This window comes from Salmo salar, chromosome ssa20 (assembly GCF_905237065.1).
Source record: "Salmo salar chromosome ssa20, Ssal_v3.1, whole genome shotgun sequence".
NCBI lineage: Eukaryota > Metazoa > Chordata > Actinopteri > Salmoniformes > Salmonidae > Salmo > Salmo salar.
The window spans coordinates 58,151,147-58,223,235 of record NC_059461.1 but is presented as its reverse complement, the minus strand read 5'-3'; the positions used below and the strand labels follow the sequence as shown (position 1 = coordinate 58,223,235).

The following is a 72,089-nucleotide window of genomic DNA, read 5'->3' as shown; positions in this document are numbered from 1 at the left end:
CTAGTTTAAACGCTGATGTGCAAAACCGATGTCAAAGCTGATGTGTATACCTATATAGCATAGGTACATGACGTAATGACGCCACGCAAAATTTTGCACAACACAGCATTCCTAACCTAGCCCACAATGTCTGCTGTGTGGATCGAGCAGTCAACAAGTTGAGCACTCGTTTGAAAGAGTAATAACATTTCAGCGAGACAACTCAAAGGCGAAATCCATTAACACCAAGATAATGGAATTAATTTCCCTTGACAATCAACTGTTCTCTGTCATGGGTGATGTTGGCTTTCGCGACTGGTCGAGCACCGGTACACACTACCAAGTGTGCTATCGGAGTTACACAGTAATAGCGTCACTGCTATTATCTTCATGACATACTATGGAATGCCGTTTGGGTCTTTGCGTGTCAAAAAAGATACACGTCAAATAACACTGTTTGACAAGAACACTATTTGACACATCAAATAACACAGCCCCATTATAGAATGTTGTGTGTTCTGAATGTGCACGTGCAAGCCAAGCGCCACCACTACTATCAGTAGCACAGTCAAAGCTGTACAAAAAAGTCAGCAAACAAGCAAACACCGGCCACGAACGATGTGTTTACAATACCTCGTTGGTAATAAAGCATTATTTGTTCGACCGCAACTTCTGGGGTAGCTAGCTAGCTTTAGCTTGGTACCTAGCTTGCACCAATACAACCAGCCTGAAGAAAATGACCAGTAGAAACTGCAGTCATTTTCATTATTCTTAGCAATGATTTAGGAATCCTTGTGAGTAAGTATTAGCTAGGTTGCCACTTGTGGTTCGCTTATTGAAATTGAACTTCAGTTCGTGAAAATAAATAGTAGCTAGCTAGCTACTTAACCCTGTTGCCCAAAGCTAACGTTATAAGCAGCCAGCTAGCTTCATCTGGCTAGTGAGGCTCGACCGGACTGGGTTATGTGTTGTGAAGCTAGCCACAATAAGGATTAGGCACAATAGTGGAATTAGCAGTTTGCCTTCAAAATAAAAGTACCTCTTTGAAAGTGATGCAGAAGGTTACAATTGGTGGAATCATGCCATATTTAGAGTAGATAATGTTAAACAAGGTTGAAATGTGAAGCAATGAAATGGGGTATCAGTATACTCGGTGACACCCACAGAACACAACTGTGAAGAGTTTACTAAATATTAACGTTGTAGCTCTTATCGTGGGACTGTGACTGTATGAAATCACCTCCCCAGTCATCCTATTGTGTGTATTGACATTCATATTGCACTGTACAGCTTTACCTAAGGATTGGGGCTCAATGAAATGGGGTATCAGTCTACTCAATACCAAAGATATATTTTCCCGACGTCCTCCTCAGAGTTATCAGACTCCAAAACATCTTTGCAGTATTGTTTTTCCTTTGGAATAGTGCTCAAAAACATGAGCTGGAGCAAACCCAGAAAAATGTGTTTGTGTGGAGGTGCTAACTAACGGAAAATAAACTATAAACTATCAAAATAAAGAGAAATCGCACACTCCATATATAAACTCCCAGAAATGTATTGGGTATTCACCAACATTTCGGCATCACTGTGCCTTCTTCAGGGAATTGTCATGAATGCTTGAACCAGGTTATGTAGACAAACAGTGCAATTGGTGCAACCAATGACAATAGTGAGGGGTGTGTCATAATGATTAAGTTAATTAGAATGAATTAATGAAACTGTTAAAAAAAACAATAGTTTATGGCATATCAAATATATTAGGCTATTGTTATCATATAGAAACAATTAAATATTGTACATAATATTAGCATCAACACAAATTATTGTTTAATTCAATTTCACTTATTTAATTGTTTGGTATTTCATTTCAGATTTGTTACATGTAATCTTTTGGTTCAACCTTAATGTATAATAAGCATCAACAGGGGGAACATATTAGGTGTATGCTGATAAGCTGTAGAAAGAATATATCAATTTTTAAAACTTGTTCATAACAGAAAGAATAGTTCATAAGGGCCTGAGATCAAAGTCAATACTCAGACCACTAGGGGTCAATGTTTTTAGAGAGGATATCCAGTAAGCCTCCCTTAGTAGTAGTAGGATCTCCATGTTACCTCCTCTCCTTGGTAGAGCAACATGCTCAATGCATGTGTACTTGAGGGAGGAGATTGGATGGTTAGCTTCAGCAAAGTGAGCTGCTACTGGATAGTCAATGTTCTTACACCTGATTGAGCTGCGGTGTTCAGCTATGCGTCGTTTTAATTGTCTTTTCGTTTGTCCTACATAGGCTTTTCCACATGAACAGGTGATGAGATAGATTACTCCCTTGGTCTTGCATGAGGTGATACCCTTAACAGGGATCTTTCGACCTGTATGTGGGTGTCTGAAGAAGGATGTTTTTACAGTGCTATTTGCACTGTGCGCATGAGCCACATTTGTAGTTCCCATTTGGAATAGGTGTCAAGAGTGTCTGTGTGGGCTCAATGTCAGATACACATAGATTGACAATAAATGTGGCTCAATTCACAGTTGTTTCAGAGTCCCGCAATAAGAGCTACGGTGCTAATGTTCTCTGGGTGTCACTGAGTAGACTGATACCCCATGTCATTCATCCACAATGAATAGGTAAGGCTGTACAGTGAAATAAGTATGCCCCCAATGCAATTCTAAAGTATAATACATCCAGTGTGATTTCAACAGATTTTGTCAAATTAACAAATTATTGTCTTTTTACTGATTTTATATAACAACATTCCAACCTCGTTTAGCATGATCTATTCAATTATGGCATAATTCTACTATTTATATTCATTTGCATCACTGTCAATGACATACTTTTATTTTGAAGGCTAACCGCAAAGTCCACTATTGTGGCTAATCCTTATTGTGGCTAGCTTCACATAGATGGGTCCGACCACCACTAATCAAATAAGAACTGTCTTATAAATTAGGGTTATTTTAGATGACACCTAGCTATATAGTTACCTAGCTAACTATAGCTACTGAAACAGATTGTCATGTTGCTATGTTTTTGGGGAAGAACATAGTTTGCATCCATGAGCTAGCTAGCTTTTTTTTATGACCAGCACTGTAGGTACGCGAGACAACTTTACCAGCATCATAACATATGTATCGATGAATCGTTGTGACATATGAAATACGAGTGATAGTGTAATCAATGAGTAATAACTACGGAAAAAATGTATGAGCGCTTTAAATTATTATGTGACGTGCAGTCATATTCAGGTCCTGATTGGTCAACAAGCTTACAAATAGTGTTATTTGACGTGTATCTTTTTTGACGTGCAAAGAACCAAACGGCGTTCCATAGAAATCCTGGTTGAGAATGAAACGACTGAACAAATGAACAAGGAAACAGCACAGCAAGTGAAAGAAATAGGTTTTGATTATGTTTAAATGGTAATGGGGACATACGTAAATGCCAACAAAATAACTTTTTGGTCATTGTGGTGTGTTTGTGTTTGTGTAACCTTTATTTACCTAGGCAAGTCAGTAAAGAACAAATTCTTATTTACAATGACGGCCTACCCCGGCCAAACCCGGACGACGCTGGGCCAACTGTGCACCGCCCTATGGGACTCCCAATCACAGCTTGGATTCGAACCAGGGACTGTAGTGACGCCTCTTGCACTGAGATGCAGTGCCGTAGACCGCTGCGTCCATGTGTGTGTTTTAACTATTTAACTGTACTAGAATGCTTAAAAGGCCGCTAAAGTTTTTTATATCGGCATCGGGTTTTTTGGCAAAGAAAATATCGGTATCGGCAAAAAATGTCATATAGGTGCATTACTAGTCGCAACAAGCATTTCTGAGCTGATCGGACCAGGGGTACAATATGAAGGGCAAAAAGGGCTTCTGTTGATTCAGTTATTTATGGCCCTCATAAACGTGCCACGACTTTAAGATTAACACTGACTTTTTTCAATGAGAAATATAAAAATACATTGACAGCTCTATGAGGCATACGTTGACGAGAACTTCCAATGAAGCTCCTTTCGCAGAGCCAGGGTAAGTTCATTTAAGCAGACGTGAACTGCATTACTTTTAACTGCATACAATACAACACTATGGGTCGAGCTTAAATGGCCCTGAAGAAAAAGACTTGGGCCCCATGAAGTCTTTTCACCCAGATAGTCAGCCCTACTCTATGGTATATTTCACTGGCCAGTTCAGAATAATAATAATACCACACAGGAGCTACGATAGTGAGCTACGGTAGTGAAAAACCTCTGGACACAGCTGCAAGGCAGAGAGCACTCCCCCTCCCCTCTTGCTTTGATGGATTACTCCATTATACCAATTTCATAATTGGGTCTAGTGGATGTGTGTATTGGCAGGGGGATAGAACCCCAATGAATACAATGGTGGTCTTCTTGATAGATGTGAGCAGTGTGTCTGAAGTTTGGAGTACCAAAGACCATTATCCCATTATATGTTGGGACACAATGTGGAGTCATTGCCTGCAGCCTATAGTTAGTGACCTTCCACATGCTGTAACCGTACATGGCTACACAAATGGGACTGTCCACATGCAAGCCTGATTACTTTTGGACAACTACTAACTGGCTTTATAGACAACTTAAAAGTAGGCATTCTCTACCACTGAGAACATCATGCTTCAAGCTTATAGCAGATATTAATGGGACATTACACTCCAAAATCAAACTTGTTGTATCAAGGGCTGGAAAAGGTGAAACAGCAACACCCAATCTCATTGAACTTAGCACTGCTTGTTTGTGATGGTAAAGAGTCAAGTTGAGATTTGTGTCGATATTTGGTTGACATAATTTCCTGTTATAATGTTCCACTGTCATCAAGCACGAGTTTGGGTATGTGTGCACTTGATGAGTGTGTTTTTCCGATGTCAGCCGAAGCGGGAGACACTAAGCCCCAAGTGTTTCCAAAATCAATGTTCCCTGGAATGCCCTTCATCCTTCTACACAGTGTGCCATGAGTCAAACCATTAACGAGCCATTCATACCATTAATCTCCGGCTCCTATCATCGGGTGAATAGAGGACGCATGGAACTACTGTAGAGGGCAATGTAAATACAGTACAAGTCACATGAGCTACTTTCCAGATGGGTACCTATGACATAAACAGATAGGACATAACAGATACCTGCTAGAGGTCGCAGAGCAGCAGTTAGTCTACACAGCCCTGTTCAACTGCATAGTGGCTGTGTGGAAATACCTACCAGAGTGGATGAGCATATGCTGCTTCAAGTTCTGTATGCGGGTGAATCGGACGCCACACGTGGGGCACTGGAAAGGTCTGTCAGGCCCGTTAGTGCCAGGGCGGGTTGAAGGGCTTATGTATAAGTGGTAAGGGTACTGGAGGCTTTCTAATCTGAAACAAGAAAGAGGATGTGGTGCTTCAGTGAGGTAGACATAAATGTGGTAGACCTTGGGGTGTCAGATCAAAACCTTCCTTTAGCTTCATCATAATAACATCAAGACCTCAAGGTTTCCATACCAGTTGGAAGGCAAAATGGAACATCTTACATAAATGCAAGATTAGCTTGAACAAAAGAAAATCAAGGTTATCAAACCTTCCAAATAAATGGAGTTGAAAACCAGGGAAGGTGATCATGATATTTCCACTTACATTTAAAAAATATAAGTCTTCAACCATTCATATTGTTACCTTTCATCATCCTCAGCATGACCTCCAGCATTGGATGTACTTTGTATTGAAGGCAACCCTTCTGTGACTCCTTCATCTATCGAACCTATGCCAAAACAAAGAAGAAATATAATTTCCACCAGTTACTAGCTCTTTCTCAGTCTGATTTCCATAAGACATGGTTCGGGATCGACCCCATACACAGATCCAATGCAAAGACTGAATAGCTTTAAAGTGGCAATCCGCAGTTGAAACAAAGCGTTCTCCCCGCCACTGTTTGGGAAAACAGCTGAGGAATGGGGCCGGAGAAACATAGCCACTCAAATTCATAGACAGAGCTATCGATGCAAGGACTGACCATCCATGATATCAAAATTATAGTTTTAAACATGTTTTAAGGCTATACAGTGTTTGTTTATATTTAGGCCTTTGTTACTTTGAGTAAAACAAGATTATATTTCAGGTTCTGATGTGGTACGACAGTTGAACAAATCTCATGAGGCAATTATAGGTTATATTCTTCAAGAATCAATGGGTAGACCTAAATAACATTAATTTATAAGCAAAAAAAGTATGTAGCAACTGCAGATTAGCCCTTTAAATTTAGAGGGAAATTACACTCCCAAAAAGTGTAAAGAGAAAAAAAGTTGGTGATCTTGTATTGAGATAAGTCCACATCCTACGTCATCCGTTATGTAGACCCAGCTACATGACGCAATCCAAAATTAACGGAAAATATATGCACACCAGATTCTGTGCTTAGGCCTGGCTCTTCCATTATTTTGGGGTCGAGGCATATAGCTATATCTACACAACTGTTGGCATGTGTTGCAGACTGAGCTTGACACAAGACTACTGTTGAGGTCTGAAAACATCTGACAAACTGACTTTGGAGTGTTTTGTCCACTCACGTGACACCCATACCTATGGAGGAGGACTGCGGACTGATGAGGAGGTCCTCCTGGACCTGTTCGCTGCAGGGCACTGTCTGCTGGTCGCTCAGAGAACTCTGGGAAGCGCTGACGGGCTGCGACAACGTCTCCTGGACCTCCTCGTCACTCAGCCTCTCCACCTTCACGCGCACATCCTCCTCGGGGCCCGCCAGCGACAGTGGCGCCTTAATAGAGCTTTCACAGGCCAGGAAGTCACTCAGCCGGCGGCTCACCTCCGAGGGCCCTGCCTGGTCTAGACGGCGTGGGCTCTCGGGAAGCTTGGGCTGCTTATCCGGGTGGAACCTCCGGTCGATACCGAAGGGGAAGGTCCACGGGAAGGCCAGGGAAGAGTCCACGGGCTGGGTGGCGGTCTCCGAGAAGGAGGAGGGTGATGGGTTGGGCATCTGCGGCGAGGTGATCTGTGAGGTGCATTTGAGTGGGCTCTCTGGGGACATCATGATAAAGCTCTTACGTTTGCGGCGCGACTCGCGACACACAGGGATGTTCCTCTCCATCACACTGCAGTCAGAAGATACAGGCGACAGGCTGCTGTCCAACGGCGTCAAAGCGCAGTGGGAGGAAGCGCTCTCGCCAAGAGCCGACTCCTGCGGTTTCTCCTGCCCCATACTCCCGGCGCTCCAGAGGATGCTGGACTTCATGAATTCTGAGCATGTGCTCGCCACGACGAACATCTGCATGTAACTGGCAGCGGCTAAAACGTCGATGATGTTCTCCGTGCTGATGGAGAGGGTGGAAGTGTAGGCGTACTCCAAAAGAGGGGTGAAGCCGCTCACCGTGACGTGGTGCAAGTCCAACACAAACTTGTCCTCCTCCTCAGGCCTGCCCACTAGTTTGGAGCGGAAGAACTCGCTGCAGCAGGCCAGCACCACCTTGTGCGCCAGAAACAACTTGTCCTGCACCCGGATGGTGACGTCGCAGAGGTGGCCCTCGTTGCGCAGGGCGTTTAGCTTTTCCAGCATCTCTTGACTGTGCGTGGGGGAACTGTGGATAAAGGTTTTGACCCCCATCTTTGTCTTAACGTACTTGCTCTGGAGGGCGTTCACCTACAGGAAGAATGGAAAATTAGCCTACAATGGTTGGCCTACATTGGGCCTTTGCTATAAAGTCAATGTAATGTTTGTAATTCCCTATCCTTATGGATGTTAAACAGTGGCTATACTAAAATAAAAAATAAAAACCTGAATATAAATCCAGTGATGGTATTGAAAAAAACTGCCACCGTGTAGTAAACCTACACTGTCAGATGATAGGATTAGAGGAGCTCAGTTTAACCTAAGTAACCACACAGACAGACAACTTAAACAAAGTGTTAACAGACAACAGTCAGTATTGTCTGGGGTGACTTTCATTTGGCCTCACAACATGGACTTAACAGAGTGGCAAAAGAAATGCACAAACAAAAACAGCGATGAAGGAGTGCAGAGCCAAGAGAAACATCCCTCTTGACATTTGGAAACCCACTGAAACGCAGATTAATTTCAGGTCTGTCAACCTCAAGTTGCATCCAAAAAAATTGAATATATAAATGTGCTACTAGCATAAACTAATGTGGATATTTAAAGCCAGAGACCATGTATTTACAGGTCTTGCAATGTTTTAGAGAGAAGATAAACAAATCTCTAAACAAACTTAACCTAACACCAAACAATCTGCATTTTTCATTGTTGATGGTTGAGGACAACTGAAGTGCTGCTTACATTATCCTACACTCCAACGAAAACCTAAAGCCCAAATTGTTCAAACAAATAATGTCATTGTGTAAAAGCATATCATTTTAACCTAAAAGATTCAGTTTGGTTTCATCCAAGAAATGACTAGGAAAGAGAGCAGGCAGCGAGGGAGGTAGTGAGAGGGTGGAGGGAGGTAGAGAGTGGTAGACAAGCGTGGAGGATAAAATGGCAAGTTATGTAACAATAATAAAAGCAAATGCATCATGGTGAAAGACAACTTCATGTGGAGTCCACTACAGCAGGTATTCCCAACCTGGGCAATGCCGTTGGGGGTACGCCAAAGAAAAACGTGATTCACATTTATTGATTTTTTTTAAATTAAAAAATTTAAATTAAAAAACACATTTTCACATTTTCAGTACATTTATATTTTCCAACCGGGCTATACATTTGGGTGTTTTTTTTCCCTCGCCTGAGTAGCCTCGTTTCACTACCAAAAATACAATTAAACCATCTAGTGTTCAGAGAAATAACAACACAATGTCAAATACAGATAGCCTAGTCAAATAATTAACATCCAATCACATTAACCATTACTCTCGCGGGAAACCTTCACTCTTGCGCAGATATTTAGAAACGAAACATGACAATTTGAAAAATAAGCCACGGGAGTTTTTTGAGCGAGAATAAAGACGACTTTCGAGTAGTAAGACATATATAAAAGTAAGACATGCACAAAAGCAACAGATACCATTAATAAAAAGGGGCTAGAAGCGTCTTATATGGTGAGCTACAGAGTGGCTAGGACAGGCAAGCCCCATACTATTGTGGAGGACTTAATTCTTCCTGCTGCCACGGATATGGCTGGGACAATGCTGGGGGAAAAGGACCAAAAAACTATACATACAATGTCTTTATCAAACAACACTGTTTCACGACGCATCAGTGACATGGCAGGAGATGTTTTGAAACAATTACTGCTTCACATACAAGCCAGTGAATTCTATGTGTTACAGCTGGATGAGTCAACAGACATGGCGGGCCTGGCACAGCTCCTGGTATATGTCCGTTACATTTTTTGGGGGGGTCAATTAAGGAAGATATCCTCTTCTGCAAACCACTGGAAACCAGGACAACCTGAGAGGATATTTTTAAAGTACTGGACAGCTTTGTGACATCAAATGGACTTTGGTGGTCAAGATGTGTTGGTACCTGTACTGATGGCGCAAAAGCCATGACAGGGAGACATAGTGGAGTGGTAACGTGTGTGCAAGCAGTTGCTCCTGACGCCACTTGGGTAACACTGCAGCATCCACCGAGAGGCTCTTGCTGCCAAGGGAATGCCTGACAGTTTGAAAGACGTTGTGGACACTACAGTAAAAATGGTTAACTTTGTTAAAGCAAGGCCCCTGAACTCTCGTGTATTTTCTGCATTATGCAATGATACGGGCAGCGACCGTGTAACGCTTTTACAACATACAGAAGTGCGCTGGTTATCAAGGGGCAAAGTATTGACACTTTCTTTAAATTGAGAGACGAGCTTAAAGTTTTCTTGACTGACCATAATTTTCACATCTGACCGCTTGCATGGTGACGAGTTTCTAACACGACTGGCCTATCTGGGTGATGTTTTTTCTCGCCTGAATGATCTGAATCTAGGATTACAGGGACTCTCCGCAACTATATTCAATGTGCGGGACAAAATTGAGGCTATGATTAAGAAGTGGGAGCTCTTTTCTGTCTGCATTAACAAGGACAACACACAGGTCTTTCCATCATTGTATGATTTTTTGGTGTGCAAATGAACTCAAGTTTACGGACAATGTCAAATGTGATATAGCGAAGCACCTGAGTGAGCTGGGTGCGCAATTACGCATGTACCTTCTTGACACGGATGACAGACAACTGGATTCATTATCCCTTTCATGCCCTGCCTCCAGTTCACTTACCGATATCTGAACATGAGAGCCTCATCGAAATTGCAACAAGTGGTTCTGTGAAAATTGAATTTAAATCAGAAGCCACTGCCAGATTTCTGGATAGGGCGGCACTCAGAGTTTCTTGCCTTGGCAAATCACGCTGTTAAGACATTGATACCCTTTGCTACCACATACCTATGTGTCATAACGTTGGCCTGAGGTGGGGAGGTTTATGACCCCCATAAATACCTTTCCCCTTTTTCCTCTCTCTACTCTACCGATGTGACTATGTCAACAGACATGGGTGAACAGACATGGGTTGTAAACTATGAAACACAGCCCTCTCTCCCAATCCTATATAAGCCCCTTGATGAAAATGTAACTTTCTGTTCCGAGGACGTTAGGGCGACGGTCCTACATTAAAAGGGCTCAGATAACCTAACGAAATCAGCATCGAAATTCAACGTGAAGATGACGGTCAACACGCCGAAAGGATGAATTTCAACTATACCAGCCAGAAAATAGCATGAGCTTAAAAGTATGGCAACTTGGTATGAACTTTGAACTCTTATTCACTCCAGAAGTGATACCTCCTAGCCGTTGAGTTAGCAGCAGTTGCTGTAAACGTGGGCTAGGAAAGGACGGACGACGTATCCATTCTACCATGCTCCAGTTCACCACTAGACAGTCTTCAGAGGACCAGAGATCCATGCTGGACAATCCGGCCTCCCATCTACGACCAACCGATCGAAGCGCAGCTCAGAGTAAATATTTATTGCATTTTCCTTTTCTAAATGGCCGGTAATTTAGAATGCATAAGATACTGTATTTACGATAGCACAGCTTCTCCCTTTGTTCCTCAGTCTTCCCACTCTTTCACTCAACCCCCCCACCCTTTTCTTTGTGTAACCAGCCACTATATCGGCTCCGTTCACCAGGTCCATCAATGTATGATTCATTCTGTGTATATGTAATTTTATTTATTTTTATTTTACCTTTATTTAACCAGGTAGGCATGTTGAGAACAAGTTCTCATTTACAATTGCGACCTGGCCAAGATAAAGAAAAGCAGTTCGACACATACAACAACACAGAGTTACACATGGAGTAAAACAAACATACAGTCAATAATACAGTAGAAAAATAAGTCTATATACAATGTGAGCAAATGAGGTGAGATAAGGGAGGTAAAGGCAAAAAAGGCCATGGTGGCAAAGTAAATACAATATAGCAATTCTGTTTGATTAGTTAGGTATTTAGTAAATAAATAATTAAACCAAATTTTGTATTGCTGATTCAACTTGTTAGCCAGGGTTCATGAAGATAACCAAGAATTTACAACTTTCAGATGAGACTAAATAAAGTGACGATTAAATATTGACTTCTATTGAGGTAAAAGATTACCAGGTCTTTAAGAGTTTATTCGGAAGATAACAGTTCTATAAACATTATTTCGTGGTGCCCCAACTTTCTAGTTAATTACATTAACCTGATTAGCTTAATCAGGTAATATTAATTACAGAGAAATTATTTTATAGAGTAGCACGTCATATCACTTAATCCGCCATAGCCAAAGACACGACATATGTGAGAGTGGATTCTTGGCCCTCACTAGCATGAAAACTAAATAGAAGCACAGACTGTGTGTGGAAAATGATTTAAGACAGACTCTCCAATACAACCCAACATTGCATAGTTATGTGCATCCTTTCAAGCATATCCTTCTCATTAACCTGTGGTGAGTTATTCACCATTTTTGATGAAGAAATAAGGTTTTATATGTAAAATGGCTAAATAAAGAGCAGATTTTTTATGATTATATGTGCCCTGGTCCTATAAGAGCTCTTTGTCACTTCCCAGGAGCTGGGTTGTGACAAAAACTCACTCATTCTTATGTTTAATAAATGTATTGTACATTGTGTGTGTTGCAGGCTTACAACGATGGCAAGAAGCAACATTTGAGAGTGCGCTGACCCTGGTGCTAGAGGGGGTACGCAGCTGGAGGTTGAATGTTTGAAGGGGTACAAGACTATAAAACGTTTGGGAACCACTGCACTACAGGATGCAGTGCAGCTGCCCGTCTCCCTCTCTCAGACATGTGGCTGCTCTGAGGCATGAGATTTTCCATCAAACAAAACTCTCTCCTGAAGGGGCTCTCTTTGGGAGAGCTTGCTGCCCTCACTAAGAAAAAAAGAGGAGGAAATACTCCCAAGCTGTTGTCCCAATAAAGGCAACGCAAATTAGGCTTGCACCACTGATTTTAGCTGCAGTGGATGAGAGGAGTGTGGGTTGTTGTCTACCTTTCAAAATCATACTCACTTGATTCTAAGTTTGGGCTAATCTAATTCAAAACCCGACTCGAACATTGACAGGTTTGAACTTTCAACAACTCGCCTAACGTTTTTCCAGGTGAAGGGTCCATAAATAGCCCAACATAATGCACTGTTGAAACAGAACAAAATCGAAGTCTCAAGCTAAACAAATATTGACGAGTAGCTAGGCCTAGTAGCCTACATTAAGAAATACATTTTGAGAACGTTATTCCTACTTGAACTGTCTCCACTAACTTTCTTGAGATTGCATCATCATACTGATGAAAGCAGCTAACTACGTTGTTAGCTGCTGCAATTAACTTCTTAGTTCTTACAAATCAAATCAGGTGTAAGTGCAACATCAACTAGCTAGCTAACAGAGGTCGTCCAAAATTGGGACAGGCATTATGTTTACAGGCAAAGGGGGCGGGGACTCAACTGAACCCAGTATTTTCGCTTGTAAACAACAGTGCTTTGCATGCTGCAAGTAACACGTTGCGAGCTAGCTAGTTGGTTAGCGAACAAGCTACTTAGCTAACAAAGAAAGCTATGTAAAGGTAAAACAAAGAGCAACTGTAGTTAGCTGCCTATAAACATTTACAAAGGCTTCGACAAGCAACCAGCTAATTAAGTAAACTAGCTAGCTGGCTAGCTAATGTAACGTTAATGAAAACGTTTCACTTGACCGGCTAGCAAACTGCACATACACCAATCTTCAACACTTAGCTAGCTACCAGTTTTCAGAGATCGAGTTACTGACCATGCAACGAAATATACCTTCAGTAGATAGAACAGTGTATGATTCGGTCTGTTGTTCGACTTGATCGGCCTCGGGTTGTGGAGTCAAATGAGGCCGATGTAAACACACCACAGCTGTGCGTGGACAGCACAAAGCAGCCTAGCTTGCAAGCAGTCTGTTATCGGTGCCGATTTAGCCCCGTTCTTTGGAATTCCTTGTGTTTGGGAAACATTCGTTGGCCAAACACAGATAAATTTGAGATTATCATTAATACTTGGAGCGGTCGATAGCTCAAGCTGTTTTTAAAAGGTTTACAAAACGTAAATGTTAGTACCGTTTCGTTGAGGTTCTTTAGCTAGCCTCCCTGTGCTAATCCTTTTTGCACTTTGTGTCCCATAATGCAACGCGCAGTAGGCAATGTCTGATTTGGTAAAGATCATGTCTGACGGATCTCAATTTTTTTTATTTTACTAGTCAAGTCAGTTAATTAAGAACAAATTCTTATTTACAATGGCAGCCTATGAGGGTTACCTGCCTTGTTCAGGGGCAGAACGACAGATTTTTACCTTGTCAGCTCTTCGGTTACTGGCCCAACGCTCTAACCACTAGGCTACCTGCCGCCCCTCAAGCAATTAATGCAGTTAAATATGCTTGTTGTAATCACGGGGTAGAAAAGTGTCAGGTTCTTTTCGAGCAGGTTTGAGCAGACAGTATGAAGTACAGACCAAACCGGCAATTTTACAACATAAGGCAAGGTTACATTTTAGTTCTTATTTCAGTTACAGTGGCCTTTCTATGGCTTAGGAGCACGTTTGAAACCAATACTAGTAAAACATTTCAACGAGAACCAAAAAGGGGACTCGGGAGGTGATGCAGTTTGGAAGGCAGGTGTCGATTTTCTGTACAAAAAAAATTACTCTCACAAGCCTCAGTAGCCATGCCTCTGGACTGCATCACTTCCTGTGTGCTGCCTCCTGGAAGCCAAAAACAAAATAAAAGGGGTTTAAATACGCAATTTAGATCACATGATTAGTTAACTATCCAATGGGAGCTCTCATTGGTTTGTTTTAACCACTTTCACCCAATGCCTGTGCTTTTGTGGCGCTGGATCAGGACTATTGCTCTCACTTCTGCACCAAATGGATCGTTCCCATATTAGGCCTACACCTCTCTATCTGACTAGTTATTTTGGCGGCTGCGGTGGGATGGCCATGTTGGAGCTTGGCTATTAGCATTTTGAGTTTGGTGTGAATGCGAGAACACTCAGATTGAGGGCACAATGGTGTAAGTACTACTGAATTACTATTCATCACTACTACACAATTTCTACACATACCTAATGGTTTTACTACTTGATTGCTATTGAGATGTGTAGTAAACCAGTAGTGATTTATGTAGTAATGAGTGATAAATTGGGACGTTTCACTACTGGTGAACACTACATATTTCCTACTCAAATCACCAAAGAATTATTCCTTAATGACTACTGTGGAACCACTGAGGGGATCTACTACTTAAAACCCACACATTCCTATACATTTTCTATTGAATTACTACACAATGCTTACACATGACTGCTGAATGCCTACTCAATCCCGATTGAATTACTACTGCTATCAATGTGTGTAGTGATGTGTAACTGCTGATCACTATTGAATTGCTTCTGATCCTTTTACATTTTCTACATAAACCCTTTTGAAAACTGACACATTTACTGTTTTCCTATTCAAAATTCACATCTTATTTCACTACTGCGTCACTACAAGACTAGTGCACATGTTATTTCCTCAAGTTTCTAACTGTAGTTATATAATCAAACAATAAATAATAAGCTTTTATAAACTTAATAGCATTTAAAAAAAATATTTAATCAAATTAATTACATATAAAATTACATATTTATTATCAGGAATCAAGGTGAGACCCAAGTGCAGACCATGTGAAGTAACGGTGTTTATTGTAACACCAGGGGCGGGCAAATGACAGGTCAAGGCAGGCAGGCTCAGGGTCAGGCAGTGTTCAGTAATCCAGAATGGGACCAAAGGTACAGGACAGCAGGCAGGGTCTGGGACGGGCAGAGTGGTTAGGCAGGCGGGTACAAGTGCAGGACAGGCAAGGGTCAAAAACCAGGAGGAAGGGAAAAATAGAGGCAGGGAAAAAGACAGGAGCTGACAGGACGAACGCTGGTAAGCTTGACAAACAAGACGAAGTGGCAAAAGACAAACAGAAAACACAGGTATAAGTACACAGGATAATGGGGAAGATGGGCGACACCTGGAGGGCGGTGGAGACAAGCACAAAGACAGGTGAAAGATCAGGGCGTGACAATTTATACTTTTTTATTAATCCCTTTGACGCCTTGTCTTTATTCAGCTTTGACTTAACTACAGTGCATTCGTAAAGTATTCAGACCCCTTGACTTTTTCCACGTTGTTATGTTGCAGCCTTAAATTATGTTTTTTCCTCAATCTACACACTGTACCCCATAATGACAAAGTGAAAACAGCTTTTTAGATTTTTTTTGCAAATGTATTAAAACAGAAATACCTGATTTACATAAGTATTCAGACACTTTGCTATGAGACTCGAAATTGAGCTCAGTTTCATCCTGTTTCCATTTATTATCCTTGAGATGTTTCTCCAACTTTATTGGAGTCCACCTGTGGTAAATTCAATTGATTTGAAATTATTTGGAAAGGCACACCTGTCTATATAAGGTCCCACAGTTGACAGTGCATGTCAGAGCATGCCATGAGGTCGAAGGAATTGTCCGTAGAGCTCTGAGACAGGATTGTGTCGAGGCACAGATCTGGGGAAGGGTACCAAAACATTTCTGCAGCATTGAAGTTCCCCAAGAATACAGTGGCCTCCATCATTCTTAAATGGAAGAAGTTTGGAGCCACCAAGACTCTTCCTAGAGCTGGCCGCCCAGCCAAATCGGGGGAGAAGGGCTGTCATGACGTTGGCCTGTGGGTAAGGTTTATGACCCCCCCCCCCATAAATACCTTTCTCCCTTCCCCTCTCTGACCCTACTGAAGGACTTGAATAGCCTGTGTTAAATATAGAGAGTCTGGGAACATCAAACAAATGGGGAAAAGGAACCATATTTTGGTAATAAAACCAGTTGGAAATATGCTTTGGAACGTAATGAGTATGGATTTCATTTCAGTTGTCATCTGAGACATTATGACTGATGACAGGACGACATAAACTGTACCTGGGAAAGTATCCACCCTCTAGTTATCAGAGTCACATGGAATTGTTATGCAATTGAAATGTTTGATATTGAAATTGTTTGTTAGGAGATTAAATGTAATTTTAGCTTCCAAATGAGAGAATTGGGTTTTCATAAGGAAAGTGCCCTGCTTGATCAGTGGCCCAACCCTGTGAAGAGACAGGGGTTATAAACGATGAAACACCTCCCTCCCCCTCTCCACTATATAAGCCTTTGACGAAAAGATAACCAGGTGGTTCCAGTACGGGAGGTCTGCAGCCTCTACGTTAGAAGGACACACATGTCAAGGACAGAACTAAGCCAACCTCGGCGTGAGCTATGGTATGAACTGGTATGAACTACAGAAGTGCTACTTCCTAGCCGTTGAGTTTGCAGCGGCCGCTGTAGACGGGGGCTAGGAAAGGACGGACGACGGATCCAGTCTAACAGACGGACGACGATACCACCACGTATCCAATTTACCACCAGAGACATTCTTCTGAGTTTACAGGAAGATCTGTTGGCCAACCCGGCCAGCATCTACGACCAATCTACCGAAGCGCAGCTCAGAGTAAATATTTATTGCATTTTCCTTTTCCAAATGGGCGGTAATTTAGAATGCATAAGATAATGTATTTACGATAGCATAGCTGCTGTTTCTGTGTTCCTAAATCTTCCCGCTCTTTCATTCAAGCCCAACCCCCTTTCCTTTGTGTAACCAGCTTTCATACAGGTTCCGTTCACCAGGGGTGAATTCTGTATGACATCATTGTATTCTGTGTATTTGTAATTCTGTGTGATTAGTTAGGTATTTAGTAAATAAATAATTAAACCCAATTTTGTATTGCTGATTCAACTTGTTAGCCAGGGTTCGTGAAGATAGCCAAGAATTTACAACTTTCATTATGAGACTGAAAATAAGATAAGGGTTAATAGTGACTGCTACCGATGTAAAGTATTACTAAGTATTTTAAGAGTTTATTCGGAAGATAACGGCTCTATAAACGTTCTTCCGTGGTGCCCCGACTTTCTAGTTAATTACATTTACATGATTAGCTTAATCAGGTAATATTAATTAGAGAAAGAATTTTATAGGTTAGCATGTCATATCACTTAATCCGGCATAGCCAAAGACACGACAGGGCCTTGGTCAGGGAGGTGACCAAGAACCTGACAGAGCTCCAGAGTTCCTCTGTGGAGACAGGAGAACCTTCCAGAAGGACAACCATCTCTGCAGCACTCCACCAATCAGGTCTTTATGGTAGAGTGGCCAGATGGAAGGCACATGACAGCTCGCTTGGAGTTTGCCAAAAGGCACCTAAAGGACTCTGACCATGAGAAACAAGATTCTCTGGTCTGACGAAACCAAGATTTAACTCTTTGGCCTGAATGACAAGCATCACGTCTGGAGGAAACCTTCACCTCCCTACGGTGAAGCATGGTGGTGGCAGAATCATGCTGTGGGGATGGTTTTCAGTGTGTGCATCCTTTCAAGCACAAAGTAGGAAACAACACAGAGCGAGAAACTGAAAAACAGCTTCTATCTCAAGGCCTTCAAGACTGTTAGGTAGCCATCACTAGCCGGCTACCACCCGGCTACTCAACCCTGCACCTTACAGGCTGTGGCCCTATATACATAGACATGGAATCACTGGCCACTTTAATAAATGGAACACTAGTCACTTTAATAACGTTTACATATTTTTCATTACTCATCTCATGTATATACTGTATTCTATGCCGCTCCGACATTGCTCCATATATTTATATATTCTTAATATATTAATTTATATATTAATTTATATATTCTTAATATTCTTAGATGTGTGTATTGTGTGTACTGTTGTGAAATTGTTAGATATTACTTGTTTGATATTACTGCACTGTTGGAGCTAGAAACACAAGCATTTCGCTATACCCACAATAACATCTGCTAAACATGTATGTGACAATACAATTTGATTTGAACAACCAACTACTTCTGGTTTTGTCTTCTGTGGTCATGTGCACAGGAATCCACGAGCTCTACTGATCACTATTTAAAAGCCTGTGTAGTGAAGCTGTAGTGTTTTGACTACTTATTTACTACCAACATCAAGTAGTAAAAATCTCTACCTGATTACTACTGGAAACACTACTGTTTTCCTACTGAACACTACTTGTGTATCTTGAGTAGTGCATAAAATACACATTTACTACACAATTCCTACAAGTCGCTACATAGTCACTACTGCACAAATAGTTGTGTAGTCATTCAGTAGTACTTTTTCATGAGGGGAGGCCCAGGCTTTTGTGGCGCAGGGAGTAGTGTTTGCACCTTTGCATCGCAGGATTCATGGATCAAGCCCCTGTTACAGCTCACTCTCACTCTCCACATTGTCCTGTTACAGTTTAAGATTTTTCATAAACTGTAGGTGGCTTTGACAGGGTTTGCAGCTCCCTGCATGTAAGGCCCTTAACCAGTAGCCCAACTGGGACTTGAACACGGGTCTCTGTCAGTCCAACACCTTAACACCAAGAGGTCCAAACCCGTTGAAGAGGTTGCTTTGTAGCTTACTAGGCCACTAGTAACACTACTTTTCTTACCCTATCGTATTATGTAGTCAACCCACTGGGCACAAACATCAATTCAACCTCTATTTCATGTTGGTTCAACGTAATTTCATTGAAATTACATGGAAACAACATTGATTCAACCAGTGTGCCCAGTGGGAAGCCTATTAGCATCCCGTTGAATTGCCCTAAGAATACATGAGCAGAATCCATGAGCTGTGCCCAAAAAACATTGTGTGGAAATGACAATGGAATTTTTTTTGCGTTTGATTTGTCATGTATCCAAAGCAATTTGCTATATTTTCTGCAGGCATAGCTGCAGGTTAATCTCTGAATATGTTATTGTTATACTGTGGTCAAGAGTCTGCAGACACAGTTCTGGACCATTCTAGTGGATTATACTGGAGATAGTCCATTAGCCTCTGAATTCTTCTGTTTGGATGAGGATCATGCTGTCAAATAGCTCCTTTCATATTAGCTACGGTACCTCAAAGCTAACTGATCAAGATGTTTTCATGTAATACAATGAGCCCATAAATGCTAGCCAGATGAACAGAAATTATGGACCAAGGATAATTTAAAACGTACTTTCATTGTCTGATGTGTATGTCTGTCATAGTGTATAAAGGATTGGATACAGGCGCAGGAATTCGTAATGGGGTGTTTTAATACTCCACCCAAAAATACAACATGCCATAAAAGGCACAGGGACGAAGCCCAAAACAAACATGTATACAAAAACATAGGGATGTAACCCAAACAAAAGAGCGAGGTAAAACCTCTAATAAATACACGGGACGAGACCCGTAATAACTAATGCACAACAATACACAGGACAAGACCCGTAATAACAGGTGCACAATACACGCAGCACGAAAGCCGAAATAAAGCACAGGTACTCGCAGACCAACGGACATGGGAACAATAACCAACAACACAACGGTAAAGAGGGCACATATATACAATTACTAATCAGGGGAAATGGAATCAGGTGTGCGTAATGAGACAGTTCAGTGACGCCTAGAGGCCGGTGACGTACAGTGGGGGAAAAAAGTATTTGATCCCCTGCTGATTTTGTACGTTTGCCCACTGATAAAGAAAGGATCAGTCTATAATTTTAATGGTAGGTTTATTTGAACAGTGAGAGACAGAATAACAACAAAAATATTCAGAAAAACGCATGTCAAAAATGTTATAAATTGATTTGCATTTTAATGAGGGAAATAAGTATTTGACCCCCTCTCAATCAGAAAGATTTCTGGCTCCCAGGTGTCTTTTATACAGGTAACAAGCTGAGATTAGGAGCACACTCGTAAAGGGAGTGCTCCTAACCGCAGCTTGTTACCTGTAAAAAAGACACCTGTCCACAGAAGCAATCAATCAATCAGATTCCAAACTCTCCACCATGGCCAAGACCAAAGAGCTCTTCAAGGATGTCAGGGACAAGATTGTAGACCTACACAAGGCTGGAATGGGCTACAAGACCATCGCCAAGCAGCTTGGTGAGAAGGTGACAACATTTGGTGCGATTATTCGCAAATGGAAGAAACACAAAAGAACTGTCAATATCCCTCGGCCTGGGGCTCCATGCAAGATCTCACCTCGTGGGGTTGCAATGATCATGAGAATGGTGAGGAATCAGCCCAGAACTACACGGGAGGATCTTGTCAATGATCTCAATGCAACTGGGACCATAGTCACCAAGAAAACAATTGGTAACACATTACGCTGTGAAGGACTGAAATCCTGCAGCGCCCACAAGGTCCCCTGCTCAAGAATACATATACATGCCCGTCTGAAGTTTGCCAATGAACATCTGAATGATTCAGAGGACAACTGGTGAAAGTGTTGTGGTCAGATGAGACCAAAATGGAGCTCTTTGGCATCAACTCAACTCGCCGTGTTTGGAGGAGGAGGAATGCTGCCTATGACCCCAAGAACACCATCTCCACCGTCAAACATGGAGGTGGAAACATTATGCTTTGAGGGTGTTTTTCTGCTAAGGGAACAGGACAACTTCACCGCATCAAAGGGACGATGGACGGGGCCATGTACCGTCAAATCTTGGGTGAGAACATCCTTCCCTCAGCCAGGGCATTGAAAATGGGTTGTGGATGGACATTCCAGCATGACAATGACCCAAAACACACGGCCAAGGCAACAAAGGAGAGGCTCAAGAAGAAGCACATTAAGGTCCTGGAGTGGCCTAGCCAATCTCCAGACCTTAATCCCATAGAAAATCTGCGGAGGGAGCTGAAGGTTCGAGTTGCCAAACATTAGCCTCGAAACCTTAATGACTTGGAGAAGATCTGCAAAGAGGAGTGGGACAAAATCCCTCCTGAGATGTGTGCAAACTTGGTGGCCAACTACAAGAAACATCTGACCTTTGTGATTGCCAACAAGGGTTTTGCCACCAAGTACTAAGTCATGTTTTGCAGAGGGGTCAAATACTTATTTCCCTCATTAAAATGCAAATCATTTTATAACATTTTTGACATGTTTTTCTGGATTTTTTTGTTATTGTCTCTCGCTGTTCAAATAAACCTACCATTAAAATTATAGACTGATAATTTCTTTGTAAGTGGGCAAACATACAAAATCAGCAGGGGATCAAATACCTTTTACCCCCACTGTAGATCTCCGGAACTGGTGCACAGAAAGAGCAGCAGTACCGGGGGAATCCGTGACAATGCCCATCTAATGAGAAGATTGTTCAATGTGTGTAGTTTGCACATATTTTTATTCTCTGTGTTTAACCAGCAGACTGCAGTGGAAGGAGAAGCAGGCCTGATGTAGGCCAAACATGGCTAAAGTGGTTCTTTAACTTTCCAAACGGGTAAAAACGAGACAACTCAATGCTTACAGCATATAGTAAAATGTGATGTATTTTACCATTTTATTGTAGACATAAATCTCAAAGACAGCAGCATCTGAAAATGTTATAATTTCATGTCCAAGGTAAAAACTTTACAAAAATAAATAGCTTTAAAAAAGGAAGCAACAATAATAATATAGTATGGTCCTTCACTGAAGGTATATCATATTTTGCCTTTGTTGTTTTATGACATACAAAACTGGAATGAGAAATCAAACATATAGACATTTGACAAACAATAGAGCATTCTTCGCATTATGAATAATAACATTTTAAACACAACTAGGAAATTATTACAAAGGAGTTGTTCTTTATGCAAATAGATCATATTTTTGATGCACCATAACATACCATTTTACACATGTTTATAATGAATTTGGTTGTACTTCCAATTCTCTGTAGCCATAGAATTCCTTTAAAACACTACATAAAAAGGTACAGAACAGAGCAAAAGTCCCCTGTTACACTTTTGCCTCAGATCAGATTCCTGACCATTGTCTATGCTAAACAAAATTTTACACAAAGAAAGTGTAAACTCAAACTAAAGTTTATTTTTATAAACACTAAAATGTCTGGTTCATTCTTACTACTAACTATGCTGGTTGCTTTTTTGTTACAAAGTACATTCTTCTATTTAGTGTCTGTCAACGTCTAATCTCAGAAGCCCAGAACTAAAATCGTAATTGCGCCAGATTATGTTACGTAGTCTGTCCATGAGAGATTAGTCAATAGCAGACCTAATCACCTGTATGATTATGGGAGAATTTACATTTTCATCTGTAAGCATATCAGTACCACATATCATTAATCAATAAGATAGCAGATAGATTAGATTTTCTTTTCTTCGTTTTTTTTCCATTTTTTTGTTGTTGTTTTTTGACAGGCAGTAAACACAATCTCACATTTAGAAAATATATTTTTTTCAAAGGAAATGAAACAAAAGAGCAAACCACAAATAAAGTATCCTCAAGCAAGGTATTTTACAAAGTGTTCCATATTGTGTACCTAAACAAATGCTTACACAAACCCCTTTTACTCTAAATAATAAGCACTAAGTAGTTGTCTTGCAATGATAATGTCACATGTTATGGTACGAATAATGTCACATGTTATGGTACAAATAGTATGCCTTTAGACTAACTTTATTAGCCCAGTTCATTTATTGGCTCTGAGTCTCTGACTGTATAGTTCTGGGTGAAATGCTGGAAAATTGAGGTATATTTAACCGCAATGGTGTTTGTCAGTAGGTTTTCTGCAAAGTGATAGCTTTTAGGAGAGAATAATAATTTGCACACAGTACCTTTGTCTATTTTATCAAAACATGTACATCCTGAGGTAGATCTCTATTGGTTGAAACTTCTCTAGTGGTTGTAAAACAAAGTCACAGGCCAGTGCCCTGAAACCTGTCCGGGTTAGTTAGTGCACTCTTCATTTCCAAACTAGGGTTTCCCTGCTTTTCTCTAAAGCACGGTCGGGTCGGAGTGGTTAAGGGTCCACTACACTACCCCTACCAAAGTTCTCTATCTTCATGTCTCCTCGCTAGCACATTTGGTAAACACACTCTCCCGACACTGGCGCGGGTTGCTTGTTGGTGTCACACTTCTCCGACTCGACAGTCTTGCCGGTGTAGTCTATACAGACAACACTGCGTCGGCGTTCCCCCTGGCCACAAGTTTGTGAACAGGACGACCAAGGCCCCATTTGCCAGATGGGGCACGGCAGATCAGCACAGGGTCTGATATCTGTGGGTTTCAGGTCCTTATCGCAGGTATTGGAATGGAAACCAGCGTTGTCTCTGCATTCGACGTTCCTTCGGGACCACCCAGAGCCGCAACTCTTGGAGCACTCTGACCATTCGCCCAAACGCCACTGGGGCACACCAAAAGCCTGGATCATATGCAACGAAGCCTTTCTCTCTTTGGATTTAATGAAATACACATCTTTTGGGATAAAGAATGTGTATTTGACCTTGGGTGCAGATGCCTCCCCAGCAGTGGCCAGCAACTGGATGGTGATGGCCTCCCTCAGTTGTCTGAAGCTTTGGATTCTCTCTAAGGTGGTGGATGAGCCACTGTACTTCAGCACAGCCCCGAGAACAGGGATATCCTGCTCCACCGTGGACACAGAGAAGTTACCATTCAGTATGTAGCCACCGCTCTCTCGCTTGATCGCCAGGTAGTTTCCATCGTGTTTGATGTTTCTATGGCTGCGCTGTTTGATGTCAATATTGGTTGCCCCGACAGGAATGGTCACAATGTCGCTATATCCGTAACTGAAAGAAAAAGGCAAATGTTTCATTACAGCTGTAATCACATCAGCAGCACAAAAGACTATCAACCAATAATACTTTCTAAATATGACTATTATTTAGTCTGGATCATAATAAGATAATAGCTAAGACATTATATTAGGGTCATACATGCTTGTTACCAGAAATGTAATTGGAATATTTAGGTGTACTCACGTGGCTTTGTTGTATGAACCAGTGATCTTCCTGCAACTGAGGCCATTCCCACCACACAAGCCACACTTGTCAAGCCTCTTGTTGGAGCCGATCTCTTTGTCACAGCCCGCCTTGACACATTGGCCTTGTACACAGACAGACGTAGTGTCGGGACCACATGTGGTGCCGTCGACAACCTATGGACCACAAATGCAAAGTTGAAGTTTCAATTTACTTAACACTGTGATTCACCAATCAGTGAAGGCAAGCTGTAAAATATTTATTTACAGTGACCAACTTTCTACAGATGAATTTTAGTCAACATACCTTGGCTTCAAAGACTTTGAATTCACTGCTGCCTTTGGCCCGGCAGAAGAGTTTACACCTGTCTCGGGGCGACACACCAGCGTACTTTGGAATCCATTGCTTCATGTTCCCCAGAATGTCCAGATAGTTGAAGCTGTTGTACTTCTCACACTGCTGCTCTCTAAAACTCTTCGCTAAGGTTGGAGAAAATGACAAAGCAAAATAAAATCCATCGAACTAATATCAAAGCAGAGACATTTATTGAAAAACCTAGGTTAAAAACATCACTATAGCTCACGACCATATAAAAAAAGTGAAATTCTATAGTGCAAGTACCTAGACAAAATATGGCTTACCATCATTATCCTCACACGCCTGGGTGTTGCAAGACTGGTACTGAACTCTCTGGCCCTCGCAGTATTTGCCGCCGTTCTGGGGCACGGGATCTGTGCACTCCCTGTAGGAGAACTCCACACCCCCCCCACATGTCCTGGAGCACTGTTGCCATGGTCCCCAAGCGCCCCAGCCGCCATCCACAACCACCTGTGGTAAAGCCAAAACGTAACAGATTGAGTACTGAGTGACATGATAACATGAGCCGTCCAACTCAACCACAGTCTAGGCTGAGGCATCAGCGTCTCTTGGCATGCCATGACTTGGGTAAATCTGTCCGTCAGTGTGGCACGCTTCTGCTGTCTCCCACATTCCTGCCCTGTGTGTCACCACTTGCAGAACCCGTGGCGCCCTTGGCAATACTAAACTGTGTGTGTGTGTGTTCATGTGTGTGTTTTCACAAGCTTTAATTATTGGGTGAGCAAAAAGTATATTTACTGCCAGCATGTCAGTTTATAAATCAAATTTACTCTCAAAAGTACGGTCTTCCTTACAACGCAGGATAAATGAATACACATACAGTATAGTAACTAACAAGGCATTCTGAGCCAGCATTTGTGTCAAAATGCAAGACCAAGTATGGGAGATTTATTTTCTCCCCCCTTTTCTGAGAAAAACTAGGGCTTACCTTTGGCTGCGTGACTTCGTGGGCTGCCATGCATGCACCGTGCAGACAGCTCTTGTTGGTGGCGCACGTGGTGCCATCCGCCCAGTGGAGGCTGCCGTTTTTGGTGGTGCAGTGGGGCTTGCCCTCCTCCCGGCACCACAGCTGGCTGCAGACGTCACTGTCAGAGGTGTTGGGGCAGTGCACAAACTCCTCCCCAAACATCTGCTGGCACTGGCGGTCGAGGCTGTATGTGGTGCCTGGAAGTACACTGGGTAACGGTAAGATACTCTCCGGTGGATCCAAGAGGCAGTCGCCTGTGATTCAACACACAAGAGTTCTGTTAAAAAAAATCTGAAGGTTGTATAATGTGAAGATTTGAAAGTGACAGAAGCTGACTTTGTTGGAGTCCTCATACAGTCACATTCTGAACAGTTGGTGAAGCTTCTCAAACCCATGATCACCTAAACTCAGCAAGAAAAGAAACATCCTCTCACCTTCAACTGCGTTTATTTTCAGCAAACTTAACATGTGTAAATATATGTATGAACATAAGATTCAACAACTAAGACATAAACTAAACAAGTTCCAAAGACGTGTGACTAACAGAAATGGAATAATGTGTCCCTGAACAAAGGGAAGGTCAAAATCAAAAGTAACAGTCTGTATCTGGTGTGGCCACCAGCTGCATTAAGTTCTGCAGTGCATCTCCTCCTCATGGACTGCACCAGATTTGCCAGTTCTTGCTGTGAGATGTTTACCCCTCTCTTCCACCAAGGCACCTGCAAGTTCCCTGACATTTCTGAGGGGAACGGCCCTAGCCCTCACCCTCCAATCCAACAGGTCCCAGACGTGCTCAATGGGATTGAGATCCAGGCTCTTCGCTGGTCATGGCAGAACACTGACATTCCTGTCTTGCAGGAAATCAAGCACAGAACGAGCAGTATGGCTGGTGGCATTGTCATGCTGGAGGGTCATGTCAGGATGAGCCTGCAGGAAGGGTACCACATGAGGGAGGAGGATGTCTTCCCTGTAACACACAGCGTAGATTCCCTGCAATGACAACAAGCTCAGTCCGATGATGCTGTGACACACCGTCCAAGACCATGACGGACCCTCCACCTCCAAATCGATCCCGCTCCAGAGTACAGGCCTCAGTTTAACGCTCATTCATTCAACAATAAACGCGAGTCCGACCATCACCCCTAGTGAGACAAAACCGCGACTCGTCAGTGAAGGGAACTTTTTGCCAGTTCTGTCTGGTCCAGTGACGGTGGGTTTGTGCCCATAGGCGTCGTTGTTGCCAGTGAGGTCTGGTGAGGACCTGCCTTACAACAGGTCAACAAGCCCTCAGTCCAGCCTCTCTCAGCCTATTGAGGACAGTCTGAGCACTGATGGAGGGATTGTGCGTTCCTGGTGTAACTCGGGCAGTTGTTGCCATCCTGTACCTGTCCCGCAGGTGTGATGTTCGGATATACCAATCCTGTGCAGGTGTTGTTACACGTGGTCTGCCACTGCGAGGACGATCAGCTGTCCATCCTGTCTCCGTGTAGTGCTGTCTTAGGCATCTCACAGTACGGACATTGCAATTTATATTACCCTGGCCACATCTGTAGTCCTCATGCCTCCTTGCAGCAGGCCTAAGGCACGTTCACGCAGATGAGCAGGGACCCTGGGCATCTTTCTTTTGGTGTTTTTCCAGAGTCAGTAGAAAGGCCTCTTTAGTGTCTTAAGTTTTCATAACTGTGACCTTAATTGCCTACTGTCTGTAATCTGTTAGTGTCTTAACGACCGTTTCACAGGTGCATGTTCATTAATTGTTTATGGTTCATTGAACAAGCATGGGAAACGGTGTTTAAACCCTTTGCAATGAAGATCTGTGAAGTTATTTGGATTTTTACGAATTATCTTTGAAAGACAGGGTCCTGAAAAAGGGACGCTTCTTTTTTTGCTGAGCTTATTTGGAGAAATGTTCAATGAGCTTTAGTGTGATGTTGTTCTTGACCCAGTGATCAGACCACATTCTTAGCCACATAACTCTCTTTGGAATCACTGACTAACTGATAAAGAACATATTTGCTTGTAACAGCTGTTACTTTTTGCTCGTGAGAACCGAAACCTTCTCTGTATGTATGACTCAGAGGAAAGGAAGGTCCTGATTAAATGTTACAAATAATATACATTTTTTCAAATAAACACATTGCCATTCACTCCCAAATTCAAGTAGTAACCACAAACAACCTGGCAGCCAATCTCTAATTTCCTTATGACATCTCCAATGTACAGTGCATTCGGTATTCAGACCCTTTGACTTTTCACATTTTGTTATGTTACAGCCTTATTCTAAAATTGATTAAATTGTTGTTTTTCTCAGAAATCTATGCACAATACCCCATAATGACAAAGCAAAAACTGATTTTTAGACATTTCTAAAAAGGCCATACCGTAAAGGCCTGATTGGTGGAGTGCTGCAGAGATGGTTGTCCTTCTGGAAGGTTCTCCCCATCTCCACAGAGGAACTCTGGAGCTCTGTCAGAGTGTCACCTCCCTGACCAAGGCCCTTCTCCCCCGATTGCTCAGTTTGGCCGGGCGGCCAGCACTAGGAAGAGTCTTGGTGGTTCCAAACTTCTTCCATTTAAGAATGATGGAGGCCACTGTGTTCTTGGGGAACTTCAATTCTGCAGAAATGTTTTGGTACCCTTCCCCAGATCTGTGCCTCGACAAAATCCTGTCTCTGAGCTCTACGGGCAATTCCTTCAACCTCATGGTTTGGTTTTTGCTCGGACATACACTGTCAACTGTGCATGTGTCAACTGTGTGTGCCTTTCCAAATCATGTCAATCAATTGAATTTACCACAGGTGGACTCCAATCAAGATGTAGAAACATCAAGGATGATCAATGGAAACAGGATGCACCTGAGCTCAATTTCGAGTCTCATAGCAAAGCGTCTGAATACTTATGTAAATAAGGTATCTGTTTTTTATATTTCATAACTTTGCAAGCATTTCTAAAAACCTGTTTTCGTTTTGTCATTATGGGGTATTATGTGTAGATTGATGAGGATTTTTTGAATAAGTCTGTAATGTAACAAAATGTGGAATAATCAAGGGGTCTGAATACCTGAATGCACCGTATCTCCATATTGAGATTTTTTGGTGCAACTGCAGAGAGTCTTTTGCATATAAACAAACCTGAAGTGAGAAATGAGGTAACATTGTGAGCACTTGTGAAGCCCGCAGGCTTTCTAACTTGTTATAAGCATTATGAGCCTCCTGGAAGAGTATTTGAGGCCATATTTAGTTTAATTGGGTAGATATTGTAAAAGAAAATACAGAAGTGAAAACTGGGCCCTCATAACAGAGTGGTTTAACCTAGACGGCTCTAGTAAAAAGAGAAGGCTCTAGTAAAAAGAGAAGGCTCTAGTAAAAACAGAAGGCTCTAGTAAAAAGAGAAGGCTCTAGTAAAAAGAGAAGGCTCTAGTAAAAAGAGAAGGCTCTAGTAAAAAGAGAAGGCTCTAGTAAAAAGAGAAGGCTCTAGTAAAAAGAGAAGGCTCTAGTAAAAAGAGAAGGCTCTAGTAAAAACAGAAGGCTCTAGTAAAAACAGAAGGCTCTAGTAAAAAGAGAAGGCTCTAGTAAAAATGGGGCTATCAGCAACTGCTGAGTTTTAAAATATATATCGGATTTCATTCACGTCCAGCCTTCTGACCTCAACACACAGTATTCAGATATTGTGAAATATATGCAGTTGAATAAAACAAGTACAATAGTTGTAAAAAAGTATTGTAATATCAAATCAATTAATAACGTTTCATTGAAAATAAACACTTTCTAACACTTTCCTCATAGAAAAGTGTTACCAAATAAGTTTTATTTGCCTACATCAGAGTTGTCAGTGTTGTTTGTCAGCATGACATACCGTGTCCGTTGTCAAAGAACTCTGTGACGTAGAGAGCGCTGCAAGGGGACCAGGGGAAAGTCTTGTTAAGGTGAACAAACAGAGGGGCCATCATGTGATGGCCGCCTAGATTCCCAAACATCCTTTCGCAATTCTTGGAGTCGTCGTGAGGCATACTCAGCACATGGCCTAAAGGAGAACAATACTGTATCAGTATTCAGTACCAATCATGGGACGAAAGAGGCACCCTGAAAACCCATTCAAATTAAAGTTGAACTATTTAAGGTATGCTATGGAAGTAAAGTTACTAATAGTTTACATCTACATTAGGCTTGGGGGTTGACTATCTTATCAAGTTCTTATCTCCTTAAACCACACAATTATTAGTTGTAGGCTAAACAAACTTTTGCATAATCTTTCGGCTCATGGGCGTGCCCCTTTCTGTCCAAATTAAGTTATTTGTGGACAATATTTCTGTGCATATAGAGGAACATTTTTTGACAAGAGGCTAAATGTATGTAGACCTTTAGTATCTTTATATATGGTCGCTATAGAAGTTTGAGAATGTTGGATTTTTTTAATGCCCAAGTCATACCAAGTTCATGGGCAGCAGTGAAGGCTGCTTGAAGTCCATTGTCTTCAATGACAGAGCAACTCCTTTTTGGATCGCACATGGTTCCCACATCAGCAACCCCCAGGGTGTCACAACTCTGATGTCCACAAATATCCTGGAAGACAGACAGCAGCGGTTTCAAACAGTGAATCTTTAGACAGCATTTCTATTTGTCTCTGGTTGTTTTTTTTCTCAATGTTTCCATTATAAAATGAAGCAAATAAATATTCAGAAGCAGATCTATGACATGGGGAAAGTAATGGTGTGGTATCAGAGATATATTTAAACAACATGCCTTTCCCTTCACATGTCAGGCTGGCTCTCTTTGACTGAGATACATGTTTCCTGGGGAATATGACCCAAACCACAAGACACAACCGTACACGATTCAAAGGACATCTGGACTTAGAGCGACATACTGAATTCAACTCAGCATATGTACACCTTGTTTTGCAGAAGCATCACTCACTGGAGACCGCATCTGCAAACTACTTCCAATTTAAGTCTCAAGTTTTTGGTTTATCTTATGACAAGACATGTGGCACACATTCTTTGGCAGGTCAAATTCAGGGCAGCAACATCACACCCATACTCTGGCCATTTTAAGGGATGTCATCGTCACTCAAGGCTGATTTGTAACCATTCTAAAAATAGCTCATAGGAGAGCCTTCAGCCCTATAGGTTTGAAAGCTCATCCGATCTGATTCATTGACACAGGCAATTGTATTTCATTAGAGATCACGTAATAAAATATGACATTATTTCATTAACTCTCCAAACCATATGGTAATATGGTTATGGAATAAGTGGTTGGGGAGATCCTGTGACATTAATGTAATGTGTAAAAGTATACATATTGGGCAGGCAGTGCTCACCTCTCGGGTGAAAAGCAGAGCAGTGTCGTAGTGCTCAGGATGCCTCTGGCTGGCCGGGTTGAACTGTTGTTGCCAGGCACAGAAATTACGCAGAGCGACTCCCCCGTTATTGGAGAGTGACGGTCCAACCTCCTCGTCTTCCACCACCACCATTTTCACCACCACCATGTGGACAGGGTTCTTGATACTGGGATGTTTGTAAAGCTGGGCAGCCACAGAGACCAAGGTCAGGATATAGTGCTGGATCAAGGGAGGACAACAGGCAGTTAGATATTAGAGAGGCTGTCAAGGCAACACTTGGTGATGATTTAAGCTAAAATCCTAAAATTAAGCGAGTGAAATAACAGCGAGACTGGAATTAAACACATACAGTACCAATCAAAAGTTTGGACACACCTACTCATTCCAGGTTCTCTTTATTTGTACTATTATTCTACAATGTAGAAAATAGTAAAAAAATAAAGAAAACCCCTGGAATGAGTAGGTGTCCAAACCTTTGATTGGTACTGTATACAAAAAAAGGAAGCATCCTTAATGTTAAATGCTCTTTATCATTTGCATGACCCCAACATTGTTTAATGGTGATGCTCATAGCTAAGTCATAAAGAATGCGGAACGAAATTACTGCCAAAGCATAAGTCTCCTGCCTGACTTTATCAGATGTTTCCCAATCCCATCATTAATCTCTATGAATTTGTACTTTTTAAATGATCTCATTACTCCAACTTAGTTTACACCATGCATATCAGATAAATAGCAAGTGTGGAGAGCCTAGTCTTGCATAACAGAGCAGAAACATTTGTTGCTGCACCCAAAATATAACCTAGAATTATTTCAATTGAAACAGAAATGAGTTTTTCTTCTTTAAAGCATTTGATTGTGGGTGTTTCCGCATTGGGAGTTGGATTGATTTTAAACCGTGAACTAGCCTGTTAAGAAAACTTCCCACTGGGCACAGATATCGGTTCAATGTCTAGTTTTGATTTACATTTGGTTGAGTTGTCAACTAACAGTGAATTAAACGTGAAATCAACAGCAAATGTCACCATGTCATTGGATTTAGGTTAAAAGTTGCGTGGAAAAAAATAGGAAATGCCCTTACATTGACTTTGTGTTAATTCACTCCGTTTTCCACGTTAATTCAATCACATTGATTGATTTTTGGGGGGTTTAAATTATGTGGAAACAACTTTGATTCAACCAGTTTTTGTGCGCAAAAACGTGTCATTGCAATTATAGTGTTGTAAATGATCAATATAGAATTTGGTGCCAGTAAGGCACTTTCATTTTTGTTAAATGCAATCAAATATGTGACTCAGCATGGGCTATATTACTCGAATATATCCTACCTTTATCTCATCTCCATAGAAATGTGTCATCGACGTGTCTGCAACCACCAGCGTCTCAATAAATCGTGGTGCTGATACAAAGCGTTTCCCTCGTAATTGTCTCTCAGAATATTTTTTCTCATGCAGAAAACGTTCGTTGTCTGCTTTTACATTACTCTCCTCCCTCAGTTGATCAAAGACAGCTAAAGTGTGATTTGGTGCTTCTGTGGGCGTCCTTCTTTTGATAAAATGTAACTGTTCAGTGGACCTCTCCCTTCTCCCTGAGCCGAGCACTTTGGGCTCAATTAAATACTCATCCCCGTCTGTAACAAACGATCCAAGGATGCCATAACAGATACTGACCGCAACAACAGAATCTTGGTTGGAGTCCACAGTCCCCGAGTAAAAACAGCTCCTCAAATCTCTTTCCATCTCCTCAGTCTTGTTTATCAAGTTGTGAAAGTCAGTTTCAGTTTCAGTGTGTCTCCCTTGGGCACCTGAGGCGCTGCGTAAAGTGTGGATATCTTTTGCTTTGATGCGTTGAATTGTCAGTGTAGGAGATAAGAAACTGTTATCCGGGCTTAAATTCAAAGTGAAATCGCGGCCAAAGGCACTGAGTCTAAACCTCGGCTGTTCTTCACTTCGTTTCCAAAAACGACCGCTGCTTCTTCCATTTATCCTGACAGGTACAATTTCCTCGGATTCAAACAATTTCGAAAGTGATTTGTCTATTACGCACAGAACTAGTAAAACGAAACACCGTTTTGAACACATCTTCTGCAATGGAAATTGCACTCAAAAAGCTATTAAAACAAAGACAAGCTTTCAACCGAAATTCCGGACCAAGCCCATACGCAGCTGGACTCGTCAATTGATAGTGTCTGTAGTCTGTAGAAAATCTTGAGTCTCTGCTATTTTTAGTCTTAGCGACCTCTTAACTAAAATATTTTTTCATCAATATAATGTAACAAAAATCCAATGCTGTATAGTCAGTCTGTGTCGAGAATGTCTGTTATTTTTAGTTTAATTGTGTGATCTTCATTGCTATTATAGCGGAGCTAAAATACTGTTCTACCACTCGGCAGCACCACTGAATACTAGGAGTAGCGGAGGTATTTATACTTTCTTGTCTTCCCTGGACAGAAGAGGATTGTTTTTTATATCACTCGTTGCCTCAAATTCTCCTCCCACTCGTACCTCATGAGAAACTCTTGGATTCAACGGATCCAATGAGAATAGACCAACACCCCCCGTCTGAAATAGCTGCAGTTTGACAACCCTGCAACTAATATTAACTCGGCATAGGCCTACAGCACATGACGCTTCAACTTGGACACCCATACTATAATTTAAGGGCTCGGTCAGTTATTTCTGAACTTTGAGTGACTGCCAGTGCAGTGACCCCCAAGTGACTCCCATAAGTAGGCTATATCATATCCATCACGACCATGGTCCTCATCAGTCGAATAAACCAATGATAAAGGGATATCATGGAATACATTAGAGAATTCTCTTTAAGAGATAGTCAAAACTGTAATATAATGTAACAAATGAACGCTGATATTACGTTGGGCTCATAAGCTTCGAGGTGGCATTGGCAAAGAGACATGTTAGCGCTACATACAAAGTCGGTTATTTTAGGTAAGGTTATGAGGAAGCATTTCAACCACAAGGTGGTAGTATTTGATTACAAAATAATGACATGCCTTTTACGCGAGGGAATGACCAGAGATGCGCACTCTACTGCAGGCGCAACAGGTGTCGCTCTTTTTTAAGCTATAGCATATGTACTGCACACTGGAACAGGATAGAGCAACGTTGTTGGAAATATTATTAGGCTATTTCTGAATCAATCTTGGGTGTACTTGCATTACGCATGGAGTTTGAACTGTTAGGTCATTAAGCCTAGTTACCCTGTACGATAATTCGTTTGTAAAATATTATAGTTTAATTAATCGATTAGTTATGCCGGATTAAGTCATATTAGTTTCACCTGAATCTATAACTCACACTGTACAATTGGTCTGAAGATTTTTTTTTTAAACCAAAACTGTACTTTTGTGGTAGGTGATGAGTGTTCAACCTATTGCGTCAGAGACGCACTTTTGGTTCCGATAGTGGGACGAGACAGTTCAGCTCTTGCCACATGTGATAATAATATTTAGAGCGCTACAAGTGGCTGCGGTTTAAAGCATAAACCAAAGGGGTAGACTATGTTCAACGAGCTTTTCCCAGCACCTCCCCGAATTTCCGTTGACAGTTCTCAGTGTTTATGAACATGACTCCAGAGTCAAACTCACAAAGTCCAAAGAGCAGGCTGGGCTCAATAGTCTGGTTAAAGATGGGAATCGATCACATCTTTTGGTCTTTCATCCTTTGAGGACGCTCAACTGCGCTCTGTGACACAGCGCACTGGATTATCAACTTCACATGCAGACGTGGTATCACCAAGGACAGTGGCGGATTTATCGATAAATAATCGTTTTTGTATTACAAAGATGTCTATGTTTATTGGCTCACTGTTTATTTTTATGGATGTCCTATTATATGCTAAATTGAATTATTGCATGGAAATAGATTTTTGCGTACCTGTTCGATTAGATCATCAACATTTGGAAAGACATACTATTCGACAGACGGAGGGGAGAATGAATGACCAGCTAGTTGTTTTTAAAATTACTGCTTTCAGGCAAGAATGTTATCTAAACCTTTTACCGGATTCTACATTTATTGCGCACAACATCACTCCTCACAGCGGCTCCTTAGCATCAACTTCCTCTGCAACCACAGACCTGAACCACTGCTTCTACTCTGGTGATGTCAATGCAGACCAGGAATCGTATGCTGCGCTGAGCCTGTGCAAAGGCTTACAAGGTGCCTTTTCTTACCAGGGCATGGAATATTTCATCAATCCACTTGGGAGCGAAAGGGCCGGAGGAGGACATACAGTGAATACTGAGAGAAGAACCCATGTCATACGCCGCCGGGGACGCGACAGAGACTCCAGCGGCAATTCCACCACGAACAGATGTGGAGTAGAACCTGGTTTCACCCAAAAACTTTCAGGGTCTTTTGAGAAATATAAACGCATGAAAGGACTGGAGATGGACAGCCTGACTGAAACTGTATTGAAGAGCCTGGGTAGATCCAAAAGGTTTGCCTCCATCCCTAGGTTTGTGGAGGTTCTTGTCGTGGCTGATGAGTCTATGGCCAAATTCCACGGGGACGACTTGAAACATTACCTGTTGACCCTGATGTCTGTTGCTGCAAGGCTTTACAAGCACCCCAGCATCATGAACTCCATAAACATAGTGGTAGTGGGCTTCATGGTGATCAACGAAACAGAGAAAGGACCCAAGGTTTCCACCAATGCTGCCCTCACTCTGCGCAGTTTCTGTTCTTGGCAGAAAAATGTAAACAAATACAATGACAAGCACCCTGAATACTGGGACACTGCAATCCTATTCACCAAACAGGTAAGGTGTGGTGAGCTGCAGCCAGGTGTCAATGTTTGCTTGCAGATTAGCTTCCATGCAATCATCAGTTATTTCAATTTTTTATTATTATCTCATTGTCACCCAATACATTATCTCCAAATGCAATACTAAATGCTCTTTTATAGACACATCCCTGTGTGTTACATGCAGCCCGATAATGCTGAGACAAGGTAGGGTTTGGGTGTCAATTCCTTTTCAGTTAAGGAAGTAAATTAAAATTCCACTTCCAATTCCAATTTTTACTCTATGCATCTCTACGAGAAAAAAAATGAAAACATTGCTTGCAACTGCACAGCTGAAAAGCAACACATCTGTCTTCACATCTTAAAAGTCCACCTCCTTTTTCCTATCATGAATCACATTGCAAAACATTTAGCATAAAGGCCCCCACAATCGTGATCACTGAGCCAAAAAACATGCTCATGGAACAAAATTAACCATATGAACAACGACTGTAGCACATCTTTCAGAATGTGTGTCTAGCCAGTCACCTATTTTTCCATCCCAACAAATCAAATCAAATTTATTTATATAGCCCTTCTTACATCAGCTGATATGTCAAAGTGCTGTACAGAAACCCAGCCTAAAACCCCAAACAGCAAGCAATGCAGGTGTAGAAGCACGGTGGCTAGGAAAAACTCCCTAGAAAGGCCAAAACCTAGGAAGAAACCTAGAGAGAAACCAGGCTATGAGGGGTGGCCAGTCCTCTTCTGGCTGTGCCGGGTGGAGATTATAACAGCACATGGCCTAGATGTTCAAATGTTCATAAATGACCAGCATTGTCAAATAATAATAATCATAGTAGTTGTCGAGGGTGCAACAAATCAGTAACACAAGAGTAAGTATCAGTTGGCTTTTTCATAGCCGATCTTTGAGAGTATCTCGACTCCTCCTGCTGTCTCTAGAGAGTTGAAAACAGCAGGTCTGGGACAAGTAGCACGTCCGGTGAATAGGTCAGGGTTCCAGCAGGTCTGGGACAACAGGTCTGGGACAGGTAGCACGTCCGGTGAACAGGTCAGGGTTCCATAGCTGCAGGCAGAACAGTTGGAACTGGAGCAGCAGCACGGCCAGGTGAACTGGGGACAGCAAGGAGTCATCAAGCCAGGTAGTCCTGAGGCATGGTCCTAGGGCTCAGGTCCTCCGAGAGAGAGAAAGAAAGAAAGAGAAAGAGAGAATTAGAGAGAGCATATTTAAATTCACACAGGACACCGGAAAAGACAAGAGAAATACTCCAGATGTGACAGACTGACCCTAGCCCCCCGACACATAAACTACTGCAGCATAAATACTGGAGGCTGAGACAGGAGGGGTCAGGAGACACTGTGGCACCATCCGATGAAACCCCCGGACAGAGCCAAACAGGTAGGATATAACCCCACCCACTTTGCCAAAGCACAGCCTCCACACCACTGTAGGGATATCTCCAACCACCAACATACCATCCCGGGACAAGGCCGAGTATAGCCCACAAAGATCTCCGCCACGGCACAGCCCAAGGGGGGGCACCAACCCTGACAGGAAGACCACGTCCAACCATAGAGATAGATAGAGAACTCAGCTTTATATCTGTGCCATTATAGCGTCTGTGACAGCATGGGCAGCGCCATTGAGGCTACAACCCATAGGAATCCCCACCCATTTGACTACTTTGACTACTTTAAATTGGCGGAAGCAGTGGCAATTTTAGCATGTACATTTTGGTGGGACAAAGTGAAAAAACTGTATACATGCCAGCAAAGCCACTACACAACACAACACTAAACAATACATTAATTGCACTATAACGGTGACAAACGGTGCCCACAAACTGTTAGGGCCTACATAAAGCTGTCTCAACAGCAGAGTCCCAACATCTTACCACTGCTACACCTGGCTATCAGCGGAGGCTTTTCTGGCAGCGAAACACTTCATTCAGCCTTATTTAATGCCTTAAAAAAAATATACAGTACCAGTCAAAAGTTTGGACACACCTACTCATTCAAGGGTTTTTCTTTATCTTTACTATTTTCTACATTGTAGAACAATAGTGAAGACATCACAACTATGAAATAACACATATGGAATCATGTAGTAACTAAAAAAAGTGTTAAACAAATTCTTCAAAGTAGCCACACTTTGTCTTGATGATAACTTTGGCCACTCTTGGCATTCTCTCAAGACAGTGTCACCAGCAATGCAATCCCACACCATCATACCTCCTCCTCCATGCTTCACGGTGAGAACCACAGATGCAGAGATCATCCGTTCACCTACTCTGCATCTCACAAAGACACAGCAGTTGGAACCAAAAATCTCAAATTTGCCCTTATCAAACCAAAGGACAGATTTCCACCAGTCTAATGTCCAATGCTCATGTTTCTTGGCCCAAGCAAGTCTCTTCTTATTAATTGTGTCCTTTAGTAGTGGTTTCTTTGCAGCAATTCAACCATGAAGGCCTGATTCACGTAGTCTCCTCTGAACAGTTGATGTTGAGATGTGTCTGTTACTTGAACTCTGTGACGCATTTATTTGGGCTGCAATTTCTGAGGCTGGTAACTGTAATGAACTTATCCTCTGCAGCAGAGGTAACTCTGAGTCTTCCTTTCCTGTGGCGGTCCTCATGACAGCCAGTTTCATCATAGCGCTTGATGGTTTTTGCGACTGCTCTTGAAGAAACGTTCAAAGTTCTTGACATTTTCCAGATTGACTGACCTTCATGTCTTAAAATAATGATGGACTGTCGTTTCTCTTTGCTTATTTGAGCTGTTTTTGCCATATTATGGACTCGGTCTTTTACCAAATAGGCTATCTTCTGTATACCACCCCTACCTTGTCACAACACAACTGATTGGCTCAAACGGATTAAGAAGGAAAGAAATTCCACAAATTGACTTTTAACAAGGTACCCCTGTTAATTCAGAACATGGGCCATTCTTACATTATTCTCCCTGTACACCAAGTCAGAACCAAAGGATAAATTAAGGGGGCATATAAGCAGACAATGAAAGCTTTTACAATATTCGATGATGACATTTCTCTAAAACAGGCTATAGGCTATATGTGCACCAGCAACAGCTAACAGCTTACTACACAACATACACTTAGTATTACTTTCTTAGCTACAGTAGACATATCTCTCTGGTACTGTATATTACATATTTTATGCAGCAGCATACAATCATTTTCGGACAAACCTTGTTGTGCTGTGCTCACTTGAACAGGAAGGTGGCGTGGCGGTCGTTCTTGGGCAAGTTTTGTCATCAAACTTTGTCATAAAAGTCTGGCATTCTCTGGATTGATGGTGCTTTCAATGGGAAGTCGAGGAAAAACAAGGTTGAATCATGATGACGTCAGTGATCTTCAGGTCGAAGCTCTAAATGAGGCCTGAGTTCTCGACTTGCAATTCCGAGTTGGATGACCGTTCAAAGCGTATTTTCTCAGTCGGAGCTTGTTTTATTTCAAGTTCCTAGTTGTCTTCAACGCACTGAAGTCAGATTTCCCAGTTCTGAGATTCCTGTTGTTTTGAGCGCGTCAGAAGTCATGCTGGATTAACAGCATGGCCAATGTTGAATGTTTATCCTTTTAAGCTTGGAAAGGAGACCCTTAAACCCAGACTTGGGACCACACACCCATTCCACTGAATAGCAGGCTAGTGATTGCTTTGCAATGCTTGCAGTTATCCACTGATTCCTTCCAAACCACTCATTGTTGAATTTGCAATTTCCAACTTGTTGTGTAATGTTTATGGCAATGGCCGATGAGCACCTATACATTTTATCTATAATTTCTCTTAATTATTTCTCTTCGTATGACAATGATTGAAAAGGATTTGCCAGTAGATTGTCGACATGATTCATGATGATGACTGCTAGCTAAGATTTTGAAAGTATGATGTTGACATGATCAGTCCAATCAAAGCTACTGTAGATAAAACATGATTTGATGTCAAGCTGATATGTGACACGTATTATTAATGCCAAAATAACATGCAAAACAGGTGGGGCTCGAAACAAATGACGGGTCGCCACTGGGCGGAAGCACGGTGGAAGCCCTCAATTGCACTGCCCATGCTAAAACTGCCTTTTGGCCACTAGAGGCCTCTATCATTCTTTATACAACGGGTGGGTCTAATCCTGAATGCTGATTGGTTAAAACAGCATTCCAGCTGGTGTCTATTCCACAAATTGCCACAGGCTAAATCTATGAGTTAAAATGCCTATTTACTCTGTTTCATCTGGCTGCCTACTGTCTCATCAGCCCAGCCAGGCAATTTATAAACTTGATCTCCACTATAAAAAGCATATAGACATTATCTCACATTTATTTTAGACTAACGTTTCGTTTTCAACAGCAGAGATTTGTATAAACCTTGCTGTTTGTCTCTCCAACATTTACAACATTGTTTCAATATTAAAATTCGATCTCCTGCTGTCCCATAGTAATGAACGTGTCGGGACGACACAGACAGGCATGCAGTGTTTCTCAGCTAGTCGAAATCATGAATCAACTGGCATCATTTTTATGGATATATATACAAAAAAAATGGATAGAAAAAAGTTAAAACGAAATGCAGCTAATTTGCAGTCTTTCCAGCTTCAGTTTGACGCGATCGTGTTACTGTAGCTGTGTTGTTGGCTAGCTCCTCTGAACAACAGTGTCCTGATGAGTGAGCACATTTTCTATGCCAGGCGAAATCCCCCTCATTAGCTCATTGTTATGGATGTATCCAAATAAATGTCACTAGAAAACAGCTTAAACCAATGCAAATGCAGCTACTTTGCTGTTATTCTGGCTGCACTTTTTGACGTGACTGTAAATTAGCCATAGTTGGCTAGCTAGCAAGCAAGAGATAAGAACGTTGCCAGCCAGTATGGCGATGGAACATTTAAAACAAACGACTGTCCATAGATACAGAACAAAAAGACTGAACGACTGGGTCGCGTCTCTAGCAACCATGGATTTGTGTCGGGACTATATCTTGTGGAAGGATGAAATGGTATGAATAAATTAATCCAAATAATGTTTTTAATGAAAATATGTAAATGATTTGAATATGTTGGTAACACGTATAAAAGTGATAATGCCCTCAAAGCCGGTGTTTGGAGGATATATTGGCACGGTTTCCCGGCGTTAGACTTTGTCTCGGGCCTAACAACACCTGTGCCAATATATTCTCCAAACAGCGGATTCTCGGGCGTTAGCACTCAACGATGATCCCAACCCATGTTAGCACCATGCCACTGAGTTTAGAAATGCCACAGGTAGATCAGGCCAGGCAGGGGTTTCACTAGCTCTGGTCCAGGAATTCAGCACAGCTTGCTAATGGAAGGCTCAGCATTTGCACTAACGCCTGGACCAGAGCTAGGATTTGACACACTCCAATGGTGGAATGGGAAGTATCCATTTCTCTGTGATGATCCACTCACTTCCAGCTGTGAGCCTTTAGTCCTGCCTCTCAGCCTGGATTCAGCCAGTCTGTCTGTTTTCCATTAAGCCTTGCTTGGCTGGGAGCAATCTAATGCATTGGTTCTCTTCGAGTGCATAACACTTAATTCTGAGACTGAATCTGTCCAACTGTGATCAAAGTGGTGTAAAATGATCCCACTTATATGGTGAAGATGCCTTGACCTATACCATTACCTTGAAGTGTGTTTATTCACTTTATTGGGGGAGGGGGTTATTTAATTTAATATCATAGGCTAGAGGTATGGTGTTAATGTGCTTGTATGAACAATGTAGTTATATCAGATAATAATTCTCAGACTCAAATCAAATAAGCTTGTGTTTGAAAGCATTGTACAATGGTCAAGTACAATACATTTTTAACAGTTCCATTGTCAGCTCGACCTCTTGGCACGTGGCAGTGTAATTGTTCTTCTCTGACAGCTGTAACATTCCCTAAGCATCTTGTGGATTAAAGGGTTAGTTCACTGGGCCAGATTGAGAGAGGGAGAGAGATATAAAAAAAAATGGGCCTAACCAGAACAATGGACCGGATTGTTAGTGTTTTCTGTTTAAATATCTACTAAAAGATGGTGGATATGCAATGAAATAACAACACACACACACACAAGACAAATTAAATTACACACCTACACACATTGTCCAGATGATTACATGTAATTTGTTTCCTGCAACAGGACTTGTGTGGAGCCACTACCTGTGACACCTTAGGCATGGCAGACGTGGGCACTATGTGTGATCCCAAGAGAAGCTGCTCTGTCATCGAGGATGACGGTCTCCCTTCGGCCTTCACCACTGCTCATGAATTGGGTGAGTGAAGATCACTCTAACTTGTGTATTATCGGTATCTACCAGAACACTCTTAGAAAAAAGGGTTCCAAAAGGGTTCTTCGGCTATCCCCATAGGAGAGCCATTTTGGGTTCCAGGTAGAACCCTTTTGGGTTCCATGTAGAACCCTCTGTGGAAAGGGTTCTACATGGATCCAAAAAGTGATCTACCTGGCACCAAAAGGGTTTTACCAAGAACCAAAAGTGGTTCTTCAAAGGGTTCTCCTATAGACCAAATCAGAATGTGTATAAACAAAGCTGTTCTTTTAGTTCCAGGTTGTGAGCGTCGTAAAGCTAGACTGAATAACGCATAGGAAACAATATGCAGACCATTGGGGACTATCTAATGAATAATGGATATACTCAATTTTCTAAAATGTTTCTAAAATCATCAACACTACTCTCTTGTTATTAACCCATGCATGTCCATAACGGAAATGTAACATTTAATTTGGTACACTTGCCATCTGAGCTTACTGATCGACAAAATCTAATTTCCGCCAAAGCGTTTGTCTACAATGTCAGTTTTTATTGTACTATGACATAGACTGACCAGGTGAATTCAGGTGAAAGCTAAGATCCCTTATTGATGTCACTTGGTGTATCCACTTCAATCAGTGTAGATGAAGGGGAGGAAATCGGTTAAAGAAGGATTTTTAAGAACTGCAACGCTGCTGGGTTTCTCATGCTCAACAGTTTACCATGTGTATCAAGAATGGTCCACCACCCAAAGGACATCCAGCCAACTTGACACAACTATGGGTCAGCAACCTTGAACACTTTTTACACCTTGTAAAGTCCATGCTTCGATAAATTGAGGATGTTCTGAGGGCAAAAGGGGGTGCAACTTAATATTAGGAAGGTGTGTATATACAGTGCATTCGGAAAGTATTCAGACACCTTGACTTTTTACACATTTTGTTACGTTACAGCCTTATTCTAAAATGTATTAAATTAATGTTTTTCCTCATCAATCGAAACACAATACCCCATAATGACAAAACAAAAACAGGTTTTTGGAAATGTTTGCAAATGTATAAATAATTCAAAATGGAAATATCACATTTACATAAGTATTCAAACCCTTTACTCAGTACTTTGTGGAAGCACATTTGGCAGCAATTACAGCCTTGAGTCTTCTTGGGTATGATGCTTCAAGCTTGGCACACCTGTATTTGGGGGACTTTCTCCCATTTTTCTCTGCAGATCCTCTCAAGCTCTGTCAGGTTGGATGGGGAGCGTTGCTGCACAGCTATTTTCAGGTCTCTCCAGAGATGTATGATCGAGTTCAAGTCTGGATTCTGGCTGGGCCACTCAAGCACATTCAGAAACTTGTCCCGAAGCCACTCCTGCGTTGTCTTGTCTGGGTGCTTAGGGTTGTTGTCCTGTTGTAAGGTGAACCTTCTCACCAGTCTGAGGTCCAGAGTGCTGTGGAGCAGGTTTTCATCAAGGATCTCTCTGTACTTTGCTCCGTTCATCTTTCGCCAAATCCTGACTAGACTCCCAGTCCCTGCTGCTGAAAACATCCCCACAGCAAGATGCTACCACCGCCATGCTTCACCGTAAGGATAGTGCACGGTTTCTCCAGACGTGACGCCTGGCATTCAGGCCATAGAGTTCAATCTTGGTTTCATCAGACCAGAGAATCTTGTTTCTCATGGTCTGAGAGTCTTTAGGTGCCTTTTGGCAAACTCCAAACAGGCTGTCATGTGCCTTTTACTGAGGAATGGCTTCCGTCTGGCCACTCTACCATAAAAGCTTGATTGGTGGTGTGCTGCAGAGATGGTTGTCCTTCTGGAAGGTTCTCCCATCTCCACAGAGGAACTCTGGAGCTCTCAGAGTGACCACCGGGTTCTTGGTCATCTCCCTGACCAAGGCCCTTCTTTCCCGATTGCTCAGTTTGGCCTGGCGACCAGCTCTAGGAAGAGTCTTGGTGGTTCCAAACTTCTTCCATTTAAGATTGATGGAGGCCACTGTGTTCTTGGGGACCTCAATGCTGCAGACATTTTTTGGTGCCCTTACCCAGATCTGTGCCTCAAGACAATTCTTTCGACCTCATGGCTTTTTTTCTGACATGCACAGTCAACTGTGGGACCTTATATAGACAGGTGTGTGCCTTTCCAAATCATGTCCAATTAATTGAATTTACCACAGGTGGACTCCAATCAAGTTGTAGAAACATCTCACGGATGATCAATGGAAACAGGATGCACCTGAGCTCAATGTGGAAAAAGTCATGGGGTCTGAATACTTTCCGAAGGCACCGTATCTACTGTATAAACAATATCTAAAGCAATCCTCACACACTCACACACACTCCTAGAGTACATTATACAGTATAAGCAAATCCAATATAAGTCAATGGAGAGTGAGACCTGCTACATTATTCTCCCTCTTTCTCTCCATCTCTCACAAGCACACATGTGACATACGAACACGCTTGCACACCCATGTGTGCACACAGACACACACACACCAACAAACAACACCGGGTGGGAAAGCCAAACCATTCTGAATGTATCTACAAATACAGATCTTTGAAGCTAATCTTAGTTAGTCTGATGTCATAACTGGTTTCATTGATTTGTGGAAACTGTAGAATTGTTATTTTTACCCTTTTGCTGTGGAATAAGTGTGGGTCGTTCATATTATGAATGTAATCACTTTTGGACTGCACCCTTTTTGATTTGAATGACACCTTCCAAATATGTCTGCACATTGTAGAAGGGGTCAGAACATGCACAAAGATGACTCATTTCGCATACCCCACCCTCCCATGAGACATCCATTCACACCCGTGTGTGTGTGAAAATCTGTGGTATTTGTGTACACGTGTGCTTTTGAGAGAGGGAGAGAAAGAGGGAGAATGCTGTAGCAGGCCTCATTCTCCATTGACTTACAATGGAATTTCTTATACTGTATAATATACTCTAGGAGTGTGTGTGTGAGAGACAGTGTGTGGATTTATTTTATATTGTTTTATATAAGGTTCGGACCATCTATATACCAACAATTATTAAGATTAGAACATGTTTAAAATCTGAGAAAGAGGAAAAACACTGTAAAATGACTCACTCTACAGTGACTCTGCTTATAATACTGCATATACTCAAATAGGGGTGCTTATATTTGTCCTGTTTTACTGCATGTACAAGAGGGTAACTTGTACACGTGTGTTTTTTATACATTCCAACTCCCCCTGTGATACCTTTGGAGAGTGGGGTCACGGTCAGGGATCAGCCATTTTTGACCGTGCTTCATTGCCTTGCTGAAGGGCAGATCGACAGATCTTTCACCTTGTTGGCTTGGGGTTTCAAACTAGTAACTTTTTGGTTATTGACTAGGCTACCTGGCCCTCTATTTTTATATATTGGTCCAGGCAATTTAATACCAAAGGGTATTAAGATCTGAGCATTTGAACATGTTCCATTTGTGAAAATAGCGACAATTTTACTGGCCCCCTACCATACTGTCAATTACATTATACAATACTGATTTCTAAATACAGAATAGAGCCATGCAGAGAACCAACCATACACAGAACTCGGTATTTACAAACCAGAATTAAATTGACTTGCTATTGTGACATCGTGGTGATTTGATCTTTGGGGACAGCCAAAGAACCTTTACTGGTTCTAGATAGCCTGTGAAGACTAAATAATAAAAACAATAATAATAATAAAATATTTATTTTATATAGCGCTTTTCAATACAAGTAGAATCAAAGTCGCTTCAAAAACAAAACAAACAAAAACATTTACAAAACAAATGTAGGGATCTGGCAGTTCTTGGGTGTTCGTCTCCCACAGCTTTAGATGATAGGAGGTTCATAATGTAGTAGCTTGAGAGGAGGGAGCATAGATGGAACAGCCAGGCAGGGAGGTAGAGACATCTGACAAACAGACCACGGAGCTCTTCATCAGGCACCTCATCGTCTTCGATGTTCACAGCTAATAAATAATATGTCAATGCCCAAATAGACTTGTATGTTGATTATGTTAATGCCAGAGTGAACTTGTAGGCATTATGCATGTCTTGAACAAAAGATGATAGGTGTTGATGATGTCATTTGGTCATCCCCACGTGCATCATTTGATTACCATTTCTAATCTGTCAGACATGGAATGGGGAACAAAGGACTAAGGCCTGTTGAAAACTCTTGAACTTTTCTCGCCTTCTTCCTTTGATCCAATGAAATGGGTGTCATTCTGTCCAACGGTCTCGTTACCACTGAAGCCATTTTTGTCAAGGCTGGTATTATTAATGAGACAAGTGACAGTTACGATCAAGTGTTTTCAGTCATCCATGTGGGGCTGTGAAGGGAGTAAAGCCTGAAAACACATGGGGAAGTAATAGCAGATGTGAGGCCCCATTGAGAGGCACTGGTTTAAGGTGCACACGTCTATTAACTAATTATACAATTTCCTTTCAAAAAGGACCCTGTCATATTTTACATCCATTTGTGAAGTCGTAATTTCCGTGTGGGATGTGATGACTTGGTACTGAGGACTTTGTTTCCAACAACATCTAACTGTTTTCTTTTTTTTCCCCATCAAAGAAAATTGTTATTTTACTTCTACTGTCTGTGAGTATTATACTTCATAATCTATGACAGCATTGGGAAAAGTGGTTGGTTTGATATTGGGAGTGGAATGGATGGAGTTCAAGTGACTACATGACATTTCACAACATAGTGTATAATATACATACTAGCCCTACAATAGTATGTAGACTATATGAGTTTGAAGAGATGGGGGATCAAACATTAGTCACAAGTGTCCTGCCATGAACAGTTGCAGTGAAGAATTCGTATTTATTATGGATCCCCATTAGCTGCTGAATGCAGCACCTGCTCTTCCTGGGGTCTGGCAAAATTAAGGTAGTTATACAATTTCAAAAACATTCTAATACATTCAGAACAGATTTCACAACACACTAAGTGTGTGCCCCTCAGGCCTCTACTCCACTACCACATATCTACAACACAAAATCCAGGTGTAAGTGTTTGTATAGTGTGTATGTTATCATGTGTGTGTGTACATGTGTCTGTGCCTATGTTTGTGTTGCTTCACAGTCCCTGCTGTTCCATAAGATGTGTTTCTATCTGTTTTTTAAATTTGATTCTACTGCTTGCATCTGTTACCTGTTGTGGAATAGAGTTCCATGTAGTCATGGCTCTATGTAGTACTGTGCGCCTCCCATAGTCTGCTCTGGACTTGGGTACTGTGAAGAGACCTCTGGTGGCATGTCTTGTGGGGTATGCATGGGTGTCCAAGCTGTGTGCCAGTAGTTCAAACAGACAGCTCGGTGCATTCAACATGTCAATACCTCTCACAAATATAAGTAGTGATGAAGTCAATCTCTCCTCCACTTTGAGCCAGGAGAGATTTACATGCATATTACTGATGTTTTCTCTCTGTGTAAGTCCAAGGGCCAGCCGTGCTGCCCTGTTCTGAGCCAATTGCAACTTTCCTAAGTTCCTCTTTGTGGCAACTGACCACACGACTGAACAGCAGTCCAGGTGCGACAAAACTAGAGCCTGTAGAACCTGCCTTGTTGATAGTGCTGTTAAGAAGGTAGAGTAGCACTTTATTATGGACAGACTTCTCCCCAGACTTCTGTTGTATCAATATGTTTTGACCATTACAGTTACTCCAACCAGTTTAGTCACTTCAACTTGCTACATTTCCACATGATTTATTACAAGATGTAGTTGAGGTTTAGTGTTTAGTGAATGATTTGTCCCAAATACAAAGTTTTTAGTTTTTGAAATATTTAGGAATAACTTGTTCCGTGCCACCCATTCTGAAGCTGACTGCAGCTCTTTGTTAAGTGTTGCAGTCATTTCAATCGCTGTAGTGGCTGACGTGTATAGTGTTGAGTCATCCGCATACATAGACACACTGGCTTTACTCAGTAAAGATTGAAAAAAGTAAGTGGCCTAGACAGCTTCCCTGGGGAATTCCTGATTTGACCTGGATTATGTTGAAGAGGGTTCCATTGAAGAACACCCTATGTGTTCTGTTAGACAGGTAGCTCTTTATCCAAAATATAGTAGGGGATGTAAAGCCATTCCAGCAGCAGACTATGATCGATAATTTCAAAATCCTCACTGAAGTCTAACAAAACACAATCTTTTTATCATCAATTTCTCTCAGGCAATCATCAGTCATTTGTGTAAGTGCTGCGCTTATTGAATGTCCTTTCCTATAAGTGTGCTGAAAGTCTGTTGTCAATTTATTTACTATAAAACAGCATTGTATCTGGTCAAAAAAAAAATCCAAAACATTTCTAAGGATTGTTAACTGGCTGATTGGTTGGCTATTTGAGCCAGTAAAGGGGGCTTTACTATTCTTAGGTAGCGGAATGACTTTTGCTTCCCTCCGGGTCTGAGGGCCCACACTTTCTAGTAGGCAAAAATGTTAAAACTGGCAAATAGGAGTGGCAATATTGTCCGCTATTATCCTCAGTAATTTTCCATCCAAGTTGTCAGACCCCGGTGGCTTGTCATTGTTGATACACAACAATGATTTTTTACTTCTTCCACACTCACTTTACAGAATAAAAAATGACAATGCGTGTCTTTCATAATTTGGTCAGATATACTTGTGTAGTGTCAGCGTTTGTTGCTGGCTTGTCATGCCTAAATTTGCTAATCTTGCCAATGAAAAATTCATTAAAGTAGTAGGCAATATTAGTCGGTTTTGGGATGAATGAGCCATCTGATTCAATGAATGATGGAGCTGAGTTGCCTTTTTTCAAAAAATGTCATTGAATGTGCTCCAAAGTTTTTTACTGCCATTCTTTACGTCATTTGTCTTTGTTTCATAGTGTAGTTTCTTCTTCTTTTTATTAAATTTAGTTACATGATTTCTCAATTTGCAGTACGTTTGCCAATCGGTTGTGCAGGCAGACTTATTTGCCATTCATTTTTCCTCATCCATCTCAACCATACAATTTTTCAATTCCTCATCAATCCACCAGGATTTAACAGTTTTTACTTTTTACAGTCATTTTCTTAATGGGTGCATGCTTATTAGTAACTGGGATAAGCAATTTCATAAATGTGTCAAGTGCAGCGTCTGTTTGCTTCTCATTACACACCATGGACCAACAAATATTTTTGTTCATCAACAACATAGGAATCGCTACAAAACTTATTGTATGACCTCTTATAACCTATATATTAGTCCCAGCCTTTGGAACTTTGGTTTTCCTAGATATGGCTACTATATTGTGATCACTACATCTGATGGATCTAGATACTGCTTTCAAGCACATTTCTCCAGCATTAGTAATGATGTGATCAATACATGTTGATTTAAATATTGACTGGCTTTCGTCAAGCTGCCCACTCAAGAAAAATCTTCAAACTGTAACCAGTGCCTGCAACCTGGTTCAGGTTATCAGTCAACCTTACAGTTTGAAGCTTTTTCTTGAGTGGGCAGCTTGACGAAAGCCAGTCAATATTTAAATCACCCAGAAACTATACCTCTCTGTTGATATCACATACATTATCAAGCATTTCACACATGTTATCAAGATACTGACTGTTAGCACTTGGTGGTCTATAGCAGCTTCCCACAAGAATGGACTTTAGATGAGGCAGATGAGCCTGTAGCTATATTACTTCATAAGTATTTAACATGAGGTCCTCTCTAAGCTTTACAGGAATGTGGTTCTGAATATAAACAGCATCACCCCCACCACTGGCATTTCTGTATTTTCTTAAATGTTATAACCTTGTATTGCTACCACTGTATCATCAAAGGTATAATCTAAGTGAGTTTCAGAGATAGTCAGAATATAAATGTCATCTGTTTCTAGCAAGTTATTCATTTAATGAACCTTGTTAACGTGGGCTATTTTGAGCACTTTTGTAGGGATGCTTGCTTGTTTTCCTTGCTTTTCTGGGAAACTTAGCAGAAGTAGATATTGTCATGTTATTTATGTTAATGCAGGGTGAGCTGCACACAGTGGACCTCCTACTAGGCCACACCGCCTCAATGCTAACACTAGAAGACTAGTGAACCTCCTTGAGTCTCCTTGTTCTCGTCCCAATGAATCTGTGATTATGTTCCACTGTCAGCGGTCTTCATTACAAACATAAGCAAATGGTACTAGGCCAGGCTAGCACCGTGAGCTACAGCAGGCTGCGCAAAACAAATGGACATAGCAAACTTAATAAAAGGTGGAAATATCTGCAAACAAACCACCGCTCGACAGTAGCAAGGTCTCAATGGCTTGTTGAGCAGAGATGTAATTTTTCCTCTTATTTAAATCATCCTCTAATTAGTACATGGGTGTCAAACTCATTCCATGGAGGGCCAAGTGTCTGCGGGTTTTTGTTTTTTCCTTTCAATTAAGACATAAACAACCAGGTGAGGGGAGTTCCTTTCTAATTAGTGTCCATATTTAATCAATCAAGTACAATGGAGGAGCAAAAACCCGCAGACCCTCTGCCTGCGGGTTTTTGACACGTGAATTAAAACATTATTGGAGTTGGTTGATGATGATTGACACTGATTCAAATTATGATGATGATGATGAGATGATGATGAAATGAACCTAGTACCCCCAAACCAATATTCAATTTTTTCAGATTTTATAGTCGTCCTGGTCATATTTCCTCCTTGTGCTTTTTTTTCTGTCCTTCAGGCCATGTTTTCAACATGCCCCATGACAATGTGAATGCCTGCAAGGAGGTGTTTGGGAAGCTCAAGGACAACCACATGATGTCCCCCACGCTGATCCAGATCGACCGTGCCAACCCCTGGTCTGTGTGCAGCGCAGCCATCATTACAGACTTCCTGGACAGAGGCCACGGTCAGTCAGCCACTCAGCTCGGTCTCTGTCAATTGCAGCTGTCGTGCATGTGCGTGTGTGTGTGAGTTCTGCCTGTGTAAATTGTAGCTGTCATACGAATGTATATACTCTATTTCCCCCCCCCTTTGAAAAAGATCAGACTTTGTTCTCAACCTTGCAACAAATCTAAACAGTTCTCACTATTGGAGTTCTTAAACGAGGTCATGCAATTAGCAGTAATAGCACTGGAGTTCATGGGCCTCTCATTCCCAATACTGTCTCTGTTCAACGTCTGCATTAGCTGACTGACGTATAAAGAGTTCCAACGCTTGTTTAATGTTGCACAGGTTTTTTGCACAGGTATTTGAACTTATTTGGGCTGGAAAATATGATTATGTAATGGTTTACAAATCTTGAAAAATACTCTGATTAAGAGGAGTGAAGACTGCTTTGTTCAACTGCAAGGGAATGTTGAATAACAGTGCAGAGATATTGCTTCCTACGACAACACCTGTCACTCTTGAGCAGATATAAACCATAAAAATTGTCTTCAGCCTGGCTGGCTTTGCACGGCTGATATCTTGACACTGTGGTTGTTTTCTTAAAAAGGGGACTGTCTTCTGGATCAGCCCCAAAAACTGCTGGCTCTGCCCGAAAGCCTCCCAGGCACCAACTACAGCCTCCACCGCCAGTGTGAGCTGGCCTTCGGTACGGGCTCCAAGCCCTGTCCCTACATGCAGCACTGCTCCAAGCTGTGGTGCACGGGCAAGGCCAGAGGCCAGCTGGTCTGTCAGACACGTCATTTCCCCTGGGCCGATGGCACCAGCTGTGGCAACAGTAAGCTCTGTTTCCAAGGGGTGTGCACCGACAAGAACAACACCACTAAGACCAAGGTGAGCACACTCACTGTCAGTGTTCTGATCTGCTTAGTTATTACTATTGATGTAGATGTTGATAGAGACTGATCTCACAATGAATACAATGATTTCACAATCTAACAACAATGAAACATCTATATCTTAATAACAATATGTACTGGAACCTCTATTTCTAAATGTATACTAGAATGTAACTATAGGTTCTACATGTCATTTAGACTGCAGGTTCTAAATGTATGTGGTTCTCCTACAGGTGGACGGTGGATGGGGGAGGTGGGGTGTGTATGGGTCATGTTCCAGAACCTGTGGAGGAGGAGTTCAGCTTGCCAAAAGAGATTGTAACAACCCTGTTCCAGAATATGGGGGGAAATACTGCAAAGGACTCCGTGTGAAGTATCGCTCCTGCAATTTGGACGTCTGCCCAGAATCAGGTAGAACTCATTGTGAAGTTTTAAATAATCCTTAATGAAATGATTTTGGAAACTGGAAGCATTTTGCTTCTTTACCACAAGAAATAAGATTTGCTCACATGCTAATATGTAAAAATATGCTAAATGGAACCTGAGTGTGAAACAAATGTCCCACTTTAAAATTACAATTTGACGTGTTAAAGAAAGACACAAGTCCTTGATAAAGCTTATATAAAAGCTTCCGAAATCATTCATAAGTAAATGTTATGTTATATGAACAGTCGCAAAAGGTAATGTCACATTTGGCAAAGTACCAGATGTAATCAACATGTTTCAGTGCACCTGTCCGACAATAAAACATCTTATTCGTTTACTTTTTATGTCAAGCGGGTATGTAGTGCTCATGAAGACTTTATGTATGTCCTATAAAGCCTTTATACATTGCTTCATTAAAGGATGACCCACATTTTTTTGTATAGATGTGTACTCGTATGGATCCACGTTACTAATAAGCATACAATCCATAGGCAAAAGCTTCCGTGAGGAGCAGTGCGAGGCGTTCAACGGATTCAGCCTCAACACCAATAGGCTCTCAGCGTCTGTGGTGTGGGTCCCCAAATATTCTGGAGTGTCACCCAAGGACAAGTGCAAGCTCATCTGCAGGGCCAATGGAACAGGCTACTTCTATGTCCTTGCTCCAAAGGTGAGTACCTGCAGACTGCAGTAGCAACCTGCAGAAGAATGTTGAGAAAGGCTGTTGAGAAATAAACTTCTCCTGACCTGCAGTAACAGATTGCACCAACAAACAACAAACGGTAACACTTTACTTGACACCCAGTGTCATAACACGTTATGACACGGTCATAACCATGTCATAATATGTCATAACAGCTGACATAACTTGTCATAACCTGTCATAATATGGTCATAACACTGTCATGACACGTATATTTACACCTGTTGTGACATATATTTAGTTATGTAATGGCTGGTTATGACACTTACATAAGAGTTTCAAAACCCACATTTAATCAAATTAGTTTGTTCCCCTGCCAAGAGGTTTCCTTTCGTTTAAAGTTTGTTTCTTAAATCCTTTGTTGTTGTTGTAATGAATTCTTAACAGTCATGTTTTTTCATCATATTTTAAATAACTCGTAGAAAATAGACTTTATGACAATGTCATGAAGCATTATGACCATCCTGTGTCACTTTACTTGGACTAAGAAAATACACTTTATGACACTGTCATGAAGCATTATGACTATACTGTGTCACTTTACTTGATCAAAGAAAATACACTTTATGACACTGTCAAGAAGCATTATGACCGTCATAATCATATAAGCCAGATAGGCCTATCACGTACATGCCCTTATATCAGTCATCAGTCACAAACAGGGTGTCTTGTCTTGCTCCTGAAATCTGCTCCTGCATTCATCCCAGTCAACAACAACAGAGCATTGGGGTCGGTGCATGTCTGACAATGATATTTTAAAAATGATATTATATAACCATAAGCATACTGTTGACACATAGGCTATGGTGTAAGGTAATGGTAGGTTTTGTGGGTTTTGACACTCTTATGTAGGTGTCATAACCAGACATAAAATAAAACAATATATGGTCACAACAGGTGTAAATATATGTCATGACAGTGTTATGACCATGTTATGACAGGTTATGACAAGTTATGTCAGCTGTAAGGACATATTATGACATGGTTATGACCGTGCCATAATGTGTTATGACACTGGGTGTCAAGTGAAGTGTTACCCAACAAACACTGTCTTACATTTGGTGATCTAATGACAGGTGGCACTGTCAATGAAGAGTTAAGCGCAATGTTGTAGGCTACAACCATCGTAACCAAACTAAGGCATAAGTCATGTTTTGTGTGAAGAAGAATGCCAGTCAGAAGCTTGATTACAGTATCTAGCTCTGATATAGGGAGGTGTAGAGTGAGAGAGAACCGAGGTACCAGTCACGGCAAAGAGAGAGAGAGAAAGAGAGAGAATGTGTGAGAGAGAGAATGAGAGAGAGAGAGAGAGAGAGAGAGAGAGAGAGAGAGAGAGAGAGAGAGAGAGAGAGAGAGAGAGAGAGAGAGAGAGAGAGAGAGAGAGAGAGAGAGAGAGAAACAGCAGGCAGAGACTGTGTCGTTTACAGCTGTTGTATGTCGGCAAGTATTTACACAGCCAACCAACCAACCAAGCAGTGAAACAAGCTTTTATATCAATACATACCAGACCTCTCTTTCCCTTTGAGCACTCTGATATTTGTATTGCTTGTTTGCTGTGCTGTCCTTAGATGGTCCAGATAGTTGCTGGATAGAAAGTGTGGATCCATTTGTGGTCTTTTAGCCATTTGCCACCTGATTCTTTGAATTAGGAAATTATTTTATAAAGACATAAAAAGTATTTTGTTGTAATTGTAACCCTAATGTTGCAATCATCCTTGAGAAGAGACTTAAAGGCCCAGTGCAGTCAACATTATATTTTTACATTGTTTTATATCAGCTGATAAAACTAACACTGTAAAAGTGTGAAAATAATTGCTCAGTGTTATTTCCTGATAGTTGCTGGTTGAAAATGCGATCTAATCAGCAGGTTTGCATTGGCGGGAGTTTCGGCTTTCCATGGTGACATCACCATGCAATAAATTGGTTAATAGACCAATAACAAAGAGAGTTCCAAACCTCCCTGCCAATAACAGCTGGTATTCAGTTTTCCCATCCCCACTTAGACCACTCCAAAACAGTCCTAGCAAATTGCTAAAAAGAGACTTTTGCCCATTTTAGTGGAAATCTGTTACAGTAAGGTCCTTAATTGTTAAGCAGAAATGATTTGATATTGCTATAAAAGGGCTGCATTGGTCCTTTAAAGGGGCAATGTCGTATTTTGAGACAGTCTTGAATCTGCAAAGAAGCCAGTAGGCTACATTTTTGTCTGATTTTCTGTGTGCTAATAGGCATAATAATGATAATGCTACATTTTATTTTGTAAAGTGGTTCCATGCATCATACAACACTATTTCCAGTTACATTTTTGGCGCATTGTGTTACAGACCATTTTTTGACTTGAGCTTTCAGACAAGTAAATAATATTTTCCAAAGGACAAGTTCATGTCAAGCCCTGCACGCACACCCACACACACACACACACACACACACACACACACACACACACACACACACACACACACACACACACACACACACACACACACACACACACACACACACACACACACACACACACACACACACACACACGCGCGCGCGCCCGCTTCCTCTCACTCTCACTAATATATTTCTCAAAATCTACTCACACCTACAGGTTGTTGATGGAACACCCTGTTCTCCCGACACCTCTGCAGTGTGTGTCCAAGGGAAATGTATCAAGGCGGGCTGTGACAGCAAGCTCAGCTCCAATAAGAAGTATGACAAGTGTGGTGTGTGTGGAGGGGACAACCAAAGCTGCAAGAAAGTGTCCGGATTGTTCACCAAACCCATGTAAGTGACCAGCACACAGTATGCTGTTCTCAATGTATACAAGAATCTCCTACTTTATGTCACCATACTTTATGTCATCATACTTTGTCACCATACTTTATGTCATCATACTTTGTCACCATACTTTATGTCATCATACTTTATGCCACCATACTTTGTCATTATAATTTATGTCATCATACTTTATGCCAACCATACTTTATGTCATCATACTTTTTTTCATCATACTTTGTCATCATACTTTGTCATCATACTTTATGTCATCATAATTTGTGCCATCATACATTATGCCACCATACTTTATGCCACCATGCCACCATACTTTATGTCATCATAATTTGTGTCATCATACTTTATGCCACCATACTTTATGTCATCATACTTTATGCCACCATACTTTATGTCATCATACTTTGTGTCATCATACTTTATGCCACCATACTTTGTCATCATACTTTATGTCATCATACTTTGTGGCATCATACTTTATGCCACCATACTTTATGCCACCATACTTTATGTCATCATACTTTGTGTCATCATACTTTATGTCATCATAATTTGTGTCATCATAATTTGTGTCATCATACTTTGTGCCACCATACTTTATGCCACCATACTTTATGTCATCATACTTTATGTCATCATAATTTGTGTCATCATACTTTGTGTCATCATACTTTTGTCATCATACTTTATGTCACCATAATTTGTGTCACCATACTTTATGTCACCGTACTTTATGTCACCATACTTTATGTCGCCATACTTTTTTCAGACATGGCTACAACTTTGTGGTGATGTTGCCTGTGGGAGCGTCCAACATCGACATCCGACAGCGTGGCTACAGGGCCTTGGTTAACGACGACAACTACCTAGCGGTGAAGAACCGACACGGCAAATACCTTCTGAACGGGAACTACGTGGTGTCAGCGGTGGAGCGGGACATCATTGTGAAGGGCAGCCTGCTGCGCTACAGCGGCACCACTAGTGCTGTGGAGATCCTCCAGGCCACCAGGCCTCTCCAGGAAGCCCTGACCGTGGAGGTCCTCTCGGTGGGGAAGATGACCCCGCCCCGGGTCCGATACTCCTTCTACCTGGCTCGGGAGCACCACAAGGAGGAGAAGATCTTGAAGAAAGTGGGGAGGAGCCACTCACAGAACAGCGTCCTGATGGACAGCAACAAGGTGGAGCTGAAGGGGCCGTCGCACAAGTCCAGGCTCCCGAACATGTGGTCGACGGGGGCATGGGAAGAGTGCACAGTGACCTGTGGGAACGGGCTCCAGAGTAGACGGGTTCAGTGTACGGACCCAGAGGGCAAAACAGCCACGGACTGTGACAGCTTACAGAGGCCGGCTGCCACCAGGGTATGTGGGGACCCCTGTCCCATGTGGGACATAGGCCAGTGGTCGTCATGCTCCAAGACATGCGGGAGGGGCTTCAAACGGCGGCCGCTGCGTTGCACCACTCAGACTGGCATGCACCTACCCAGAGAGCACTGCGCTGGTATGAAGAAGCCACAGGAACTAGATTTCTGCACAGTGCAGCCGTGTTAGAGAAGTTCTATGCCTGCTGACTCTTTGTGTTGTTCCAGTGATGCTCTTGAAAAGAAAACCCATTCGCTGTCCTATAAGGTTCTGACGGACTCCCATAGTGCATGGCATTGGTGTGGAGGACTGTGATGACAAAATGGTATTTGAAACAGCTAAGGGAAAGAAAGTGGTAGAGGTACAAACTGTGGGACCATTTCAGTTGAGTTGGAGTTACTGGCTGTGTCCAAATACTAGTACTTGTGTCCTAAGTAGTAGGGTTTTTGAGTATGCGAAAATATAACGTTTTATTGTATGTGAAATTTCAATTATTGAGTGTTTTTAATGCCAGGATGCCATACTTCTTTCGACTTTTGATATAATATGAATTCACTGCACACTATTGAAGAAGATTCTCGTGTTTATTAGATCCATGTGAGTTTGACAACAGCTGATCAGAAAAGGGGAACGGCTGTACCAAAATAAACGAAAGGCGGGGACAACCCAGCTATGCATTAGATGACACCATCTTGGTATGGAGGAGCCTTGTATGTTGATATTTGTTCATTACTGCATACATTTTACTAAACAGTATGTTCTAAATAGTATGCAGTACGGTTACTACATAGCTTATTATTTTAGTTGGCAGTAGGCAACAACCATTTTTGACACAGCCACAGCCAGTCTACCTCTAGTGAGACAAAGAGTAAAACACACATGCACACACAGTGCTGGTCTAGGTACAGTCCATATAGGTCTATAGACTATTTACTGTATATGACACAAGAGACTCAATCAACTTCAAATCAGTCACTGGATTATCATTGGAGCAGGATGTTTGTTATCTTGATTTACTGACATCTGAAGTTCACCATCCCCATTTTTCCAATAATAATCTTAATGAAATGTGAAGTGCAGTACTGTATCTGCAAAATATAAGACATGTTTCGTCCATGCACTAGTTTCAAATTATATTTTGGTATTTACAATGGAATTGTATTATTAATATTGTTAATTGTTAATGTATTAGGTACATTGACATAAGTTCAATATAAAAAACAACAACATTTTTGTCAAAAATTACAATTGTAATCTAAAACAATTTGAAAAGGTCTTGTTAAAAACCCTACAATATGCCTTTATCAGTTTCCATGATTAAACAGTTAGTAATAGTAATATTTCTCATATGATGATAATGAAAACTTGTTAATGAAATATCCTATACACTTGAAAAGATTACCAGCAATAGGCAATTATCAAACCAATTAGGAATCGATTTTAATCAATTCGGTGATAAAATAAAGCTTTAAATTTGGCCAAACAATTAAATATTTTGAGAGAAACAAACCATATATATACTGCTCAAAAAAATAAAGGGAACACTTAAACAACACAATGTAACTCCAAGTCAGTCACACTTCTGTGAAATCAAACTGTCCACTTAGGAAGCAACACTGATTGACAATAAATTTCACATGCTGTTGTGCAAATGGAATAGACAACAGGTGGAAATTATAGGCAATTAGCAAGACACCCCCAATAAAGGAGTGGTTCTGCAGGTGGTAACCACAGACCACTTCTCAGTTCCTATGGTTCCTGGCTGATGTTTTGGTCACTTTTGAATGCTGGCGGTGCTTTCACTCTAGTGGTAGCATGAGATGGAGTCTACAACCCACACAAGTGGCTCAGGTAGTGCAGCTCATCCAGGATGGCACATCAATGCGAGCTGTGGCAAGAAGGATTGCTGTGTCTGCCAGCGTAGTGTCCAGAGCATGGAGGCGCTATCAGGAGACAGGCCAGTACATCAGGAGACGTGGAGGAGGCCGTAGGAGGGCAACAACCCAGCAGCAGGACCGCTACCTCCGCCTTTGTGCAAGGAGGAGCACTGCCAGAGCCCTGCAAAATTACCTCCAGCAGGCCACAAATGTGCATGTGTCTGCTCAAACGGTCAGAAACAGACTCCATGAGGGTGGTATGATGGCCCGACGTCCACAGGTGGGGGTTGTGCTTACAGCCCAACACCGTGCAGGACGTTTGGCATTTGCCAGAGAACACCAAGATTGGCAAATTCGCCACTGGCGCCCTGTGCTCTTCACAGATGAAAGCAGGTTCACACTGAGCACATGTGACAGACGTGACAGTCTGGAGACGCCGTGGAGAACGTTCTGCTGCCTGCAACATCCTCCAGCATGACCGGTTTGGCGGTGGGTCAGTCATGGTGTGGGGTGGCATTTCTTTGGGGGGCCGCACAGCACTCCATGTGCTCGCCAGAGGTAGCCTGACTGCCATTAGGTACCGAGATGAGATCCTCAGACCCCTTGTGAGACCATATACTGGTGCGGTTGGCCCTGGGTTCCTCCTAATGCAAGACAATGCTAGACCTCATGTGGCTGGAGTGTGTCAGCAGTTCCTGCAAGAGGAAGACATTGATGCTATGGACTGGCCCGCCCGTTCCCCAGACCTGAATCCAATTGAGCACATCTGGGACATCATGTCTCGCTCCATCCACCAACGCCACGTTGCACCACAGACTGTCCAGGAGTTGGCGGATGCTTTAGTCCAGGTCTGGGAGGAGATCCCTCAGGAGACCATCCGCCACCTCATCAGGAGCATGCCCAGGCGTTGTAGGGAGGTCATACAGGCACGTGGAGGCCACACACACTACTGAGCCTCATTTTGACTTGTTTTATGGACATCACATCAAAGTTGGATCAGCCTGTAGTGTGGTTTTCCACTTTAATTTTGAGTGTGACTCCAAATCCAGACCTCCATGGGTTGATAAATTGGATTTCCATTGATTATTTTTGTGTGATTTTGTTGTCAGCACATTCAACTATGTAAAGATAAAAGTATTTAATAAGATTATTTCATTCATTCACATCTAGGATGTGTTATTTTAGTGTTCCCTTTATTTTTTTGAGCAGTGTATAAACATCAAATGTACTGTATGTACTGTATAACTAATGATTTGTTTCAAGAAACAATATACTTGTATTGTGCAATGCATCATTTTCCTCTTAATGTTGTGTCTGGAACAGTGCAAATTTCACAAAGCTCAGATTTTATTCATGTTTTCGCCAAAGAGATGAGGATACTGAATTAGAGGAGACCCTTAGTACTGCAAGAGACAAATCTCAGATTCACTACATGAACTTGACATAGCATTGCTTTCTTACCTCCAGCAGTAGAGTGGATACTGCTATTCTTCCTTGTCCCCTTTTGCATGGTCATTTGAGAATTTGAGTTTCCATTAAATACTATTAGTTACAGTGTGTTCAGTTCAGCTATTTCAATGCAATGCTGGCAAATTATAATAGGAACGCTGCAAGACCATGTCACATCATTAGTGATGCAATTTCTGATACTTTGTCCTCTCTACTGACTTTTCTAATAAAGCCTGTGTTATTGACATTATATGTAATAATAATTGTTTTATTGCAATGCATAGGAAAGTGACAAAAGGCATTTTGTTTTGCTCTACATTCCATTCAGACCCACTGTAAATAAGGGTACCTACCTAGCAGAGAGAATCCACTCCCATGATACAATTCTGTTGTCTATTTTGACAGTCTTGGTTCAGTCTTGTCTCCATCTTTTAGATGGCTCCTGTATTCTTTGGAATTGTAGCTATTTCATTTTCTTTTGCATCATGTACAGCAAAAGACTTGTTCTTTCGTCATCTGCATTTGTATACTATGTATACATTCATCTGTGCACAAATAAATAACATGTGAATATTGTGTTCTTTGTGTTTTGGTCACATGTGTTTAATGTCAATGATGTGGAGACCAGTAGTCAGATGATTCCCCCTTACGAAAATTACTGAACTATCCCTTGACTTTTGAGTTGGTCATTGGTTGCTACTACTCCCTTCCGGGGAGTTGTCCAATTTGGTCGTTATAAAGTAGTAATGGAATGTTGAGGCCCGGAACTTTGAATCAGCATTGAACAATGTTGTGTGGTAGTTGTGTGTTTGCTGGCTAGCTACTGTATGTAGGCCTGCAACCTATCTTAGATTTGCCAAAACGTTGACAGATGTGTGGAAGTCGTTGGCTAGGCTCTTTAACTGTAATAACACATACTCATAAGACCACAATCTGTAAGGGATAGTTCAGTAATTTTTCACATTTAGATATTTGTTTCCCTACCATGAAAGCAGTCTATGGACAAGGAAACACATATCTTTTTTAGTTTTTTATTATTATTATTTTTTAACACGTTTTTCTCCCCAATTTTGTGGTATCCAATTGGTAGTTACAGTCTTGCCTTATTGCTGCAACTCCCGTACGGACTCGGGAGAGGCGAAGGTCAAGAGCCGTGCATCCTCTGAAACACAACCCAACCAAGCCGCACTGCTTCTTGACAGAATGCCCACTTAACCCGGAAGCCAGCCGCACCAATGTGTTGGAGGAAACACCGTGCACCTGGCGACCGTGTCAGCGTGCACTGCGCTCGGCCCGCTACAGGAGTCGCTAGTGCGCGATGGGACAAGGACATCCCTGCCGGCCAAACGCTCCCCTAACCCGAACGACACTGGGCCAATTGTGCGCCGCCCCATGGGCCTCCCAGTCGTGGCCGGCTGCTACAGAGCCTGGACTCGAACCCAGAATCTCTAGTGGCACAGCTAGCTGCGATGCAGTGCCTTACACCCCTGCGCCACTAAGGAAACACATATCTAAATACATAAAATCACTGAACTATCCCTTTAACTAAACTGTTTAGAATGCCAAAGATAAACATGATGAGGCGCAAACTGCTTTGCTTTTCAGTCTAGATCCCCAAGTGATGATGCAGCCAAAGAGGCACCTCACCACAGCCTATCTCCAGCACATCCACCTCATTCAGTCACTGTGGAATTTGCTGATTCAAGTGTTCTGGCTTCCCTGGAACAACAGTCACAGACCCACTACATCATGCCGGGTAATCCAGGTCTATTGTTGGGGAGAGCTAGGCAGTCTCCCACATTCATTGGGTATTTTGAGAGCACTTCCGACGACGGGTCCTGACCACTCTCGTTACCCAAAAACACTGACCGAGTAACTTTCACAATTACATGTTATCATATGCATTTGATTGTCATTATACAATGGATAGTTCTGGTCCTGGCTAACACATCAACACTTACAACTCCCCCTCGCCTTGACAATACAGAAACCCTATCCACGGCTTCACTTGATTATGTCATTTTTTTAAATAGACTTTATTTGCCAGGTTAAAAAACACATACACATACATACATTTTAAAAACGTGACAGGGATATCACAAAAAAGTCAGAGGCATGTACAGTGGGGGAAAAAAGTATTTGATCCCCTGCTGATTTTGTACGTTTGCCCACTTACAAAGAAATGATCAGTCTATAATTTTAATGGTAGGTTTATTTGAACAGTGAGAGACAGAATAACAACAAAAAAATCCAGAAAAACACATGTCAAAAATGTTATAAAATGATTTGCATTTTAATGAGGGAAATAAGTATTTGACCCCTCTGCAAAACATGACATAGTACTTGGTGGCAAAACCCTTGTTGGCAATCACAGAGGTCAGACGTTTCTTGTAGTTGGCCACCAGGTTTGCACACATCTCAGGAGGGATTTTGTCCCACTCCTCTTTGCAGATCTTCTCCAAGTCATTAAGGTTTCGAGGTTGACGTTTGGCAACTCGAACCTTCCGCTCCCTCCACAGATTTTCTATGGGATTAAGGTCTGGAGACTGGCTAGGCCACTCCAGGACCTTAATGTGCTTCTTCTTGAGCCACTCCTTTGTTGCCTTGGCCGTGTGTTTTGGGTCATTGTCATGCTGGAATACCCATCCACGACCCGTTTTCAATGCCCTGGCTGAGGGAAGGAGGTTCTCACCCAAGATTTGATGGTACATGGCCCCGTCCATCGTCCCTTTGATGCGGTGAAGTTGTCCTGTCCCCTTAGCAGAAAAACACCCCCAAAGCATAATGTTTCCACCTCCATGTTTGACGGTGGAGATGGTGTTCTTGGGGTCATAGGCAGCATTCCTCCTCCTCCAAACACAGCAAGTTGAGTTGATGTCAAAGAGCTCTATTTTGGTCTCATCTGACCACAACACTTTCACCAGTTGTCCTCTGAATCATTCAGATTGGCAAACTTCAGACGGGCATGTATATGTATTCTTGAGCAGGGGGACCCTGCAGGATTTCAGTCCTTCACGGCGTGGTGTGTTACCAATTGTTTTCTTGGTGACTGTGGTCCCAGCTGCCTTGAGATCATTGACAAGATCCTCCCGTGTTGTTCTGGGCTGATTCCTCACCGTTCTCATGATCATTGCAACTCCACGAGGTGAGATCTTGCATGGAGCCCCAGGCCGAGGGATATTGACAGTTCTTTTGTTTCTTCCATTTGCAAATAATCGCACCAAATGTTGTCACCTTCTCACCAAGCTGCTTGGCGATGGTCTTGTAGCCCATTCCAGCCTTGTATAGGTCTACAATCTTGTCCCTGACATCCTTGGTCTTGGCCATGGTGGAGAGTTTGAAATCTGACTGATTGATTGCTTCTGTGGACAGGTGTCTTTTTTACAGGTAACAAGCTGCAGTTAAGAGCACTCCCTTTAAGAGTGTGCTCCTAATCTCAGCTCGTTACCTGTATAAAAGACACCTGGGAGCCAGAAATCTTTCTGATTGAGAGGGGGTCAAATACTTATTTCTCTCATTAAAATGCAAATCAATTTATAACATTTCTGACATGCGTTTTTCTGGATATTTTTGTTGTTATTCTGTCTCTCACTGTTCAAATAAACCTACCATTAAAATTATAGACTGATCCTTTCTTTGTCAGTGGGCAAACGTACAAAATCAGCAGGGGATCAAATACTTTTTTCCCCCCACTGTATTGTGCATAAACAAAAAGTATTTGACGGAGATGGAGATTGAAAAGTCTCTAGTAGTTGGTTCCAGATGATGGAAAGGGAGTTGAGGCCGTTGGATGGAAAGGCAGTGTAGCTTGAGTGGAGGGGGCATTGATGGTACGTTGATGGCCGGGGAGAAACAAAGAGTCTGACAAACAGGCCTGGAGTGCTTCTTCAGTGCACCGCACCTGCTTCTCCGACGTTGAAATGTTATTACATTTATACATTTATTTATGTTATACTTACCCTACCTTACTCTTAAAGTAATGGTTAAGCGATTTTGCATATTTAGATATTTGTTTCTTTACATTGAATGCAGTCTATGGACAAGGAGTGACTGCAATCCATATTTGAATATGTAAAATCACTAAAGTATTTGTTTTATTATTACTACCACATCACAGTTTGTTACTAAAAAACGGATAGAAGGGCTGGTTGTAGAATTGCAAAAGGTCTTCTCGCCCGTATATGAGAAAAAGACACAAATATATGGTATAGTTTGCATGTATTTCCATCTCAGTTGGTAAGAGGGTAATTCCTATGAAGTATTGCCCTCTCGTTTCCATCACCCAAACTGGCCCGCTCTGTGATCTTTTATGACGTTATCAAAGTAGGAATTTGTGGAATACTTAAACAGGTTCTATAGAGGGAAATGAGCCTGTAAGAAAAATATACACACTTTATATCACGCCACATACAAAATAAACTGGTCTCAGATCTCTCCTGGCTCTTGTCCATTTTCCTCCTTCATGTGTGTTTAAATGTCAAGGTTTAGCCACGGTGGTCGGCTAATTGTTTCCATTTCAATAAAAGTTTAACTAATAAAATCTCCCCTACCCAGAATGACATGGTGAGTAGCAGGCCACAGTCAACGAGCTATGCATAAACTGTTTCTTTGCTTTCAAATATTAATAGTAACTCAAAACAAGACAAGTGGCGCTCAAAGAAATGACCTTTTCCATCCTTTTCCACAGAAACCTGTTGAAGGTAGTTTGATGTATTGGGATGTTTTTGGTGCTTGTTGCACAGGTTGAGAAAAAGGAAAGACTTATCTAAACATACCACCAGTTTAGTTTTTTTATTTATTATTTCTTTCAGTCCACACAAATCCATCTTTTGAGTTCAGCTGAAAGGGTATTAACCCAACTACTACCGCATAATGTGTGAGGATAATTTCTGTCTGGAAGTCCCATTATGCGCTTGACATAACGGTGCAATGGATGACACATGGACACAACAAGTACCAGAAAAGACTTCCCCCCACTCATTTCCCCCTTTTCTCTACGTGGATGGCTGAGTGCCCCTTCAGTCTCTTCTGATGGGGCAAACAACCTCAAAGGGTTAATATTTTCCGGTCCTTTGGAACCATTGAGCCCTCATTAAGTTGGCCTTTACAATGGCTGAGCCACTTAGATAACCTTGGAAATCAATATGACCAGCGTTGCAGAATTAAATGCATTTAGAAGGCCATGCACAACAGACAGATTAGCAAATCTAAGAATGTATTTTAGTTTCAAGAGAGGTCATTTCAGCTCATAGATGTAGTGTTTTTTACATTGGATAAAAGTAAAGACTCAGAGCTAGAAAATGGTATATCATACACTACAGTTGAGGAACAATGGGAAAGTAATTCTGCTTTGAAAGTTGATAAACTTGTAACCTCACTTTTGAGAAAATACCCTTGAATGTTTTGATAAATCTACTGGAGAGCTCTTCTTTGTTTTCACCCATTCAGCATTGTTCACACCCTCTTAAGCCTTAGCCCCACCCATCTCTTTAAGGGTTCACAATTGAGGCCATGTACTACAGAGCAACTCTTGATGCACACTTTTGTAAAGAGTTTATGTGAAGAAATTTGAGCATATTATCTTCATATTAGGAGCATTTCTCCATCGAATATACTCTTAGCTCTCATAAGGATTTATTTTTATGGGTAATTTATTATTTATTTATTTAACAACAAAATGTTGCAAGACTAAAGGCTGGTTTATACTATGTCTATCAACAGTTGTTGCAGTGACATCATTGTCAGGTGCGTCGTAAAAAGTGGACCAAGGCGCAGCGGGTATCGTGCTCATCTTCCTTTTCATTTGGATAAAAGTAAACACTTAACAAAAATAACCAACAACGACGACGAAAACAGTCCTGTAAGGCTACACAGCTATACACGGAACAACTACCCACAAACACAGTGACAAAAACCCCCTACTTAAATATGGCCTCCAATTAGAAGCAACGAAGAACAGCTGCTTCCAATTGAAGGCCAAACCAAACCTGAACATAGAAATAGACTAAATAGACATTCAAACATAGAAATAGACAACATAGAACATTACCCAAAAACCCAAGACACATAAATCAAACACACCCCTGTCACATCCTGACCAACTAATATAACAAAATGACCACTTACTGGTCAGGACGTGACAATCATGAACATTCTATTGTTGTCCGACATCAAACTTGTCATTGTCGTTATGAAAAAGTATAAACACAAAAACTACAGGCTCCATGACATCATCAGCCTGGTGGTCCAAAATAGCATAACTAGTGTATTTTAACACCAACAAACCCACCTGTTTAAAAATGAATTTAGTGTATGTCAAATCTAGCAAACCAGGCAACTAAAAGCAACTTTCTAAACAACGTTTTGGTTCGTTTCTAGCTTGTTAGCTAGCTAGCTAATGTTAAGTTAGCTGGCTAGCCAGTTCAAATAATGACCATATCATATAGCTGACAACGTCTTCACTTTAGCTCATTTGTTTTCATTATTATAGGAACATAAACTCACAACACAGTCATTATTTACAAGGTAATGGCAAGCCAATTACAGAAAAAAGCAGGGCATTCTACAGCAGAATTTTAGAACTTGGACACTGTCTCATTGGCCTAATGTTATATCCTAATTTGACTTTGGTGCAGGTCATGTTCTTCCCATTACTGTCTCTGGTAAACACATACTATATCAAATAAAATCGAAGTGTATTTGTCACATGAACAGAATACAGAAGGTGTAGTGAAATGGTTACTTGCATAGTGGAGTATTTTGTTTAGACATGTAGCCAGCTAGCTAGCTAGCTAAACAATGAACCACTATCGAAGGCAATAAGCTAAAACACAGTGGTAGAAATCCCAGGCTAAAAGAAACACATAAAGGAAGGATTACTGAAGGATTACCCCTTAACAGTGTGAGATGTTTTCCGTACTGTCGGCCCCCGTTTGTCAGGGGCTCCAGACAAGTTGTTACTCGTGAAAAATGGAGGTTGGGATGGACCACAGGCCACAGTCATGAGAAAATACTCCATGGACTCCATTGGAAAGAAAGAGAGAGAGAGAGAGAGAGAGAGACAGAGACAGAGACAGAGAGAGAGAGAACTCGTGTTTACATCTTCACTGACATGCAGATAAGCCAAGTGTGCTATGCTCCACACATCTAAAATGGGACTAAGTGAAATTCTGATCACTTGTGGTGCGAAGATCCAATTTCTGGAGATTATGTGGCGATCAAGAGTTGCCAGAGTCAGTGGTGGTGAGGTCAATGTGTTCAGTGATTTATTTATTTGTTTACTCTAATACCATAAGCCCCTGGGCGAGATACAGAATGTGCCGAGTTCAAAAGAGACATAAACAACTGCAGCTCATCTCACTGGCGCCTGTGTCATCAGCTCCACATCTTGACTTGGGTCAACGTGGAGCCAAAATGGAGGACCACTTTGTATGAATCAAAGACTGTGTGGTTAAAACATTCAGAGAATCAATAACTCTTTGGATGACACACTTGAGTATGCAGAACTGAGTGTGCGTACTTGAGACGTCTCTCAGCAGTATATTTGTGCTGCCTTACCCCTGCAGTGATCTTGTTTTGAAGTTCATTAGCTAACAGATGGTGTACCACAAGAAACAATGATATTGTGTCATTCCAAACATTACCCCAACGTTATATTCCATTTTGTGTGATTCAAGTGTTTTCCCCTGCTGCGCTGCTTCTCCATGTAGCCCGCTCATGCGCACACGGAAAAGTATCTTGCTCTACACAGAGACCTATCGCTAGAGTCACACAAAATGGAATATAGTGTTGTGAATAAAGTTCGGAATGACACAATTTTATGTGTACAACATCTTAAGACCTGCATCACTATACTCAGAGAATTGCCATTTCAAAAAAAGGATGTATTTGGGTGTTTTTGCAGCCTTTGTTCATGTTTTATCTCTGCCCCTATAACTGCTGAACGAGCATGAGGAAGTAATTGGTGGGGTTTCTCAAAAACAAGTGAGATTGCAAAACAATTGTCTGGACACTTCTATAACATGCCACTTACATCAAAATAGAGATTTGGTACAAATAAAGGTAACTTCTCCTTTAATATGCTTGTACTTAATGCTACTGTAATAATGTTCCCATGCAAACCAAAGCCTGACATTTGATTTGAAAAGCTCATGACAGAAGCGGAAATACAACTGGCAGGCATATTGCTGTGTTCATCAAATGTCCTGACAGGGCCCATAAACAACACCCAGCTGGGCTAAATTAGGTTCCCAGAAATCTTGGGACTCTCCCAAAAAATATATAAATTGTGCAGCACAGCTATAGCAGCTTTGCTCTCGTAATTACGGCACTACAGTCAAAATGACAGCCATCATTCAACATTGTATCTGGCTAAATACATGTCACGTCACCGAAAAGCCTGTCCTGAGTTGAACTGAGCTGAACATTTCTGCATTGTACGTTGAGTCAGCATCAGTGGGCATACATCCAAAAGAAAAGCTGACAGACTTTCAAAGTTAAGAGGTTAGCTGTTATTCTGAAAATGTACATTGTCTCTAATAAATTCCACAACCTTTCTTAAAACAGCATTGTTCACTTGCCACATCCATTTTTGGACTTTTAAATTAATGATATACTGTATAGCCATTCATCAGCTGTTTACCAAAACAAGTGGTGGGGCAGCCAGTTTGTTGTTTTTTGATTCGCAGGAATGAGGAACCAGTCTAGCTCTTTCATACTCACCCCCTCAACACACACATTCACTCCCCACTCTAAAAAGCACCTGTTCAACTCCACTATTTAAGTGGATACGTACATTCACAATTACAATTACAATGACAAAAGTTATACATCTCTACAGATACAGGTATTACGCCAAGAGAGGAAGATTTATTTCGTTCTTTATGCCACTGTAAGTTCCCCTGGAGTAGTTTCAACACCACAGAGAAGACCTACAGCTCAGCATTAGGGAGAAAGAACAGTCTCACATTGCCTTCTTATTCCTCTGGATATTTTTTTTTTTTAATGAGGACATAAATAGGGATTTTCCAGGGTTAAAGTAGATTTAGGTTGCTATGGTGAAAACGTATGGTGCACATCAAAATAAGGGCAGGGCTAAACTCCAGTGTTGGGAACTCTAGAAGGCAAAGCAACACCAGGGCGTAATGAAAAGCAGTGGGCTACAAGTGGTGAGGTCACTGGCTCGCTCACATCTCCATGGTGACCTTCTCATCTGAATAATCGGACTATACCCTGACGTAACATGAAAACGTAAAGCCAATGTCCATTTTTGGTTGATATTTAATTGAGTTGAAACATTGGTTTACAGTATTTTTGCCTGGTGACTGTCTATCTGAAGGAGCTCTTATTCTCCTTTTCAGGTTGGTTGAAAGGTGACGGCTACTTTCACAAAGTCTACCAGAATGTGTATGATACCATACAAGTTTAAACCAATAGTAATTGAGGAGTAAATCAAATCAAATCAACTGTTTTTCGTCACATGCTTGGTAAACAACAGGTGTAGACTAACAGCAACATGCTTACTTACAGGCCCTTCCCAACAATGCAGTGAGAAATAATAGAAAAATGATTAAAAAAATTAAAACAGGTGGAATAAATACACAATGAGTAACGATAACTTGACTATATACTGTACATACTATGGTTAGAAAAGACATGTCTGAGATTGCATAAAGGCTGGATACCTACCAAGGACCAGATGTTGCTTTGGAAAGGATTTCAACATGCCACAGAGATCACTCACATGACCCTATAAGTGACATGATGAATAGGTATTTGGTAGGTATTCTTTCCAAACAGGTAACAATAAAGAAGATGGATCATTTCTGATTAGTCAAGAACAATTGTAACAGAGCCATTGTGTGTGAAAGTAACTTATTTCCCCACTTTCCACTGTCCGCCTCCAAACCAATTAGAATGAAGAAGAAGAAGAAACAAGACATTGATCTTTCCAACTGGGAGTGCCAAGGTCTATGGTTATGTTGTGCAATATCTCCCCTTTATTGTTCCAACCAATCTGTCAGTAAAAGGTGTACTTGCTGATGATTCCCATGACATGTATCTACAGTATCCATTCAAATCCACAACATCAAAGAAGTGAAACAGAAGGAAAAAACTGTTATGCCAAAACTGTTGCAACTGATATGATTTAAACCAGATGGAACATTACGATTTTATAAAGAGGGATCAGACAGCCTATGTGCACAATTACATCACTGAGCATGCAAAGGCCTATACAAACAGGAAGAATTTTCACTCAACAGACTTTACTGTATTCTTATACAAGTTTGAACTGGTCATCACTGCTATGGACCTTTCCACTCCTTAGTTCAGAGATGATAACATGTAAGAAGACACACACCATTAACGTATAATAAGTTGACTTCTAAGTAGTCATCTCACATGTCTCTAACACTTCCTATGCCTTTCATTTAGCTCTGAAAGAAACATTATTGGTACATGGATCTTAGAAAGACGTTGGTTGCATTCCAAATGGCACCCTGTTCCCTACACAGTAAAGTGCACTACTTTTGACCAGAGCCCTATCGCATAAAAAAGTAGTGCACTACATATGGAATAGGGTGCCATTTGGGATGCAGGTAATTTTGAGGATGGTCTTGATATAGATTAGTGTATTCTGATAAAATGAACTGGCAGTTATAGGAGTTGCTACAGAGAGTGTGTCTATTGGCTTTGCCTTTGGCTACAAAAGTTGAGGATAACTACAATCATGTGAGTACTGCCATTTGATGTGGCCATGCTGAAGACGTGAACAATGAGAGTTTCACTTGCCTGCAAAACTTTGCCCAATTTCAACGGTTGCTTGCCTTCACATAACAAAGATCGCCTTTTGTTATCTTACGGAGATGGAACCAATGGATGGCAGGAATCTACCAGCCATGCCAAAGGACTTTGATTATTTCTACTGCCCTCTGTGATGCTTTGCTGTAGCATGTCCTCGTTTAAAAAAAAAAATACACTCCACTCACAGACACACACACTAACAAACACACATCCTATTTTCAATAAGGAGTACACACAAGGTATCTCAAACTGACTCTGGTTGATGGCTTTGTAAAACATACAAAGCGAGAGAGAGGGGGAGGGAGAGAGAGAGACAGAGATGTTTCAGCCCTATAAAGGCCTGTTGATGTGCTCGGTTATTATCGGTGAATCACAGCAGAGGTAGACAGTATGGGTTTAATCTTAATTTTCTGTGTTTGCTTAACGAGTTTACAGTAGAGTGATTTCTCTCCCCTCCTCCGCATTCACTGGGCCACTCAGAGGGAATCTCTGTTTGGGGGAGGATAGTTTTACAGACAGTCAGCCAGGCAGAATGGAAGCAATTTGCTAGGATGAAAGTAATGAGATGTTCAATGCTGTTTTCAATCTCGGAGTGATTTCAACAATGTATGTGCCTGTGGGGGCTTAATGCAGTAGGCTGAGGGATGTGCAGTGAACTGTCTCTGCCCACTGGTTCACCCCGTTCTCTCTGTCTCTCTGTCCACTGAATCACACTGTGGTGTTCTGCAGACCTGGGTCCAAATAGTATTTGAAATCTTTCATATACTTTAGCTGTGCTTGATTGGTGCGATTGTCCCAAAAGTGCAACACTACCTATCTGGTGCTCCAGGTAGGCTCAGTCAAACACTCAAAGTATCTGAAGGAATATACTATTTGAAACCGAGTTCTGTGGTATAATGGTGAAAT

General features: G+C 41.6%; 3 protein-coding genes across 7 annotated transcripts in view; 1 reads left to right on the top strand and 2 right to left on the bottom strand.

Annotated features, from left to right (window-relative positions):
* Positions 1 to 13,700, bottom strand: part of LOC106580932 (zinc finger and BTB domain-containing protein 44) — an 18,933-nt gene extending 5,233 nt beyond the window's left edge. The window contains exons 1-4 of one of the 4 annotated variants that reach the window (XM_014162495.2): positions 13,241 to 13,700; positions 6,551 to 7,622; positions 5,648 to 5,732; positions 5,199 to 5,350 (exon numbers count right to left, since the gene is read on the bottom strand). In XM_014162495.2, the coding sequence (XP_014017970.1) occupies positions 5,199 to 5,350; positions 5,648 to 5,732; positions 6,551 to 7,622; positions 13,241 to 13,243 (1,312 nt within the window). In that variant the 5' untranslated portion in view covers positions 13,244 to 13,700. The remainder of the gene's footprint in view (positions 1 to 5,198; positions 5,351 to 5,647; positions 5,733 to 6,550; positions 7,623 to 13,240) is intronic. The other 3 variants (XM_014162492.2, XM_014162493.2, XM_014162494.2) reach the window with 3 other exon arrangements.
* Positions 13,701 to 21,845: 8,145 nt separating this feature from the next.
* LOC106580931 (A disintegrin and metalloproteinase with thrombospondin motifs 8) lies at positions 21,846 to 33,464 on the bottom strand. 2 transcript variants are annotated; one of them, XM_014162490.2, is made up of 9 exons: positions 32,341 to 33,464; positions 30,992 to 31,231; positions 30,099 to 30,231; positions 29,525 to 29,692; positions 25,632 to 25,924; positions 24,967 to 25,153; positions 24,632 to 24,804; positions 24,326 to 24,501; positions 21,846 to 24,133 (listed from the first exon to the last, which is right to left on the bottom strand). In XM_014162490.2, the coding sequence occupies exons 1-9, from the start codon at positions 33,091 to 33,093 to the stop codon at positions 23,401 to 23,403; spliced, it is 2,856 nt and encodes a 951-aa protein (XP_014017965.1). In that variant the 5' UTR covers positions 33,094 to 33,464; the 3' UTR covers positions 21,846 to 23,400. The 2 variants fall into 2 exon arrangements, with proteins under 2 accessions (XP_014017965.1, XP_014017966.1); XM_014162491.2 differs by having other exon boundaries at positions 32,683 to 33,463.
* Positions 33,465 to 34,351: 887 nt separating this feature from the next.
* On the top strand, positions 34,352 to 58,769 carry LOC106580930 (A disintegrin and metalloproteinase with thrombospondin motifs 15). Its single transcript, XM_014162489.2, has 8 exons — positions 34,352 to 35,795; positions 41,936 to 42,068; positions 50,745 to 50,912; positions 51,501 to 51,784; positions 52,023 to 52,200; positions 52,707 to 52,882; positions 55,512 to 55,687; positions 56,466 to 58,769. The coding sequence occupies exons 1-8, from the start codon at positions 34,818 to 34,820 to the stop codon at positions 57,241 to 57,243; spliced, it is 2,871 nt and encodes a 956-aa protein (XP_014017964.1). The 5' UTR covers positions 34,352 to 34,817; the 3' UTR covers positions 57,244 to 58,769.
* Positions 58,770 to 72,089: the final 13,320 nt, after the last annotated feature.

Coding starts and splice junctions, on each gene's coding strand:
- LOC106580931 (XM_014162490.2), bottom strand. CDS start 33,093: ATGTGTTCAAAACGGTGTTTCGTTTTACTAGTTCTGTGCGTAATAGAC. Junction 24,502..24,631: donor TCAAAGTCTTTGAAGCCAAG/GTATGTTGACTA, acceptor TGTGGTCCATAG/GTTGTCGACGGCACCACATG. Junction 24,134..24,325: donor GGTTCATACAACAAAGCCAC/GTGAGTACACCT, acceptor TTTTTCTTTCAG/TTACGGATATAGCGACATTG.
- LOC106580930 (XM_014162489.2), top strand. CDS start 34,818: ATGTCTATGTTTATTGGCTCACTGTTTATTTTTATGGATGTCCTATTA. Junction 51,785..52,022: donor ACAACACCACTAAGACCAAG/GTGAGCACACTC, acceptor GTTCTCCTACAG/GTGGACGGTGGATGGGGGAG. Junction 55,688..56,465: donor GGATTGTTCACCAAACCCAT/GTAAGTGACCAG, acceptor TACTTTTTTCAG/ACATGGCTACAACTTTGTGG.